The sequence below is a fragment of the Triticum urartu genome, chromosome 7A (genome assembly GCF_056163025.1).
Source record: "Triticum urartu cultivar PI428250 chromosome 7A, HENAU_Tu73, whole genome shotgun sequence".
NCBI classification, from domain to species: domain Eukaryota; kingdom Viridiplantae; phylum Streptophyta; class Magnoliopsida; order Poales; family Poaceae; genus Triticum; species Triticum urartu.
Genome location: NC_141879.1, coordinates 227,111,392 through 227,182,937, shown reverse-complemented (window position 1 = coordinate 227,182,937; position 71,546 = coordinate 227,111,392). Strand labels below are relative to the sequence as shown.

At 42.7% G+C, this 71,546-nt stretch overlaps 5 protein-coding genes and 2 pseudogenes across 6 annotated transcripts; 1 reads left to right on the top strand and 6 right to left on the bottom strand.

Moving 5' to 3' along the window:
* Positions 1–23,536: 23,536 nt before the first annotated feature.
* On the bottom strand, positions 23,537–25,607 carry LOC147959124 (uncharacterized). Its single transcript, XM_087532479.1, has 3 exons — positions 25,516–25,607; positions 24,201–24,813; positions 23,537–23,545 (listed from the first exon to the last, which is right to left on the bottom strand). The coding sequence occupies exons 1-3, from the start codon at positions 25,605–25,607 to the stop codon at positions 23,537–23,539; spliced, it is 714 nt and encodes a 237-aa protein (XP_087388605.1).
* Positions 25,608–32,729: 7,122 nt separating this feature from the next.
* Positions 32,730–33,089, bottom strand: LOC147959123 (protein FAR1-RELATED SEQUENCE 5-like). The gene has a single exon (XM_087532478.1). It carries the CDS (start codon positions 33,087–33,089, stop codon positions 32,730–32,732), a length of 360 nt encoding a protein of 119 aa, XP_087388604.1.
* A 147-nt stretch (positions 33,090–33,236) lies between these two features.
* On the bottom strand, positions 33,237–34,489 carry LOC147959122 (uncharacterized). The gene is made up of 2 exons (XM_087532477.1): positions 34,348–34,489; positions 33,237–33,793 (listed from the first exon to the last, which is right to left on the bottom strand). The coding sequence occupies exons 1-2, from the start codon at positions 34,487–34,489 to the stop codon at positions 33,237–33,239; spliced, it is 699 nt and encodes a 232-aa protein (XP_087388603.1).
* A 3,714-nt stretch (positions 34,490–38,203) lies between these two features.
* LOC125523462 (uncharacterized) lies at positions 38,204–42,226 on the top strand. Of its 2 annotated transcripts, XM_048688497.2 has the most exons (7): positions 38,204–38,389; positions 38,813–38,964; positions 39,842–39,961; positions 40,067–40,145; positions 40,849–40,935; positions 41,626–41,688; positions 41,833–42,226. In XM_048688497.2, exons 2-7 carry the CDS (start codon positions 38,909–38,911, stop codon positions 41,908–41,910), a joined length of 483 nt encoding a protein of 160 aa, XP_048544454.1. In that variant the 5' UTR covers positions 38,204–38,389; positions 38,813–38,908; the 3' UTR covers positions 41,911–42,226. The 2 variants fall into 2 exon arrangements, with proteins under 2 accessions (XP_048544454.1, XP_087392446.1); XM_087536320.1 differs by lacking the exon at positions 40,849–40,935.
* Positions 42,227–44,721: 2,495 nt separating this feature from the next.
* LOC125532127 (uncharacterized) lies at positions 44,722–45,799 on the bottom strand (annotated as a pseudogene).
* A 1,150-nt stretch (positions 45,800–46,949) lies between these two features.
* Positions 46,950–52,792, bottom strand: FIP37 (FKBP12 interacting protein 37). Its single transcript, XM_048686166.2, has 13 exons — positions 52,557–52,792; positions 52,377–52,438; positions 51,895–51,962; positions 51,749–51,785; positions 51,033–51,120; positions 50,888–50,952; positions 50,727–50,804; positions 50,533–50,580; positions 48,528–48,581; positions 47,853–48,014; positions 47,613–47,682; positions 47,376–47,431; positions 46,950–47,295 (listed from the first exon to the last, which is right to left on the bottom strand). Exons 1-13 carry the CDS (start codon positions 52,651–52,653, stop codon positions 47,122–47,124), a joined length of 1,059 nt encoding a protein of 352 aa, XP_048542123.1. The 5' UTR covers positions 52,654–52,792; the 3' UTR covers positions 46,950–47,121.
* A 10,979-nt stretch (positions 52,793–63,771) lies between these two features.
* Positions 63,772–65,063, bottom strand: LOC125518679 (cyclin-B1-2 pseudogene; annotated as a pseudogene).
* Positions 65,064–71,546: the final 6,483 nt, after the last annotated feature.

Genomic DNA, 71,546 nt, shown 5'->3' with positions numbered 1-71,546 from the left:
GGTAATTTGCTTTGGTTATGAATTTAGTCCTAATATGATAGGCATCCAAGATCGGTATAATAAAAACTATCATAAAAAGTGCATTGAATGCTATGAGAAGTTTGATACTTGATGATTGTTTTGAGATATGAAGGTGGTAATATTAGAGTATGCTAGTTGAGTAGTTGTGAATTTGAGAAATACTTGTTCTAAAGTTTGTGATTCCCGTAGCATGCATGTATGGTGAACCGTTATGTGATGAAGTCAGAGCATGATTTATTTATTGATTGTCTTCCTTATGAGTGTAGTACTTTGTTTCGATAACTAATACATTTTTGCAATAATTATATGAGTTCTTTATGACTAATGTTGAGTCCATGGATTATACGCACTCTCACCCTTCCACCATTGCTAGCCTCTCTAGTACCGCGCAACTTTCACCGGTACCATTAAACCACCATATACCTTCCTCAAAACAGCCACCATACCTACCTATTATGGCATTTCCATAGCCATTCCGAGATATATTGCCATGCAACTTTCCACCGTTCCATTTATTATGACATGCATCATCATTGTCATATTGCCTTGCATGATCATGTAGTTGACATCGTATTTGTGGCAAAGCCACCATGCTTAATTTTTCATACATGTCACTCTTGATTCATCGCAATCCCGGTACACCGCCGGAGGCATTCACATAGAGTCATATTTTTTTCTAAGTATCAAGTTGTAATTCTTGAGTTGTAAATAAATAAAAGTGTGATGATCATCATTAGAGCATTGTCCCATGTGAGGAAAGGATGATGGAGACTATGATTCCCCCACAAGTCGGGATGAGACTCCGGACGAAAAAAATAGGTCATAAAAAGGCCCAAATAAAAAATGTGAGAGAAAAAGAGAGAAGGGACAATGTTACTATCCTTTTTCCACACTTGTGCTTCAAAGTAGCACCATGATCTTCATGATAGAGAGTCTCATATGTTATCACTTTCATATACTAGTAAATGTGTACGTGCAATGCACGTTGATATTAGGTAATATATTAATTACACGTAAATATTAGGCATAATATTATTTTCGTATTAATTATGTGATTAGCATTGGCATTAATATTTGGTATGATATCAACTGCACACTAAACGTGTTGAACGCTCACCATTGGAGCAGTCTGAGTCGTTGGATTGACTTGATTTGACAGTCGGGATTTGTTGGATCTGCCCCTTTGGGTCTTTTTATATTGGTTTAGGCTAGTGGGAATTTTACATTATAGAACTTGGCTTGTATATTCCAATGATGGGCTTCCTCGAATGCCCTAGGTCTTCATGAGCGAGCAAGTTGGATGCACACCCACTTAGTTTCTTTTTGAGCTTTCATACACTTATAGCTCTAGTGCATCCGTTGCATGGCAATCCCTACTCACTCACATTGATATCTATTGATGGGCATCTCCATATCCCATTGATACGCCTAGTTGATGTGAGAATATCTTCTCCTTTTTTGTCTTCTCCACAACCACCATTCTATTCCACATATAGTGCTATGTCCATAGCTCATGCTCATATATTGCGTGAAGATTGAAAAAGTTTGAGAACATCAAAAGTATGAAACAATTGCTTGGCTTGTCATCGGGGTTGTGCATGCTTTAAATACTTTGTGTGGTGAAGATAGAGCATAGCCAGACTATATGATTTTGTAGGGATAACTTTCTTTGTCCATGTTATTTTGAGAAGACATAATTGCTTAGTTAGTATGCTTGAAGTATTATTATTTTTATGTCAACATTAAACTTTTGTCTTGAATCTTTAAGATCTGAACATTCATGCCACAATAAAGAAAATTACATTGAAGATTATGCTAGGTAGCATTCCACATCAAAAATTCTATTTTTATCATTTACCTACTCGAGGACGAGCAGGAATTAAGCTTGGGGATGCTTGATACGTCTCCAACGTATCTATAATTTTTGATTGTTCCATGCTATTATATTATCTGTTTTGGATGTTAATGGGCTTTATTTTACACTTTTATATTATTTTTGGGACTAACCTACTAACCCAAGGCCCAGTGCAAATTGCTGTTTTTTTGCCTATTTCAGTGTTTCACAGAAAAGGAATATCAAACGGAATCCAAACGGAATGAAACCTTCGGAAGAGTTATTTTTCGAACAAACGTGATCCGGAGGACTTGGAGTGGACGTCAAGCAATCAACGAGGAGTCCACGAGGCAGGGGGTGCGCCTACCCCCCTGGGCGCGCCCTCCCCCTCGTGGGCCCCTCGTGGCTCAACCGACCTACTTCTTCCTCCTATATATACTCATATACCCTGAAACATCCACGAGCACCACGAAACCCTATTTCCACCGCCGCAACCTTCTGTACCCAAGAGATCCCATCTTGGGGACTTATCCGGAGCTCCGCCGGAGGGGGCATCGATCACGCATCAACTTCATGGCCCCTCCGATGATGTGTGAGTAGTTTACTTCAGACCTTTGGGTCCATAGTGCTACCTCTTGAGCACTGCGTTGGATTTCCCTGAAGAGGAGAGGATGATGCAGCAAAGTAGCATAAGTATTTCCCTCAGTTTTTGAGAACCAAGGTATCAATTCAGTAGGAGGCTACGCGCGAGTCCCTCGTACCTACACAAAAACAATAGCTCAACGCAACCAACGCGCTTAGGGGTTGTCAATCCCTTCACGGTCACTTACGAAAGTGAGATCTGATAGAGATGATAAATAATATTTTTGGTATTTTTGGTATAGAGATGCAAAGTGAAAAGTAAAAGGCAAAGTAAAAAAGCAAAGCAATAATAAAGTGATTGAGATTGATATGATGAGAATAGACCCGGGGGCCATAGGTTTCACTAGTGGCTTCTCTCAAGAGCATAAGTATTCTACTGTGGGTGAACAAATTACTGTTGAGCAATTGACAGAATTGAGCATAGTTATGAGAATATCTAGGTATGATCATGTATATAGGCATCACGTCCGAGACAAGTAGACCGACTCCTACCTGCATCTACTACTATTACTCCACTCATCGACCGCTATCCAGCATGCATCTAGAGTATTAAGTTAAAAACAGAGTAACGGCTTAAGCAATATGACATGATGTAGAGGGATAGTTCCATGCAATATGATAAAAACCCCATCTTGTTATCCTCGATGGCAACAATACAATACGTGCCTTGTTGCCCCTTCTGTCACTAGGAAAGGACACCGCAAGATTGAACCCAAAGCTAAGCACTTCTCCCATGGCAAGAAAACCCAATCTAGTAGGCCAAACCAAACTGATAATTCGAAGAGACTTGCAAAGATAACCAATCATACATAAAAGAATTCAGAGAAGATTCAAATATTATTCATAGATAGACTTGATCATAAACCCACAATTCATCGGACTCAACAAAAACACCGCAAAAAGAAGATTACATCGAATAGATCTCCACAAGAGAGGGGGAGAACATTGTATTGAGATCCAAAAAGAGAGAAGAAGCCATCTAGCTACTAACTATGGACCCGAAGGTCTGAGGTGAACTACTCACACTTCATTGGAGAGGCTTGGATGATGATGTAGAAGCCCTCTGTGATCGATTCCCCTTCCGGCGGAGCTCCGGAACAGGCCCCAAGATGGGATCTCGTGGATACAGAAAGTTGTGGCGGTGGAATTAGGTTTTTGGCTCCGTATCTGATCGTTTGGGGGTACGTAGGTATATATTGGAGGAAGGAGTACGTCGGTGGAGCTTCGAGGGGCCCATGAGGCAGGGGGCGCGCCCTCCACCCTCGTGACCGCCTCGTGGCTTTCTTGACGGAGGGTCCAAGTCTCCTGGGTCTTTTCTGATGAGAAAATCACGTTCCTGAAGGTTTCATTCCGTTTGGACTCCATTTGATATTATGTTTCTCCGAAACACTGAAATAGGCAAAAAAAACAGCAATTCTGGGCTGGGCCTCCGGTTAATAGGTTAGTCCCAAAAATAATATAAAAGTGGAAAATAAAGCCCAATATAGTCCAAAACAGTAGATAATATAGCATGGAGCAATCAAAAATTATAGATACGTTGGAGACGTATCAAGCATCCCAAGCTTAATTCCTGGTCGTCCTCGAGTAGGTAAATGATAAAAAGAGAATTTTTGATGCGGAGTGCTACTTGGCATAATTTCAATGTAAATCTTCTTAATTGTGGTGTGAATATTCATATCCAAAAGATTCAAGACAAAAGTTCATGTTGACATAAAAATGATAATACTTCAAGCATACTAACAAAGCAATTATGTCTTCTCAAAATAACATGGCCAAAGAAAGCTATCCCTACAAAATCATATAGTCTGGCTATGCTCTATCTTCACCACACAAAGTATTTAAATCATGCACAACCCCGATGACAAGCCAAGCAATTGTGTCATACTTTTGACATTTTCAAAACCTTTTTGATCTTCACGCAATACATGAGCGTGAGCCATGGATATAGCACTATATGTGGAATATAATGGTGGTTGTGGAGAAGACAAAAAGAGGGGAAGATAGTCTCACATCAACTAGGCATATCAACAGGCTATGGAGATGCCCATCAATAGATATCAATGTGAGTGAGTAGGGATTTCCATGCAACGGATGCACTAGAGCTATAAGTATATGAAAGCTCAACAAAAGAAACTAAGTGGGTGTGCATCCAACTTTCTTGCTCACGAAGACCTAGGGCATTTTGAGGAAGCCCATCATTGGAATATACAAGCCAAGTTCTATAATGAAAAATTCCCACTAGTATATGAAAGTGACAAAATGAGAGACTCTATCATGAAGATCATGGTGCTACTTTGAAGCACAAGTGTGGTAAAAGGATAGTAACATTGTCCCTTCTCTCTTTTTCTCTCTTTTTTTTGTTTGGGCCTTTTCTCTTTTTTTATGGCCTCTTTTTTCGTCCGGAGTCTCATCCCGACTTGTGGGGGAATCATATTCTCCATCATCCTTTCCTCACTTGGGACAATGCTCTAAAAATGATGATCATCACACTTTTTATTTTTCTTACAACTCAACAATTACAACTCAATACTTAGAACAAAATATGACTCTATATGAATGCCTCCGGTGGTGTACCGGGATATGCAATGAATCAAGAGCGACATGTATGAAAGAATTATGAACGGTGGCTTTGCCACAAATATGATGTCAACTACATGATCATGCTAGCAATATGACAATGATGGAGCGTGTCATAATAAACGGAACGGTGGAAAGTTGCTTGGCAATATATCTCGAAATGGCTATGGAAATGCCATGATAGGTAGGTATGGTGGCTGTTTTGAGGAAGGTATATGGTGGGTGTATGATACCGGCGAAAGGTGCGCGGTATTATAGAAGCTAGCAATGGTGGAAGGAAGGAAAGTGTGTATAATCCATGGACTCAGCATTAGTCATAAAGAACTCATATACTTATTGCAAAAATCTAGAAGTTATCAAATCAAAGTATTACGCGCATGCTCCTAGGGGGATAGATTGGTAGGAAAAGACCATCGCTCGTCCCCGACCGCCACTCATAAGGAAGATAATCAATAAATAAATCATGCTCCGACTTCATCACATAACGGTTCACCATACGTGCATGCTACGGGAATCACAAACTTTAACACAAGTATTTCTCAATTTCACAACTACTCAACTAGCATGACTCTAATATCACCATCTTCATATCTCAAAACAATTATCAAGCATCAATCTTTTCTTAGTATTCAATGCACTCAAAAGAAAGTTCTACAAATCTTGAATACCAAGCATATTATTATTAAGCAAATTTCCATGCTATTAAAGACTCTCAAAATAATCTAAGTGAAGCATGAGAGATCAATAGTTTCTATAAAACAAATCCACCACTGTGCTCAAAAAGATATAAGTGAAGCACTAGAGCAAAACTATAAAGCTCAAAAGATATAAGTGAAGCACATAGAGTATTCTATCAAATTCCAAATTATGTATGGTTCTCTCAAAAGGTGTGTACAGCAAGGATAATTGTGGTAGACTAACAAGCAAAGACTCAAATCATAAAAGACGCTCCAAGCAAAACACATATCATGTGGTGAATAAAAATATAGCTCCAAGTAAAATTACCGATGGAAGTAGACGAAAGAGGGGATGCCTTCCGGGGCATCCCCAAGCTTTGACTTTTTGGTGTCCTTGAATTATCTTGGGGGTGCCATGGGCATCCCCAAGCTTAGGTTCTTGCCACTCTTTGTTCCATAATCCATCAAATCTTTACCCAAAACTTGAAAACTTCAAAACACAAAACTTAAAGTAGAAAATCTCGTGAGCTCTGTTAGCGAAAGAAAATAAAAGATCACTTCAAGGTACTGTAATGAACTCATTCTTTATTTATATGGGTGTTATACCTACTGTATTCCAACTTCTCTATGGATTATAAACTATTTTACTAGCCATAGATTAATCAAAATAAGCAAACAATACACGAAAAATAGAATCTGTCAAAAATAGAACAGCCTGTAGTAATCTGTAGCTAGAGCAAGATCTGGAACCCCAAAAATTCTAAAATAAATTGTTGGACCTGAGGAATTTATCTGTTAATCATCTGAAAAAAGAATTAACTAAATAGCTGTAGCGACCAGACCTCAAACAGTCTGATCTCTGTGCTCCGGTGTCATCCCTGGATCAGTAATGCTGACATCACACAGTACTCGGAGGATTTATAACAGAGTAGCAATCACACACTTATTACATCGAGTGTCTCCATAGAAAACGTATTACAATAAATATGGCTTAAGGCCATCTAATAACGATAACAGCGGAAGGCTTGGAAGATAAGTGAGTCCATCAACTCCAACGGCATCACTGAGTATAGAACCACGACCTAAAAACTCCTTAATCGTCGTCTGAAAAGTCTGCAACATTAACGTTGCAGCCCGAAACGGGTCAGCACATGGAATATGCTGGCAAGGTAACACATAGAGAGTAATGGAATGAAACAACTATACTATATGCATATTTGGCTGGTGGAAAGCTCTATGGTTACAGTTTTGCGCAAAGCCAATTTTCCCTACTACAAAGGAATAAAATTTATTTAACTATCATGGTAGTTGTTAAACATTGAGAATGGTTGACAGCATCCTCAATCCCAATTAAACATCATCATTATCAAAACCCAACAAAATTAATTTAGAGTAATATGTTGAGATTCACATGATAATCCAAGTACTAGATACTCAAGATGTCCATAACCGGAGACACGACTAACCATGATTAGTTTATACACTCTTCAGAGGTTTGCGCACTTTTCCCCACAAGACTCGATCGCCTACGTTTGGTTTCTCGCACTACATGATGTTTGAGAAGACGGATGACCGAGACATAGTCTTTCAGAAGCGCTAGCACGTTACGATGGATAGACTGTTACACCTACTTTCCCCTACATCTGCTAGTCTACCCTGTAAGAGTTCGCACGACATAATCAACTATGCCAGAGCCCATAATGGCTTGTGGCTGCACACGGAAGTTTCTAGTATGAATAATCTCATGATCCCTTTGAGCCTGGGTGGCGGTCCATAAAGAAAAACAGGCAATCCTGGAATACCCAGGTACCTCAATCCACCCAGATGTGTGTTTAAGTTGCCACCTTAGATAAACCATTAATTAACAAACTCACATCTGTCATGGATATCACTCACCCAATCCACGTCTACTAGCATAGCATGGCATAATAGGCAAACATAGAAGTAACTCCCAAGGGTTTGATAATATAACAGGTGATAGGTACTACCTCAACTACTTCCCATCCCACAATTTAATTAGATCCTAATCATGCAATGTTTGAGGATTGATCTAATGCAATAAAAACTGGGTAGTAGAAAAGATATGATCAAAGTGTTACTTGCCTTGCTGATGATCCGCGAAACCTAGAGATTCAAAGTAACAGGCGGCGCACTCCGGGTATTCTATCGCAGACAAACAAACAAGCATACAATAAGCACTCAACTAATGCACAGGTAAAAGTCAAATAAGAGAACTAACCAGAAAGTTCAACTTAAGAACTCCGGTTTGCAAAAACAATCAAATCGAACGAAGCAACGAAAGTCAAACGGCGAAAGAAAACAACTTCGTTCTTCTAATCTGGATCTAAGTCAAATTTTACAGTAGCAAAAACTTGTTTAAGTTGGTTAAACGGATAGAGGGTTTCGAGACGAAACTCCAGGCGCTTGAATCGCCTGATTCCGATAAACGAGCGAAAAGTTATACTAAAACGAAAATCGGATCAGAAATTGCGATCTGAAAAATCGCGGATTTAATCCGAAAAAAGAAAAAAAACGATGAACGTTCGCTAGAACGAACGAACGGACGAACGCTCGCTAATTAAATAAATCGGAAAAACCGATCTATTTAAAAAACGAAACTAAAAAAACCGACGAAAAACCGACGGAAAAACCGAACAGTTTTTCGAAGAAAAAAAACGGTGGCACGAATTTCGAGGCAACCTCGGGCGGCGGTCGGCGAGGCGGCAGGCGGCGGCTCCGGCGGCGGCGCGGCGGGCGGCGGTGGGCGGCGGCTCCGGCGACGGCGCGGCGGGCAGCGGCGTGCGGAGGCGGCGCGAGCGGGCGGCGGCGGCGGCGTGGTGCGGGGTTCGAGGGGCGGCGGGCTAGGGTTTGGATCGGGGCTGGGCTGCCCCGGCTTTTAAAGCCTGCCCGGGCCAGAGTCCCAGGCGGACACGGCCCGGTTAGGTCGGTGCACGTTTTTTTTAATTACGCGCGGAAGAAAAATAAAAAGAAATACTAAACAGACTCCAAAAATCCCGAAATAAATTTTCCCGGGCTTCTAAAATCAAGCCGCATAAGGTGAACATTTATTTGGGGCCTAAATGCAATTTTGAAAAACGCACATTTTTCCTAAATTCAAATAAAATAATGAAAAACTCTGAAATAAAATCTTATTTGATTTTATTATTACATCCTCAATATTTCTTTATTTTGGGAAAGTCATTTTATTCCCTCTCTCATATTTTTGTAATAGAAATAATTGATGATAAAATAATTAAAATCAAATGATCCTATTCTCAAAATTTGAGAAAACTCAAATATGAAAACAATGAATTCCCCAACTCTCTCCGTGGGTCCTTGAGTTGTGTAGAAATTTCTAGGATCAAACAAAAAACAAAATAAAATATGATATGCAATGATGATCTAGTGTATAACATTCCAAATTGAAAATTTGGGATGTTACAAACCTACCCCCCTTAAGATGAATCTCGCCTTCGAGATTCGGGTTGGCTAGAAAATAGGTGAGGGTGGTCCTTGAGAAAATCTTCCTCTCGTTCCCAGGTGGCTTCATCCTCCGTGTGGTGGCTTCCCTGAACTTTGCAAAACTTGATAACCTTGCTGCGAGTGACTCGGCTGGCAAACTCGAGAATCTTAATTGGTTTCTCCTCATAGGTCAAATAGTTATCCAACTGAATTGTTTCCAATGGCACTGTGTCTCTCAAGGGTATGTCAGCCATCTCCGCGTGGCACTTCTTCAACTGGGAAACGTGGAACACATCATGAACTCCTGACAATCCTTCGGGCAATTCCAACTTGTAGGCCACTTCTCCCATACGCTCCAAAACTCGATATGGTCCTACAAATCATGGCACTAACTTTCCCTTAACACCAAAACGCTTTGTTCCCCGAAGTGGGGATACTCGAAGATAAGCTCTATCTCCAACTTCGTAAACAGTCTCCTTGTGTTTAGAATCTGCATAACTCTTCTGTCTGGACTGAGCTACCTTGAGCCTATCGCGAATCAATTTCACCTTCTGTTCAGACTCTTTAATCAAATCAGGCCCAAACAACTGGCGGTCTCCAACTTCGTCCCATGACAACGGTGGCTTGCACCTCCTTCCGTACAAAGCTTCGAAAGGGGCCATCTTTAAACTGGTTTGGTAACTGTTGTTGTAAGAGAACTCTGCATATGGCAAATTGTCGTCCCAACTAGATCCGTAATCTAGCGCACAAGCTCTCAGCATATCCTCCAAAATCTGATTGACTCTCTCGGTATGTCCATCTGTCTGTGGATGAAAAGCTATACTGAATTCTAGCCTAGTACCCAAAGTTTCATGCAACTGCTTCCAGAACTTTGAGGTAAACTGGGTTCCTCTATCCGATACGATACTCCTCGGAACTCCATGCAAACATACGATCCTGGTCATGTATATCTTTGCCAACTTAGCACTGGTGTAAGTGGTCTTTACCGGGATGAAATGAGCTACTTTCGTCAATCGATCAACTACAACCCAAATCGAGTCATAGCCTGAGCGAGTCCTGGGTAATCTCATGATAAAATCTATGCCTAGCTTATCCTACTTCCATTCGGGTATCGGCAATGGTTGTAACAATCCTGCTGGCTTCTGATGCTCTGCCTTTACTCTCTGACATACATCACAAACTGCTACATACTCCGCAATATCCTTCTTCATTCCGGTCCACCAGAAAATATCTTTCAAATCCAAATACATCTTGGTATTTCCTGGGTGAATCGAATATGGTGAATCGTGTGCCTCTTGCAGAATTAGCTTCCTAATCTTCGGGTCATTGGGCACATAAACACGGTCTTCAAACCATAGGGTGTCGTGCTCATCCTCACGAAATCCTTTAGCCTTTCCTTCGCTTATTTTCTCCTTTATAGAGGAAATCTCCTTGTCAGTCTTCTGAGCTTCTCTGATTCTATCCATCAAAGTTGACTGAATCTCCAATGCTGCTACATAGCCTCTCGGAACTATTTCCAAACATAGTTCACGAAGATTTTCTGCTAACTCCCTTGGTATTTCTCCCATCATTAATGTATTGACATGGCTCTTACGGCTTAATGCGTCAGCTACTACATTAGCCTTTCCGGGATGGTAATGCAATCTCATATCATAATCCTTGATGAGCTCCAACCATCTCCTTTGTCTGAGGTTTAACTCCTTCTGTGTGAAAATGTATTTCAAACTCTTATGATCCGTGTACACCTCACAATGATTTCCAATGAGGAAATGTCTCCATGTTTTCAATGCATGCACTACGGCTGCTAATTCCAAATCATGCGTAGCATAATTCAACTCATGAGGTTTCAGTTGTCTTGAGGCATATGAAACAACTCTCCCTTCCTGCATAAGCACTGCTCCAAGTCCTCGACGTGAAGCGTCGCAATACACCTCATAGTCCTTGGTCTGATCTGGCAAAATCAACACTGGTGAAGTAACCAAGCGTTTCTTCAATTCCTAGAAACTAGCCTCACATTCCTCAGTCCATTTGAACTTGGTATTCTTCTTTAATAACTCCGTCATAGGCTTTGCAATCTTGGAGAAATTATCAATGAATCTCCGACAGTATCCTGCGAGTCCCAGAAAACTCTGTATCTCTCCAACCGTGGTTGGTGCTTCCCACTTGGTCACGGTATCAACTTTACTGGGATCATCTGCTATTCCTTCTCCGGATATAACGTGTTCGAGGAATCCTACTTCCTTCAATCAAAACTCACATTTGCTGAACTTGGCATATAACTGATGTTCTCTGAGCTTCTCAAGTACCATTCGCAAATGTTCCTTATGCTCCTCTTCATTCTTCGAGTAAACCAGGATATCATCAATGAACACCACGACGAACTTATCCAAGAACTCCATAAACACTTTGTTCATCATGTTCATAAAATATGCAGGTGCGTTAGTCAGACCAAATGACATAACGGTATACTCGTACAGCCCATACCTGGTGGTAAAAGCTGTCTTAGGAATATCCTGTTCTCGAATCTTCAACTGGTGGTATCCTGATCACAGATTGATCTTGGAAAATACCTTAGCTCCTTGCAATCGATCAAACAGATCATTGATCATTGGTAGTGGGTACTTGTTCTTGATCGTTACTTCATTCAATCCTCGATAATCAACAACCATCCTTAATGATCCATCCTTCTTCTCCACTAGAAGTACTAGCGATCCCCAAGGCGAAGAACTTGGGCAAATATATCCCTTATCCAGTAACTCTTTAATCTGCTTCTTAATTTCCACCAAATCCTTTGCAGGCATCCTGTATGGTCTCTTTGATATTGGCCATGTGCCTGGCAATAGCTCAATCAAAAACTCAATATCTCTATCCGATGGCATGCCTGGTAACTTCTCTGGAAATACTTCAGGGAAATCCCTTACCACTGGTACTTCCTCCTGCACAACTCCTGTTAGACAATTTACTTGAGTCCCTTTTGGCACATGTCGGGATACATACTTGATCCTTCTCCCTTCTGGGGTAGTAAGCAAAATTGTCTTACTGGCGCAATCAATGTTTCCTCCATACATCGACAGCCAATCCATACCCAGAATTACATCCAATCCTTGCGATTCCAAAATGATTTAATCCGAGGGAAACACATGCCTATCTATACTCAATGGCACTTGAAAACATCCTTGACTGGCCATATACTCCGCTCCTGGTGAGCTTACTAGCATAGGTGTTCTAAGAACCTTAGTGGGCAGGTTATACTTATTCACAAATCCCCTTGATATGTATGAATGCGATGCACCGGTATCAAAAAGAATGAGTGCAGTAAATGACTTAACCAAAAACTTACCGATTACGGCATCCGGCTGCTCTTCAACCTCCTCCACGTTAACGTGGTTCACCTATCCCCTGTTGAAAGGGTTCGACTTCTTTCCAGAACTTCCATTGCCATTCTGGCCTTCAGGACATTCATTGGCATAATGTCCGGTCTTCTGACACTTAAAGCAAGTGACTTGGCTCAGGTCCTTCTTGGCTGGGGTTGATGGGTTGGTGCAATTCTGGCCGTTTCTTCCTCCATTCCCATTACCATTCTTGGTGCCATTGTGATTGTGCGAGCTACCTCCTCCATGGGTATGCTGAAAATGTCCTCCCGATCTAGGGGTAAAACGTGGCTTCTGCTGAGCTCCTGAATTGTACTTTCCTTGTCCATACTTCCTCTTGCAGTTCTCAATTTGCTGCTGCTTGCCTTCAATCATAAGAGCACGGTCTACCAACTCCTGGTAGTTGTTGAAGGTTGCTACCATCAACTGCATGCTCAACTCATCATTCAGTCCTTCCAGAAACTTCTCCTGCTTAGCTGCATCCGTAGCAACGTCATCTGGGGCATAACGTGCTAATTTACTAAAGTCCTCCAGATACTGGCCAACTGTCCGTCCTCCTTGGTGCAAGTTGCGAAACTCACGCTTCTTCATGGCCATAGCTCTTGCTGAAACATGGACAGTACGAAAGGCCTGCTGAAACTGGTCCCATGTGACAGTGTCGATAGGGAAAGTGGCTGTGAAATTCTCCCACCATGATGCTGCGGGTCCTTCAAGCTGATGTGCGGCAAACTTCACCTTCTCCGCATCTGTGCATCCTGCTGTGGTCAACTCTCTAGCTGTCTTGCAGAGCCAATCATCTGCTACTATCGGCTCGGTGCTACTGGAAAACACCGGCGGATTCAGCCTAAGAAAACGGGCTAAGTGATCAACAGGTGGTGGTGGTGGTGGGTTGTTGTTGTTGTTGTTCCCCTGATTCTGATTCTGGACTAGCAACTACATCAATGTGTTCTGCTGCTGGATCAACTAGGTGAGCTCCGGTGGAAAGGTAAATCCGGGGTCACGTCTCGGAGGCATCTAAGGGTTTAGAAAAGATGAGATTTAAGAATAGAGAGGGTCTAAAGAGAAAACACTACCCATATGCACATGAGGCAAAAGCAAACAATTCACTTCATTCAATCAAATAAGGGCATACAATCGATCTAACTATCGCAAAAGTGTTCGGACTACTATATTTACATGGTGGACTACTACTACTGATGAGGTGGTCTACTAGAAATATTCTTCGGTTGCAGAATCCATGATATCTGCTCCGGCTTCATCAACATAGTCATCATCGCTATCTTCTGGGTCCGAGTCGGTGTCGTCGATGATGATGTAGTCTTCCGGTCGAATCTCCTTGGGTTCTTCGTCTTCATCTACTGGTGTAGGGCCTCCCATAAATATCCCGATCTTCTTGATCAGATCGTCATTCTTCTCCACCAATACTTCAATTTCTTCTTCATAATCTTCACGTGTAGCCTTAAGTTCTTCCTCCAGTTCCTTGATTTTTGTCTTAGCCTTCTTCAGATCTATCATGTCGGCGCATATCTGGTTCTCCTCTCGCCGAATGTGCTGGTTTAATTCCTGGATAAAAGCTGCAATGGATCTATCCTTTCTGGTGCTGATCATCTCCCAGTGCTCATCTCGACGCCCACAAATCTGGTAGATAGTATCCTTGAGATCACTGCGGTAGACTTCTCCAATGCGTCCCATGACGATGTGAGCTGCCATGCTCTTTTCTAGACTCCAAGTTGGGGCATCAAAATAAAACTCTATGGGCTCAATGACTGGCATGAACGTCCTTCCTGGAACTTGAACTTGAATCATCCAGCGCTCTTCTTTAGGTAAAGTGGCGTTGTAGGTTCCGGTGAAGCTTGGTACTCCTATGTTCAGGTATCTAGTGACTTCCTTCAAGTGACGTCCAAAAGGTGTATCGTCATCCGGTTGCGTGAACTTGTTCCTTGCATCCGCCATCCTAAAGAGTAGAAAAGATGAGAGGTCAGAAGAGAAGAGAGTGAGTAGTGATCTAGGTCTTTAGCTTAGTGGTCGTGTCCTACAGTCAGTGTGTGCTCTGATACCATCTCTATAGCGACCAGACCTCAAACAGTCTGATCTCTGTGCTCCAGTGTCATCCCTGGATCAGTAATGTTGACACCACACAGTACTCGGAGGATTTATAACAGAGTAGCAATCACACACTTATTACATCGAGTGTCTCCATAGAGAACTTATTATAATAAATATGGCTTAAGGCCATCTAATAACGATAACAGCGGAAGGCTTGGAAGATAAGTGAGTCCATCAACTCCAACGTCATCACTGAGTATAGAACCACGACCTAAAAACTCCTTAATCGTCGTCTGAAAAGTCTGCAACGTTAACGTTGCAGCCCGAAACGGGTCAGCACATGGAATATGCTGGCAAGGTAACACATAGAGAGTAATGGAGTGAAACAGCTATACTATATGCATATTTGGCTGGTAGAAAGCTCTATGGTTACAGTTTTGCGTAAAGCCAATTTTTCCCTACTACAAAGGAATAAAATTTATTTAACTATCATGGTAATTGTTAAACATTGAGAATGGTTGACAGCATCCTCAATCCCAATTAAACATCATCATTATCAAAACCCAACAAAATTAATTTAGAGTAATATGTTGAGATTCACATGATAATCCAAGTACTAGATACTCAATATGTCCATAACCGGGGACACGACTAACCATGATTAGTTTATACACTCTTCAGAGGTTTGCGCACTTTTCCCCACAAGACTCGATCGCCTACGTTTGGTTTCTCGCACTACATGATGTTTGAGAAGACGGATGACCGAGACATAGTCTTTCAGAAGCGCTAGCACGTTACGATGGATAGACTGTTACACCTACTTTCCCCTACATCTGCTAGTCTACCCTGTAAGAGTTCGCACGACATAATCAACTATGCCAGAGCCCATAATGGCTTGTGGCTGCACACGGAAGTTTCTAGTATGAATAATCTCATGATCCCTTTGAGCCTGGGTGGCGGTCCATAAAGAAAAACAGGCAATCCTGGAATACCCAGGTACCTCAATCCACCCAGATGTGTGTTTAAGTTGCCACCTTAGACAAACCATTAATTAACAAACTCACATCTGTCATGGATATCATTCACCCAATCCACGTCTACTAGCATAGCATGGCATAATAGGCAAACATAGAAGTAACTCCCAAGGGTTTGATAATATAACAGGTGATAGGTACTACCTCAACTACTTCTCATCCCACAATTTAATTAGATCCTAATCATGCAATGTTTGAGGATTGATCTAATGCAATAAAAACTGGGTAGTAGAAAAGATATGATCAAAGTGTTACTTGCCTTGCTGATGATCCGCGAAACCTAGAGATTCGAAGTAACAGGGGGGCGCACTCCGGGTATTCTATCACAGACAAACAAACAAGCATACAATAAGCACTCGTCTAATGCATAGGTAAAAGTCAAATAAGAGAACTAACCAGAAAGTTCAACTTAAGAACTCTGGTTTGCAAAAAGAATCAAATCGAACGAAGCAACGAAAGTTAATCGGCGAAAGAAAACAACTTCGTTCTACTAATCTGGATCTAAGTCAAATTTTACAGTAGCAAAAACTTATTTAAGTTGGTTAAACGGATAGAGGGTTTCGAGACAAAACTCCAGGCGCTTGAATCGCCTGATTCCGATAAACGAGCGAAAAGTTATACTAAAACGAAAATCGGATCAGAAATCGCGATCAGAAAAATCGCGGATTTAATCCGAAAAAGGAAAAAAAACGACGAACGTTCGCTAGAACGAACGAACGTACGAACGCTCGCTAATTAAATAAATCAGAAAAACCGATCTATTTAAAAAAACCGAAACTAAAAAAACTGACGAAAAACCGACGGAAAAACGGAACAGTTTTTCAAAAAAAAATGGCGGCACGGATTTCGAGGCGACCTCGGGCGGCGGGTCGGCGAGGCGGCGGGCGGCGGCTCCGGCGACGGAGCGGCGGGCGGCGGCGGCGGCGTGCGGCGGCGGCGTGAGCGGGCGGCGGCGGCGGCGCGACGCGGGGTTCGAGGGGCGGCGGGCTAGGGTTTGGATCGGGGCTGGGCTGCCCCGGCTTTTAAAGCCTGCCCGGGCCAGAGTCCCAGGCGGACACGGCCCGGTTAGGTCGGTGCACGTTTTTTTTAATTACGCGCGGAAGAAAATAAAAAGAAATACTAAACGGACTCCAAAAATCCCGAAATAATTTTCCCGGGCTTCTAAAATCAAGCCGCACAAGGTGAACATTTATTTGGGGCCTAAATGCAATTTTGAAAAACGCACATTTTTCCTAAATTCAAATAAAATAATGAAAAACTCCGAAATAAAATCTTATTTCATTTTATTATTACATCCTCAATATTTCTTTATTTTGGGAAAGTCATTTTATTCCCTCTCTCATATTTTTGTAATAGAAATAATTGATGATAAAATAATTAAAATCAAATGATCCTATTCTCAAAATTTGAGAAAACTCAAATATGAAAATAATGAATTCCCCAACTCTCTCCGTGGGTCATTGAGTTGCGTAGAAATTTCTAGGATCAAACCAAAAACAAAATAAAATATGATATGCAATGATGATCTAGTGTATAACATTCCAAATTGAAAATTTAGGATGTTACAATAGCACTTTCCAAATAAAAATGACAGCAGTTCTCGTGAGCGCTAAAGTTTCTGTTTTTTACAGCAAGTTCAACAAGACTTTCACCAAGTCTTCCCAACGGTTCTACTTGGCACAAACACTAATTAAACACACACAAAAAACACAACCAAAACAGAGGCTAGATAAATTATTTATTACTAAACAGGAGCAAAAGGCAAGGGATAAAAATAAAATTGGGTTGCCTCCCAACAAGCGCTATCGTTTATCGCCCCTAGCTAGGCATAACAAGCAAGGATAGATCTAGGTATTGCCATAGTAATAAGATAGATCGGTGAAACTCATTTCATATTCTCTACGTTCGGCAGCAAGTTTTATTTGAGGCAAGCAAAAGTAATCAAAAGGGCTAAATTTAATAGGACAAAGGTCCCCAAGATCAATTTTAGGAGGTATAGGTTCCTCTTTCGGCCCTTCGTATTGCACAACCAATTCATCATTATAAGTATTCTTTTGACAGAACTTTGTGAGCCTATACTCAAGAGAGTATCCTAGCTCATTATTTTGAATAGTCAAATCATCATTAAGTTCAGAGATTCTATCAATTAAAATATTGGTAGGCACCTTTTTTCTAAGATTTTCATTAAAAGCAACATAGTCAATAGATTGAAAATGCATTATTTCTTCTTGATCAAAGAGGATAGATTCTATGGGAGGACGGCCAGCGTCCACCCTATAATGCGCAAAGATTTCTTTGGCCTCTTTTATTATAAATCTGAATTCATGAGCCAAAAATATAGTAGCGGCACGCTTAACAGAAGAATGCTCAATATTAGAAAATTCCAGAAAAATCCTTTGTATGGAAGGATGCATGTCCATGAATTGTCTTTCAAGTTCAACTACAAGCATGGCAATAGCGTCCGCAAGACTACTAGGTCTATGAAGGATAGAACTACCCATAGAAGGTAAAGCACCGGCACAAGTAAAGAAATCTTGAATAACTCCTTTTCCAATAATATTACCACTACCAACACGGAATTTTTTTTGTATGTAAGATGGTGGGTTCTTTAGTAGGAGCATCAGAATTTTTCATGATATTATAATCGACAATAGTTTCCCCAAATTCAGATATAGAGGCGGAAGGTAAAGGACTGGCCATGACGACAAGCAAGTGAGAAAAAGGCAAACGGGCAAATAGAGGCAAATAGAGAGGGAGGATAGAGAGAGAGAGGGTGAGTAAAACGGCAAGGGTGAAGTGGGGGAGAGGAAAATGAGAGGCAAATGGCAAATAATGTAATGCGGGAGATAGGGATTGTGATGGGTACTTGGTATGTTGACTTTTGCGTAGACTCCCCGGCAACGGCGCCAGAAATTCTTCTTGCTACCTCTTGAGCACTGCGTTGGATTTCCCCGAAGAGGAGAGGATGATGCAGCAAAGTAGCGTAAGTATTTCCCTCAGTTTTTGAGAACCAAGGTATCAATCCAGTAGGAGGCTACGCGCGAGTCCCTCGTACCTACACAAAAACAATAGCTCAACGCAACCAACGCGCTTAGGGGTTGTCAATCCCTTCACGGTCACTTACGAAAGTGAGATCAGATAGAGATGATAAATAATATTTTTGGTATAGAGATGCAAAGTGAAAAGCAAAAGGCAAAGTAAAAAAGCAAAGAAATAATAAAGTAATTGAGATTGATATGATGAGAATAGACCCGGGGGCCATAGGCTTCACTAGTGGCTTCTCTCAAGAGCATAAGTATTCTACGGTGGGTGAACAAATTACTGTTGAGCAATTGACAGAATTGAGCATAGTTATGAGAATATCTAGGTATGATCATGTATATAGGCATCACGTCCGAGACAAGTAGACCGACTCCTGCCTGCATCTACTACTATTACTCCACTCATCGACCGCTATCCAGCATGCATCTAGAGTATTAAGTTAAAAACAGAGTAACGCCTTAAGCAAGATGACATGACGTAGAGGGATAGTTCCATGCAATATGATAAAAAAAACCCATCTTGTTATCCTCGATGGCAACAATACAATACGTGCCTTGCTGACCCTTCTGTCACTGGGAAAGGACACCACAAGATTGAACCCAAAGCTAAGCACTTCTCCCCATGGCAAGAAAAAATAATCTAGTAGGCCAAACCAAACTGATAATTCGAAGAGTGCAAAGATAACCAATAATACATAAAAGAATTCAGAGAAGATTCAAATATTATTCATAGATAGACTTGATCATAAACCCACAATTCATCGATCTCAACAAACACACCGCAAAAAGAAGATTACATCGAATAGATCTCCACAAGAGAGGGGGAGAACATTGTATTGAGATCCAAAAAGAGAGAAGAAGCCATCTAGCTACTAACTATGGACCCGAAGGTCTGAGGTGAACAACTCACACTTCATAAGAGTGGCTTGGATGATGATGTAGAATCCCTCCGTGATCGATTCCCCTTCCGGCGGAGCTCTGAAACAGGCCCCAAGATGGGATCTCGTGGATACAGAAAGTTGCGGTGGTGGAATTAGGTTTTTGGCTCTGTATCTGATCGTTTGGGGGTATGTAGGTATATATAGGAGGAAGGAGTATGTCGGTGGAGCTTTGAGGGGCCCATGAGGCAGGGGGGCGTGCCCTAGCGGGGGCGCCCTCCACCCTCGTGACCGCCTCGTGGCTTTCTTGACGGAGGGTCCAAGTCTCCTGGGTCTTATCTGATGAGAAAATCACATTCCCAAAGGTTTCATTCCGTTTGGAATCCGTTTGATATTATGTTTCTCTGAAACACTGAAATAGGCAAAAAAACAGCAATTCTGGGCTAGGCCTCCGGTTAATAGGTTAGTCCCAAAAATAATATAAAAGTGGAAAATAAATCCCAATATAGTCCAAAACAGTAGATAATATAGCATGGAGCAATCAAAAATTATAGATACGTTGGAGACATATCACATAGTTATTAGCTAGATGGCTTATTCTCTCTCTTTGAATCTCAATACAAAGTTCTCCACGATCTTCTTGGAGATCTATTTGATGTAACTCTTTTTGCGGTGTGTTTGTCGAGATCCGATGAATTGTGGGTTTATGATCAAGTCTATCTATGAACAATATTTGATTCTTCTCTGAAATCTTTTATGTATGATTGGTTATCTTTGCAAGTCTCTTCGAATTATCAGTTTGGTTTGGCCTACTTGATTGATCTTTCTTGCAATGGGAGAAGTGCTTAGCTTTGGGTTCAATCTTGCGGTGCTCGATCCCAGTGAAAGAAAAGGAAACGACACATATTGTATTGTGCCATCGAGGATAAAAAGATGGGGTTTATATCATATTGCTTGAGTTTATCCCTCTACATCATGTCATCTTACCTAATGCATTACTCTGTTCTTATGAACTTAATACTCTAGATGCATGCGGGATAGCGGTCGATGTGTGGAGTAATAGTAGTAGATGCAGGCAGGAGTCGGTCTACTTGTCACGGATGTGATGCCTATATACATGATCATGCCTAGATATTCTCATAATTATTCGCTTTTCTATCAATTGCTCGATAGTAATTTGTTCACCCACCGTAATACTTATGCTATCTTGAGAGAAGCCACTAGTGAAACCTATGGCCCCCGGGTCTATCTTTTTATCATATAAGTTTCCAATCTATCTTATTTTTCAATCTTTACTTTTAATCTTTATCATAGAAATACCAAAAATATTATCTTATCATCTCTACCAGATCTCACTCTCGTAAGTGACCGTGAAGGGATTGACAACCCCTTTATCGTGTTGGTTGCGAGATTCTTATTTGTTTGTGTAGGTACGAGGGACTTGCGTGTGGCCTCCTACTGGATTGATACCTTGGTTCTCAAAAACTGAGGGAAATACTTACGCTACTTTGCTGCATCACCCTTTCCTCTTCAAGGGAAAACCAACGCAGTGCTCAAGAGGTAGCATGGCGCAGCCAATGGCTGATGGCAGGAAGGCTGTGAAGTTTGCAGAGCCAATAGTGCAAGGTACATTTTTTGTGTTTGTCATTTGTTTCTACATTTTTTTAGTCCAATGTTTGTCACAAGATTTTTTTGGTTTCTTGCTGGTGATGGAAAATCCCATTGGATGCACATGGCAACTGGAGTTGCTGCAACATGGCACCTACATTTGTTGCCATGTTGCAATTCCATTCGACAAGCACATGGCAACTGGAGTTGTTGCAACATGGCAACTTTAGTTCAACGTACTTGGAAACTGCAGTTGTTGCCACATGGCAACTCACTTTTCTTGCACCTACATTTTCATATTTTTGCATCCTTTTTTTCACAATAAACTTGTTTCTGTTTCCAAGTATCCTAACCCGTCGTTTGATCCTTGCAGCCACCCCTGAGGAGATTTCACCGTCACTTGATGAAGCTTACCGCAGGATTGAGGAGGAAGCATTGAAGAGGAGGTCCTCACGGGGTCAAGGGCAATCAAGTTCTAATGTGCCTGCTGAGTCGGTATCAGAGGATACCGTTAGAAGTGCCACCCCTGGTTCTGTGAGGCAGCATAGGGTAGTTCACGCTCCACCCGCGGATGACTATGAGCCAGAAGTCAAGGCCACAAAGGATCGGAACCAGTTGTACGATATTGTGAAGCGCTTTGGAAATGCGAGGTCCAACAGCAAGCACATGAAGGAGCTGAAAGCGTAACATCCACAGCACACAACCCCTCATTTGCTTTCCTCTTATTTTTTCTTTTGTTATTCCAGCCATGATTTGTTTACGTTTTATTTTTAATTTATTTTAGTAGACATGATTCTTTCATGTTATATCATTTTCATACAATTCATGTTTGGACAGAACCAAAATCATACAATGTGACACGACGTACGTCGACCTGGGTGATCTTGCCAAGTCTGTGAGGCCACTTGGCAAAAATGACGAAGAATGTAGTTGCGTGTGGGATTGACTTCATCAACAGGCATATGGATATTTGCCCCGACAAGACGATCATGCAGTACAATATGACCTGCAAAATATGGGATGGTGATTTCCGCCATAAAATCCTGAGGAAGCATTTTGCTGCGGATGGTGATTTCAAGCTCACACTGAAGAAATGTGTGAGTGTTCCCTCCTTGTTTGCACATATTTTTTGTTCCATGCTATGTTTTGTCAGTAGCTTCACATGTGGGCTACATACTGTTTTTTGTGACAGATGTTTTCATGTGGCAAGAGCTGCCATGTAAAATAAGTTTGACTGCTTTTTAATGCAACTTATGTGGCAATTTCAATTAAAATAGTTGGCAACTTGTTCATACATGGATGGCAACTTCTTTTAATTAAACATGGCAAATAAACATTCTTTGCAGGCGCATTTTATGGACACTCGCTGCTTTGTCATTCATGTACCTCTAATTGCATTCGGCAATATATTTTCAAATCATTGTTCCTACTACATCATTTTGCTGTTTTTGATTTCAACTCTGCTTTTTTCCCTTTATTTTTACTTTTGCAGGTACTGTTCCCCATGTTCCAAGAGCTTGCACCACAGGACCCACATGACAAAGTGTGGTCACCACTATGCGATTTACCTTGACCTGAAGAACCAACGTTTTGAGGTGCTTGATTCAATGCGTTCAGAAGCTGATGCAGACCTTACTACACATGCTGAATACTTCATCAACAACCTCAAAGAGACATGGAACTGTCACTACGAAAACTCAAGGGTCCAGATCGGTCATTTTCCTATCGAGTATGTCGCGACTACGAAGGAAGGAAACCGGTAATTACTATTTTTTTTCATGTGTCCTCTACACCAATCCCTAAACCCTTTTGTCACCTCTACATTAAAGTTTATGATTTGCTCTGTTCTCTTGAGTTGACCTGATTTTTTTACAGGACTGATAGTGGCTTTCACATGTTGGAATACCTTGCAAAGTGGGAAGGCCGACGGGTCCCTGTCCTCATAGCTGCAATGGTCGTTGAGCTCCGCAAAATATACACATAGAATTGGTTGATGAATGAAGATTTCAACACGCGGTCCAATGCACGAGAGTTCATAGAGGAAGCTGTCAAGAAAGCCAACAAGAAGTACAAGTGATCACGTGGTGCTCCATACCGCACGCCCACCTTACATTCTGTTGCCGAGGAACTTACCTTGTTCTTTCAAAACTATGTCCATGTACTATGTTATGACTGCATCTCCCCGTAGCCTAGTATATAGTGGTGGTGTGTGAGCGATATTTGAATATTTTTGTAATATATGTGTGGATGTGAACCTACTTAGGTGTGACAGCAGCTACGTTTATGTTTTTCAGTATTATTATGCGTTTGTGGTTGGTAGTACCAGTTTGGTGTCTTGAATGCGTCTATGATGTCTGAAAACATGGCAAATGTAGTTGATCAGACACGGTTAGTGAAAGTTATCGTTCTTTTTCATTTGGCTTTTTGGGTTTTTTGCATTGCTAACTGTATCGGTTAGCATGGTAGTTCGTGCGCAGCCGTAACCTTGCGTTTTTTGCACGTGATTGTTTCAACTTGTTTTCCATAGTTTGCACACAATACAACATGTGTGGACTAAAATGCATTGACTGAACACAGAAATCTACGTGATGGCAGACTCAGTATAAATAACATGGCATATTCAGTAGAACTAACATGGCAGATTCAGTAGAACATGCATGACAGATACAGTAGAAAAGGCATGGCAGATTCAGTAGAACAGGCATGGCAGATTCAGTAGAAAAGGCATGGCAAATTCAGTACCACACACGGGGCAACTGCAGTCATTCATTCATGGCATTTTCCTTCAAATTTTGGTACCCCTCCAGAGTCATTCTCCCATTTTTTTAAAATTTAGAACATCTACCTTACAAAAAATGTCACCAACAACCAAGTCACAGTGCTCCAATGTTGCTTACGGATTTCCCGCCCCTTTTTTGTTTTCTTGTGTTTTGCTTGAATCTCCAATCCCGATTTGTATTTTATCTCTTTTGGACGCCCCTTTGTGATGGAACGGGGCGGGTTCCTGACCTGGGTTTGTGTGCTTGCTGTTCCAGATCCTACCTCCAAGTTTTCAGATGATGGCCCCATGGACGAAGGCACACTTGAGGTGCGGGGGAACCTGTGTAAGGCTTCCTCAGCTTTCCTCTTCTTGATCTCATCAAGCTCTCTTTTCATGGCCTTCCTGTGTTTTTCTGCAACCCTCGCTGTCTTATCACTCTTGCGCGCTTCATCTATTAGTTCAGCATAGTTCTTTGTCAACACAACATGCCTCACGGCTTCCATGCTTGACTCTGGTCTCTCATCATGCACAGCCAAAACTGCATTTGATGTTTGTGGCCCCAACGCGTCGTCAGCATCCCAAGTCCATCGCCGCCGTCTGAAATGGCGGCGCATTCGTGTCACCATGTTCATGTCCATTACTTTTAGTATGTGACAGCAGACAATCTCGTCCCGTTCGAATTTGCAGCATTGGCAGTAGTATTCTCCTTCGCTTATCGAGGCCTTCACAAAATAGTTCCTTCCTTTGTCCGGGTCTTCAGGTTCTGAATCCGACATGCCCAAGAGAGAACACACCTTGAACGTATGTTCGTCCACCTGGTAAGTCGTGTACATGCTGGCACGCTTTATTTCTTCCTGGAATCTGCAAGTTTTTTGTGGTTTTGTTAAACTCTTATATGATGTTTGTAGCACCTTATGTTGATGTAGGCTGTAATGTAGCAAAGGCATCTAAAATGAATGATGGCATGGAAATCCTGTTTTTTTGCCCACATCTGTTCTTGTGTTGTTTGTTTCCATACGGCAACTGCATGGTATTTTCACATGGCAAATGCATAACATTTTAATTGGCAAGTGCATTACATACCATCATGGCAAATGAAACTACAGTTCATTAAACATGGCAACTATAGTTGATTTCACACGGCAACTACAGTTCATTAAACATGGCAACTACAGTTCAGTAAACATGGCAACTATAGTTGATTTCACACGGCAACTACAGTTCATTAAACATGGCAACTACATATCATGATTACCCTGTACTCAATGGCTACTTTCAACATATCAACATTTCAAAAAATATGGAAACTGCATTGCATTCTATATGGCACCTACTACCTTCATGCTTTGTGCAAATAAGATGGTAACACAACTGACTTACTTGTTAAAAATCTTGTTGGTATATGTCTTTCTCATTTGCCTCTCCATTGGTAAATATGTTAGCAATTTAGGCTGGTTGAGCACGGTGTTTGCTTCTTGCTACAGCTCAGATCCCAGTATTTTTTGTTGCAAAGTTGTGTATTGCTTGGCAAACTGCAACAATGAGTTGCCAGGGCTCACGTACCGCTTCAGAACAGCATTGAACCCCTCGCTGCGCTGCGTAGTCTGCAGAAATGGGAAGAAGCACTGCATGAAGTAGGCCGGCACCCAGTACATTTGCTTCTCCCATAGTCTAGTGATACGTCTCCAACGTATCTATAATTTTTGATTGCTCCATGCTATATTATCTACTGTTTTGGACATTATTGGGCTTTATTATCCACTTTTATATTATTTTTGGGACTAACCTATTAACCGGAGGCCCAGCCCAGAATTGCTGTTTTTTGCCTATTTCAGAGTTTCGCAGAAAAGGAATATCAAACAGAGTCCAAACGGAATGAAACCTTCGGGAACGTGATTATCGGAACGAACATGATCCAGGAGACTTGGACCCTATGTCAAGAAGCAAAGGAGGAAGCCACGAGGTAGGGGGCGCGCCCACCCCCCAGGGCGCGCCCTCCACCCTCGTGGGCCCTCTGTTGCTCCACCGACGTACTCCTTCCTCCTATATATACCTACGTACCACCAAACGATCAGATACAGAGCCAAAAACCTAATTCCACCGCCGCAACCTTCTATACCCACGAGATCCCATCTTAGGGCCTATTCCGGAGCTCCGCCGGAGGGGGCATCCATCACGGAGGGCTTCTACATCAACACCATAGCCTCTCCGATGAAGTGTGAGTAGTTTACCTCAGACCTTCAGGTCCATAGTTAGTAGCTAGATGGCTTCTTCTCTCTTTTTGGATCTTAATACAATGTTCTCCCCCTCTCCTGTGGAGATCTATTCAATGTAATCTTCTTTTTGCGGTGTGTTTGTTGAGATCGATGAATTGTGGGTTTATGATCAAGATTATCTATGAAAAATATTTGAATCTTCTCTAAATTCTTTTATGTATGATTGGTTATCTTTGCATGTCTCTTCGAATTATCAGTTTGGTTTGGCCTACTAGATTGATCTTTCTTGCAATGGGAGAAGTGCTTAGCTTTGGGTTCAATCTTGCGGTGTCCTTTCCCAGTGATAGTACAGGCAGCAAGGCACGTATTGTATTGTTACCATCAAGGATAACAAGATGGGGTTTTATCATATTGCATGAATTTATCCCTCTACATCATGTCATCTTGCTTAAGGCGTTACTCTGTTTTCATGAACTTAATACTCTAGATGCATGTTGGATAGCGGTCGATGAGTGGAGTAATAGTAGTAGATGCAGGAAGGAGTCGGTCTACTTGTCTCGGACGTGATGCCTATATACATGAGCATACCTAGATATTCTCATAACTATGCTCAATTCTGCCAATTGCTCAACAGTAATTCGTTCACCCACCGTAAAATAATTATGCTCTTGAGAGAGGCCACTAGTGAAACCTATGGCCCCGGGGTCTATCTTCATCATATTAATCTTCCAACACTTAGTTATTTCCTTTGCTTTTTCCTTTGCTTTTATTTTACTTTGCATCTTTATCACAAAATACCAAAAATACTATCCTATCATATCTATCAGATCTCACTCTTGTAAGTGATCGTGAAGGGATTGACAACCCCTTATCGCGTTGGTTGCGAGGAGTTATTTGTTTTGTGCAGGTACGAGGGACTCGCGTGTAGCCTCCTACTAGATTGATACCTTGGTTCTCAAAAACTGGGGGAAATACTTAAGCTACTTTGCTGCATCATCCTTTCCTATTCAAGGAAATCCAACGCAGTGCTCAAGAGGTAGCAAGAAGATTTCTGGCGCCGTTGCCGGGGAGTCTACGCAAAAGTCAACATACCAAGTACCCATCACAAACCCTTATCTCCCGCATTACATTATTTGCTATTTGCCTCTCGTTTTCCTCTCCCCCACTTCACCCTTGCCGTTTTATTCACCCTCCCTTTTCCGTTCGCCCCTTTTTCGCTTGCTTTTTGTTTGCTCGTGTGTTGGATTGCTTGCTTGTCGCTATGGCTAGTCCCTTATCCATTTCGTTGTCCCCTGAGTTTGAAGTCTTTCACTTCAAACAAAGACAAGGAGAAAACTTAAAAGATGCCTGGTTGAGGATAATGGAGTCTTATCATAATTGTACCTTTGAAGTGAACCTGAGAATTTTGCTCCGCAATTTCTATGTTGGATTAAATATGGCTCATAGACAACTCTTGGATTGCGTTGCCAAAGGAAATTTTATTGAAATTGATCCCCATATTGCGCTTGAAATCATAGAAGGTATAGTGGGAACACTACCTCAACAAAAGGGGCCTCATCCTACCCAGGAAGAGACACAAGTTTTTGAAAAAAATTGTGAAGTTACTAAGATTTTACAGAAGTCTCTTGAACCTCTTAAGAACGTTAGCGGAAATATTCACTGCATGAATATGTTGATTACTCTTTGCAATAAGCGGTTGGATTCTTTAGATCTAAAAATTTCAGAATATGAAGGGAAACATAAAGAACCTCTCGGATTCGAGCTTGATTCCGCTAAAAAGTTGACAACCAAAGATGGCAATACCTAGATCTATCCTTGCTTTTATGCCTAGCTAGGGGCGTTAAACGATAGCGCTTATTGGGAAGCAGCCCAATTTTTTTTATTTTTTTTTTTGCTTTTTGCTTCTGTTTAGGAATAATTTTTTGATCTAGCCTCTGTTTTTGTTGTGCTTTTTGTGTTTAATTAGTGTTTGTGCCAAGTAGAACTGTTGGGAAGACTTGGGGAAAGTCTTGTTAATCTTGCTGTAAAAAAACAGAAACTTTAGCGCTCACGAGAACTGCTGCCATTTTTATTTGAAAAGTGATATTTAGTTAATTCTTTTTGCAGATGATTAATAGATAAATTCCTCACGTCCATAAATTTATTTTAGAATTTTTGGGGTTCCAGATCTTGCGCTAGCTACATATTACTACAGACTGTTCTGTTTTTGACAGATTCTGTTTTTCGTGTGTTGTTTGCTTATTTTGATGAATATATGGCTAGTAAAATAGTTTATAAACCATAGAGAAGTTGGAATACATTAGGTTTAACACCAATATAAATAAAGAATGAGTTCATTACAGTACCTTGAAGTGTTCTTTTGTTTTCTTTCGCTAACGGAGCTCACGAGATTTTTCTATTTTAAGTTTTGTGTTGTGAAGTTTTCAAGTTTTGGGTGAAAGATTTTGATGGATTATGGAACAAGGAGTGGCAAGAGCCTAAGCTTGGGTATGCCCATGTCACCCCCAAGATAATCCAAGGACACCAAAAAGCCAAAGCTTGGGGATGCCCCGGAAGGCATCCCCTCTTTCGTCTACTTCCATCGGTAACTTTGCTTGGAGCTATATTTTTATTCACCACATGATATGTGTTTTGCTTGGAGCATCTTGTATGATTTGAGTCTTTGCTTTTTAGTTCACCACAATCATCCTTGCTGTACGCACCTTTTTTGAGAGCCATACATGACTTGGAATTTGTTAGAATACTCTATGTGCTTCGCTTATATCTTTTGAGTTATATAGTTTTGCTCTAGTACTTCACTTATATCTTTTAGAGCACGGTGGTGGATTTGTTTTATAGAAACTATTGATCTCTCATGCTTCACTTAGATTATTTTGAGAGTCTTAAATAGCATGGTAATTTGCTAAAATAATCCTAATATGTTAGGTGTTCAAGATTAGTAAAAACTTTCTTATGAGTGTTTTGAATACTAAGAGAAGTTTGATGCTTGATGATTGTTTTGAGATATGGAGGTAATAATATCAAAGTCGTGCTAGTTGAGTAGTTGTGAATTTGAGAAATGCTTGTTTTGAAGTTTGCAAGTCCCGTAGCATGCACGTATGGTAAACGTTATGTAACAAATTTGAAACATGAGGTGTTCTTTGATTGTCCTCCTTATGAGTGACGGTCGGGGACGAGCGATGGTATTTTCCTACCAATCTATCCCCCTAGGAGCATGCGCGTAGTACCGAGGTTTTTGATGACTTGTAGATTTTTGCAATAAGTATGTGAGTTATTTATGACTAATGTTGAGTCCATGGATTATACGCACTCTCACCCTTCCATCCTTGCTAGCCTCTTCGGTACCGTGCATTGCCCTTTCTCACATTGAGAGTTGGGTGCAAACTTTGTCAGTGCATCCAAACCCCGTGATATGATACGCTCTGTCACACATAAACCTCCTTATATCTTCCTCAAAACAGCCACCATACCTACCTATTATGGCATTTCCATAGCCATTCTGAGATATATTGCCATGCAACTTTCCACCATTCCGTTTATCATGACATATTCATAATTGTCATATTGCTTAGCATGATCATGTAGTTGACATAGTATTTGTGGCAAAGCCACCGTTCATAATTCTTTCATACATGTCACTCTTGGTTCATTGCATATCCCGGTACACCGCTGGAGGCATTCATATAGAGTCATCTTTTGTTCTAGCATCGAGTTGTAATCATTGAGTTGTAAATAAATAGAAGTGTGATGATCATCATTTTCTAGAGCATTGTCCCAAGTGAGGAATTAAAAAAAGAGAAAGGCTATAAAAAAGAGAAGGCCAAAAAAAGAGAAAAAGAGAGAAGGGACAATGCTACTATCCTTTGCCACACTTGTGCTTCAAAGTAGCACCATAATCTTCATGATAGAGAGTCTCTTGTTTTGTCACTTTCATATACTAGTGGGAATTTTTCATTATAGAACGTGGCTTGTATATTCCAACAATGGGCCTCCTCAAGTGCCCTAGGTCTTCGTGAGCAAGCAAGTTGGATGCACACCCACTTAGTTTATTTTGTTGAGCTTTCATACATTTATAGCTCTAGTGCATCCGTTGTATGGCAATCCCTACTCCTTGCATTAACATCAATCGATGGGTATCTCCATAGCCCATTGATTAGCCTCGTTGATGTGAGACTTTCTCCTTTTTTGTCTTCTCCACATAACCCCCATCATCATATTCTATTCCACCCATAGTGCTATGTCCATGGGTCGCGCTCATATATTGCGTGAAAGTTTATAGGTTTGAGATTACTAAAGTATGAAACAATTGCTTGGCTTGTCATCGGGGTTGTGCATGATGAGAGCATTCTTGTGTGACGAAAATGGAGCATGACTAAACTATATGATTTTGTAGGGATGAACTTTCTTTGGCCATGTTATTTTGAGAAGACATAATTGCTTAGTTAGTATGCTTGAAGTATTATTATTTTTATGTCAATATGAACTTTTATCTTAAATCTTTCGGATCTGAATATTCATACCACAATTAAGAAGAATTACATTGAAATTATGCCAAGTAGCACTCCGCATCAAAAATTATCTTTTTTATCATTTACCTACTCGAGGATGAGCAGGAATTAAGCTTGGGGATGCCTGATACGTCTCCAACGTATCTATAATTTTTGATTGATCCATGCTATATTATCTACTATTTTGGACATTATTGGGCTTTATTATCCACTTTTATATTACTTTTGGGAGTAACCTATTAACCGGAGGCCCAGCCTAGAATTGCTATTTTTTGCCTATTTAAGAGTTTCGCATAAAAGGAATATCAAACAGAGTCCAAACGGAATGAAACCTTCAGGAACATGATTTTCGGAACGAACATGATCCAGGAGACTTGGACCCTACGTCAAGAAACAAAGGAGGAAGCCACGAGGTAGGGCCCCCCCCCAGGGCGCGCCCTCCACCCTCATGGGCCCTCTATTACTCCACCGACGTACTCCTTCCTCCTATATATACCTATGTACCCCCAAACGATCAGAGACGGAGCCAAAAACCTAATTCCACCGCCGCAACCTTCTGTACCCACGAGATCCCATCTTGGAGCCTATTCCGGAGCTCCGCCGGAGGGGGCATCCATCACGGAGGGCTTCTACATCAACACCATAGCCTCTCCGATGAAGTGTGAGTACTTTACCTCGGACCTTTGGGTCCATAGTTAGTAGCTAGATGGCTTCTTCTCTCTTTTTGGATCTCAATACAATGTTCTCCCCCTCTCTTGTGGAGATCTGTTTGATGTAATCTTCTTTTTGCGGTGTGTTTGTTGAGATCGATGAATTGTGGGTTTATGATCAAGATTATCTATGAACAATATTTGAATCTTATCTGAATTCTTTTATGTATGATTGGTTATCTTTGCAGGTCTCTTCGAATTATCAGTTTGGTTTGGCCTACTAGATTGATCTTTCTTGCAATGGGAGAAGTGCTTAGCTTTGGGTTCAATCTTGCGGTGTCCTTTCCCAGTGACAGTAGGGGCAGCAAGGCACGTATTGTATTGTTGCCATCGAGGATAACAAGATGGGGTTTTATCATATTGCATGAATTTATCCCTCTACATCATGTCATCTTGCTTAAGGCGTTACTCTGTTTTCATGAACTTAATACTCTAGATGCATGTTGGATAGCGGTCGATGAGTGGAGTAATAGTAGTAGATGCAGGCAGGAGTCGGTCTACTTGTCTCGGACGTGATGCCTATATACATGATCATACCTAGATATTCTCATAACTATGCTCAATTCTGTAAATTGCTCAACAGTAATTCGTTCACCCACCGTAAAATACTTATGCTCTTGAGAGAAGCCACTAGTGAAACCTATGGCCCCCGGGTCTATCTTCATCATATTAATCTTCCAACACTTAGTTATTTCCTTTGCTTTTTACTTTGCTTTTATTTTACTTTGCATCTTTATCACAAAAATACCAAAAATATTATCCTATCATATCTATCAGATCTCACTCTCGTAAGTGATCGTGAAGGGATTGACAACCCCTTATCGCGTTGGTTGCGAGGAGTTATTTGTTTTGTGCATGTACGAGGGACTCGCGCGTAGCCTCCTACTGGATTGATACCTTGGTTTTCAAAAACTGAAGGAAATACTTACGCTACTTTGCTGCATCATCCTTTCCTCTTCAAGGAAATCCAACGCAGTGCTCAAGAGGTAGCAGCTAGCAAGCGTCTCATTGTCTTGGACTTGATATGTTTCAATCATAGCTGTCCAGCTCCGTTCAAACTCCTCCACCGTCAAGTTGTGGTCCACACACAACTTGAATGCCTTGTGCAGCTCTGGATGGTCAGCAAAGAACGGTCCTAGCGTCTCCTCAGCCTTCTTTATAATATGCCACCTGCAGTGCATGTGCACTGCCAACGGAAAGACCTCCTCTATGCCTGCACGCATGCTAAAATCCTGGTGTGTTATTATGTTCATCGGAGCAAGTCCACCCATGCACTCCAAGAAGGTTTTGAACAGCCAAGTGTACCCATCCGCGTCTTTGTTCCGAACGAGCCCGCATCCAAACTACAATGACTGATTGTGGTTATTTATTCCTATGAATGGAGCGCAGGGCATCTTGTACATATTAGTGAGATATGTCGCGTTGAACGAAATGCAATCTCGGAAATGTTTGTAGGCTCTTCTTGCAACACCATCCACCCAATACATGTTCCTGACACGGTCCTCATCATCCAATCTTATCATGTAGAAGAAATCTGGATCTGCTTTTGCTTTCTCATCGAAGTAGGCTATCGTGTCTTCTATGTCAGCCAACCTGCTCTCTCTACGGTACTTTGCCTTTAGGTTTGTGACATCTGCCGGTATGTAGGGCATGCTACTCAGTCTACCATCTTCGCTGTGGATGAGGGACAGTATTTGGACCATTCTTGATGGACCGACGTTACAATCATGTAGCAGCTTTATGAATTTCTTCTCGAGGGGGGTCAATCCTTTGTGGGCGCTCAAAAAATTTACCAGGTCAGACTTATTTATGAGTTCATGGTTGCGCTCGTCAAAATATTCAGTGACCACTCACCGTGCTCCATCTACATTTAGCTTACACTGGACAGGGCATTCCGTCTTGACAATGATACCTCTCTTTCGTTCCGGAATGACAGGCGCAACACCTTTACCCTTCTTGTTCCTTCGTGCCTTATAGCACCTCATCTCACCTCTGTTGTACTCGTTAGTTTTTTTAATTTTCCTATGGTATTCGGTGTTGATCGCAAACCCATGGAACATTGCATATCTCTGGTAGAATTCCTTGGCATCTTCGAACGAATCAAATCTCTGCCCAACATACGGTGGCTGAGGTACCATGATTTCTGATTGCCCACCATCCCCTTGTGCTTCGTCATCAGTTTCATCATTCACTTCAGTATCGGCGGTTGTTTCATTTGCTTGAGTGTTGCTTGTGCTGGTGTGCAAAGGTGTGCTTGTCGGCATTGCTGGAACGATTGCCATTTCTGACACTGACTCCGCATTGTTTGTGGCATGATTGTTGGCTGGCTGGTGGAATGCTTCTTCCGTGTGCTCAGAGGTTCCCGCAGTAGATTTCCCCGCGCCGCTGTTGATTGTAGTTGAAGGTCCTGCAATAAAAAAATAGGTATGAGTGTAAGCATTGCTTGGATGGCATGTTTATCGTAACGGAATACAGCAACTGCATGTGATTTGGCATGACATCATTCACACAGCAAGCCGTGGAATCTACATATGGCCATGCATGGCAACTGTAGTTCTCCAGTCATGGAAACTACAGTCCAACAAACATGGCAACTACTGTTGCCCAGACATGGCAACCAGCATCTTTTAGCATCAAAACTTGTATTCTATAGCCATGGCAGCTACAGTCCAACATACATGGCAACTACTATTGCCAAGACATGGCAACCAACATCTTTTAGCATCGAAACTTGTATTCTAGGTACGAGCTCACTAGTCAAATGCGAACAATCATGAATGTTGCACACAATCATATAGAAGTTGGCAAATCCTGAAGATAATAGATGACTTCTTGCACGCGACCACTTGGTAGCATTTTTGTTTGTCTTTTCCACCACCACAGTGACAAATCTACTTTTCCTCCCATGCTTTTTTCACAAAAGCAAATGCACTAGTGTTTTTCTGGTTCACATTTTTTTACCTTGTTGTGCCGCATGTGCTGGTCGTATATGGTTTTTCATTCCAATTTGATGTGCTCTATCTGCAATAGCGTTGTCCTGTAACTGTGAAGCTTGCCATGAGATGTTTGCCGATGTGGTTGCACCATAACAACATGTGATCATGTTAGCAGTTGGTCAATGCATGGCAAATGTAGTTTGTACAACATGGCACATGTAGCGGTGCATCCATGCCACACACATTTGTTCATACTTGTCATCCACAGTTGTTTAGACATTTGCAATCACATTTTATGACACATGGCAAATGCAACTATCTAGGCATGGCAACTGCAGTTGTCCAGGCATGACAACCCCAATGTCACATATGTTCCTTCTCCTAATTCACTATCCACAACTTCACTTCATGGACTCACCTGTGTACGACGTTGATGGCAGGTACATGGTTGCCGCCTGATGCCACGTGTTGCATGAAGGTCCTACATTTTTCCCATATAACTCGTGAGTCTTTTGCCATCCTTGCAAGTTTAATTTCATGGCCACACCAGTATGTTTCTTTTTCGTATGTGTTACTTTGATTTGCCACATTAGCTACTTGAAGTTGATCGCCCGTACATTTGTCAGCGTTAGCGCCCTATGAACTTGCCATGGTATCCCCCTGAGTGTGGTTGGATCATAAGAACCTGCGAAAAATGACATTGTGGGACATAAGTAGAATGGCATCTTCCTCGTCACAAACATGGCAACTGTTCCTTTTTTAATCATGCATCGTACCGATACCCGCGTACTGCTCTAGTAGTGGCAGCAACGACCCTGCAGAAATGAGTTGATCGTACTCTGCTGCATCCCAAGGGGGCGTTTCCGGCCTTTGAGAAAACCAAGGATCAGTGCCGTCTTCGTGATTCATTCTTCCCTTTTTTTCTGCCACTGTGTTTTCAGTCACTGCATGAACAAGAACGCATCAATAATCTGCAAAATGCATTCTTGTTGTTTGCACATAGAAGATAACACGGCAATCTTATCACATTTCCTGCGTAGGCAACCAACACATCATGGCAAGTAGGACATGCACATTCATTCTCTTTTCTAAAATCTGGATGTCAGCTATCATTTTGAAGCGATGGCAACAGCCAGTAAAATAGGATGGCAAGCAACAACATAACGTGGTGGCAACTAACGACAACGATAGGTGGCAACTGATGTTAGATACAAGTGGCAATTATTTTTCCTCCCTCCCTATGCCAAATTCCTCCTTTATCTTCCTATTTTTAGTGATTCCTACGCATCCTTCAGGACCAACTGCTCGCACCAAGCCAACCCAGAAGCTTAGCTCAACTCTAGTATAGAATATGGCAGATTTGACATATTCTGGTGGGCAAATGTGAATACACACAAAAACCATGGTGTGTTTGCCCAGACAGCATGGATCTAGTTGCCATCTTCATGGGCAATCTGCAATTTCAAATTTCTGGACAAAAGAAGGCCGAGAAACAGAAGGAGATCGGAGATCCACCTATTTTAGATCGTCGTCTTGGGAGGGCGGGGTTGGGGCAGGGGGTGTTGGTTAGCGGTGGGGAGGCGCTAGGGATCTGATCTGATTGCCATGGCAACCAGAGAAGGAAGGTGATGGAAGTAGGGGATCGAGAGGTAGGAGACGACGACGCAGGTCGCACTGGGGATCAAAAGGAGGCCGGGGCGACGGGCGTGTTGGGTCGTGCGGGCAGCGTGGTCGTTTGCCCGAACGTGTGGGCAATTATGCCACACACCGGACGTGCGGGCTGTGGCTGCGTGCGCCCGGATGTGTGGGCGATTATGCCACACACCAGACGTGCGGGCTGTAGCTGCGCGTCCGAACATGGTCGTGCGGGCGGGATTGACTCCGTGCCACATAAGGCGTGCGGCACAACCACCCGATATGCCACACATGTGACAGTTATCAACGTCCTTCCATAAAAGGTACTCCCTCTGCTCCATATTAATTGACTCACACTAAATTTTCAGAGGAAGCCCGTGGTCTCTTCTATCTTTTTCAGCTGGAGTTAATTGTAGTCTTTTAGCATCTTGTTTTTCTTTTGACGTGTTTTAGCACCTTGTTTTGGCATGATTCCATATACTTGACCGCTCGCGTCGCTGCATTGCTCATTGCAGGGAGGTGCAGTTTCTCAAGCATGGACGCAAGCATGAACTTGCCTGAAACAGGGGAGGAGCCCAATGAGCTGACCCCGATGCATAGGAATACGGGCTAAACAAAAAGATAGTGGTGATTATCATCTAAAAACGCCCTAGAAAACAGGTTGGACCAGTGGCAGTGCATCAGGGAACCCTATTTTGGCGCCTTATGCGCCAAATACAATGTTATTTACAACTTGCAAGTGGGCCAGCCCATATAGTTCGAGTAGTTTTTTCAGAAGCCCCTCCAGTTTGGGAAGCTTCCCAAGAAGTTTTTCATGTGTTCTTTAGTTTTCTATTTTCTGGTTTCACCTAGTTTTTGTCTGGGTTTTTTCATTTATTTTTTGTTTTCCTTCTCTTTTCCTTTTTTGTCAAATGCATGATTTTTTTCAATTTATGTGAACTGTTTTCAATTTTTGAATTTTTTTTAATTATGAACATTTTCAAATTCATGATTTTTGAAATCAAATTTTCCCTATATTTCATGTTTTTAAAATTTATTACCTTTTTCATATTTTTCCCTCAAAAATTGAACTGTTTCCAACAAACTATTATTTTTCTCAAATACATTAACTTTTTAAAAATCAGTGAACTTTTTTGAACTTCATGAATTTTTTAAAGTTTGCGATGTTTTAAATTCGTGATCATTTCTAAAAGTCAATGGTCAACATTGGCGTCAGCTTAGCGGTCAACACTCAGTTTTGTGCCATCAATGGTCAATGCAAACGATTTGAGAAAATATGCACGAATGAGAGAGCTTTTTTTTTTTCTTAAGCGGACGGACGAGAGAGCTGAGCGAGGCGGACGAGGGAAGGAGTATTAATGGGCTTCGGCCCTTGTCAATCGCTAGTGGGCACCAGGAGCAAAATTTGGCCCTACAGGCCCCGGCCCAATTTCGTGCGCATGACCGCTTGTCTCGTGGAGTGGCATCGGAGAGCAACTAACCAGGAGCGCTTGTTTACTTGTAATTTCGTTTTTGAAAGTCGAAACTTGAATAACGATGCTCATAGCATAGCCAAGTTTGCTTATTCTTTAGATCAGGGACGCCACATGTGGCTTGGCCAATCCCATGATCCGAGATGTATTCCACATTCTATAGCTTATGAATGAATAAACTTGGTTCCCCTCAAAAAAGAAAAAACCAGGAGCGCTTGTTCGGTTGTGCCCGTGCCTCTCGAAAATGAAAAAAAACCACATTTTTAGCTTCTGCGAGAAGCAAGGTTTCGCTTTCGTAAGAGGCATGATTCTGATTCCACGAGAGGCACGGTCCTGCCTCTCAAAAAGGAAAAAAATATGTTTTTGTTTTTTTCTTCTGTGAGAGGCACGGACATGCCTTTTAGAAACGAAAAAATGCATTTTTTTCCTTTTGTGGGAGACACGACCATGCCTCTCGGAAATGGCACAGCTTCCTGAAAGAGAAAAACCATGCTTCCGGTGTGGTTTTTTGTCCGGTTTTCTTTAAAAAAAAGTCTGTCAAAACCTATCGACATGAGATCTAGTTTTTAAGAATATCGACGCGAGGAATTCAATGATAAAAATGATTCAAAATTTGGACGCACGGTTTAAAAAATAAAATGTTTTGAATAAACGAATCCACTTGTCGCAACTTGGTTGGAGCTACGCTAGAGCTGACCTGGGCCGTGGCCCGCACAGCTCTGGAGAAAAAAAAAAGATTAGATACCTAGGCCCAGCATTCACTGAGGCCCCAACCCCATGGCCCGGGAGCTGACGCCTCACGCCACACAGAGACGCAGCACCCGGCGACTCAGCTGCCGCCGCCCCCCGCCACGCCGCAACCGCAGGCCGCCGCGGCTCCGCCCACCGGCCAAGGGGGCTGCAGCACACAGCAGCACGGCGAGTCGGCGTCGACCAACCCACGACCCCACGCGGCCACAGGTACACGCAGCTACCACCGGCATCCAAGCAACACCCAAATGAGCTCCTCCTTGAATCTGATCCTCTTGTCTCTCAAGCCTCAATCTCTCCAATTCCAGTGAATCACTACAAGCTGCACATATATTTTGTTTGAGGCATTCTCAGTTTCTCCCTAAATTTCAGTTAGGTCATCGTCTATTCATCTCATTACCAATATGCTAGCATAAACAATTCACTCAATTATTGTTTACAGTTTAGCTATGTGCAAGGACAGTCAAAATTGGAGTGCCTGACAGATTATCGTATAGTAAAGTTTGGTATAGCTTATTTTGTTTGTATCTGATCTCTTCATATTGTAACAAATAAGAGAAGTTATACTGATTAATGCCAGTGATCCAGAATTTGATATGTATATTATTATTTTTGTGTGTGTGTGTTCTTTAGCTTGGCCCCCAAGCAATTTATTTGTAGCTCCGCCACTGCTCAGAAGCCTGTGTTCCCGGCCACGCCTCGCCCACTCGCGCTGGGTGTGCCTCGGAGATGGCCGACGCGTCATTTTTCGATAGGATGGTTTCCCAGCTCCGGTCCACATCCAAGTGAGGAAAACCTCCACATACCTCAATCCTGCCTTTTAGTTTTGTTTCCATACATCTCGGTCTGTACATTTTTCAGCAGAACAGGTCGATTCCCCTTCAAATGATTTAGCCCTTTTTATTTTGGAAAATAGCACGCTTGCATAGACTGAGTACAGCGGAAGTGGCGCTATTTATCTCATTAATCCCGTTTTGGAACTGATACATAGTTTGTCTCTTTAGCCTTTTGCTAGCATGCCAAGTATTCCAGTACAACTGGTGATAGATGGTCTGCAGAAGAGTGCAAAACTAATAGTAAAATGTTAGTGCTCATGCATTTACACCTATTTAGATCATTGAAGAAAGTTGAACATGCTGTCTTAATCGTAGATGGTGGTTCGTGACTTCTTCAATTAGGCAAGATGGATTCTATAGTCACTTGTAGGCATTCTCTTAGTGTATAATTAATTTATTATTGACAAGACAGCTTTGGACTAATCCTGTTACTGAGATATAGAAAAGATATGACATATGTGGATAGAATATCTTCGGATATGTAGGGTATGTAATGCGATGTGTGCAACAAACTCATTACCTCCTTTGTATATCTATCTAATTCTGTTTTTGTCTTCAGCATGAACGAATTTAACTAAATCTTCTCTTGAGACTTTATTCGCTAGTGCGTGCAAGCGGTTTTTGTTCATGAATACCATTGCTCTAAAGACGGTTATAAAACCTGTAGCTTGTTGCTTGCACTAACTCCGGAAGTCATTGTTTGCACACAGTCTGGCAGGCATTGTTCGCACTCTCACAGCTTAACAAATAGTAGAATTTAACTAATTTCCCGTTTATGGGTGTATCACTATTTTATTATGTTTGAATCATCTTGTTGGTATTGAAGGTACTACACTGGATATCCCAAGGATCTAGGTCCATCAAGAATCATACCGTTCACATCAGAGCGTCAGTTCGTGCAGCTATTACATGAAGGACGGCCTGTAGTTGTGGCCTTTACTATTAAGTATGTTAGGCTCATGTTTTTTGTTCAGAAACACAAGAATAGTTGAGTTGTACTATGTCAATAGCTTTGCACATGCTTACAACAGTAATGAAATTGCTTTTGTAGGTGCACTTATACACAACATCTTGACAAAGTACTGGAGGAAGCTGCTGCTACATTTTATCCTCATATAAAGTTTGTTCGGGTAAGCCAATACTCTTATTACGCCCGCAAAAAATATGCCATGAAGTATTTTCCGGTCACCTATAAGATGATGAGTTATTTTTTGAAAACTTTAATGCACTCTGCTTTTCTATCTGTTCAAATTACCATGTCTAGCTATTATGGAACATTGTAAAGGTTGGTTTGCTGTCTCAACTGCATGTTAAAATTCAAAATCTTGAAGTTAGTCCTATCTGATTTAATTTGTATACACCTAATACAATACTACCTTTGGCGAATCTAATTCATCATGCACTATAAAGTTCACCTATTTCAGTTTTCTGTTGAGCTTCAGGCACATGTGTGGAAGCTCTTTGTTTTGCGAATGTATCTTCGATGATCTTTCCTAGGCTTTTCTTTCACCTGCTAGAGAAGCAGCTCTATGGGAAGCTTAGATGTGTGAATAGTTGTACTTCTATTATTTTGGCAATTTACAATTGTAGATATTATGATGTACAAAGATACGATCAATTAGTCACAAGATAGTTTAATTGCCTGCCTGTCAAATCAGACTGTCACTTTTGATTTCCTTTTCATTTGGATGCTTTATCTTGGGTGATGTCATGATACACTTGCTTAAAATTTGTGGCTTCTTGCTTCTCATCTATACAAACTGTGACTGCTGCCATCCGGTTTGCCTTTAGTCTCAAACTGATAGGAATTATTGTTTTGTTCTACGTTGTCAGGTGGAATGCCCAAAGTATCCTGGGTTTTGCCTCACGAGGCAAAAGACTGAGTACCCATTTCTTGAAGTATTTTACAACCCAGAACAGGTCATGATTGTTTACTTCACCTTGCATCGGTTAACACATGTTGCCACTTCTTTACTTCGAACTATGTGCCACCTACATTTTTGTCAACGATCTTGATTCTTGATCTTATTTATTTATTTTCTTAATTTTTGTGGCTAAAGCTGCTGCCTTGTGACCATGAGGTCACGGGTTCAAGTCCTGGAAACAGCCTCTTGCAGAAATGTAGGGAAAGGCTGCATACAATAGACCCAAAGTGGTCGAACCCTTCCCCGGACCAGAGAAGCACTAATCTTCTTTTGAGGGAGAATAAACTTAAGTTCTCAGGAAATGTGTGTTTTGTGGCTCCATCTAGAGATTCGTTGCATCCTTTGTCAGACCAGGAATTAGTGTTTTCATTTGCATCTCATTTCCGTATTGGAGAAGGTCCTGCTCTGCTAACTTGCTCATGTATGGTCAGTTTGTTCTTTGTTGACCGTGAATGGCGTCGGTACTGTTTGTAGTTATTATTTGCTTAGCTGTGTTTAATGTGTTCCCATTATTTCATGGCTAGGCATCGCATATTATTTGGTATAGAGCTCCACATCATTTCCCTAGAATGAATTTGGTTTCCATTTCTTTCTTCCTTATTTACTTGCTCGTCGTGTTATCTGCACCTACAGTACAGTTTATTGTCATTTTATCCTGGTAACATCATGATGTGTATTTTCTCAGGCTGCTAACCCAGGAAAGATCGTGGACCCGAGCATCACGAAATACTCCGCAAAAGTCCTACCTGTAAGCAATGCCCTGAAGCGTGCTTTCAAAATAGTCATGCATGAGCCATTCATGCATTACTCACTTGTCAAGTCTAATGCTGTATAGAGGTCCGGTTCATGGTTTCCAGGTTGAGCTGATGTGATGCTATTTCCTTGTGTGCAGTTCAACTATGACCAGAGCGTGTATGGATTCCGGGAGTATTTTAAGAAGTATGGGTTCAAGTATTCCGAGACAAACTAGGTCTGTCATCATGAAGCCCTGCAGAGTTAGCCAGTCGGACTGGCATGATGAGGCCTAGTTATTAAATTTACTTTCAGCATGTACCAGCAGTGATGCTGTATATGTATCAGCACTCACTGCATATTGGCTCTGCTTTGGTGGTTGAAAATATGGCCAAGCTGTTAGTTAGGTTTCTGGTACGCTCAAGATTCTAGTAGAATTTCTGAATGTTGCATGTTGTTCTTTGTCGAATCTCTGAACTGCATTTTCAGACTCAGTATTAATAAAAGGACAACGCTAACGCCCACACGTGTGGTGGGAGCGAAACTCGCCCACACACCCTGTAGTACACAGACTGCGCCACGTCACTGTATGCATGCATGTGATAATCTTTTTGGGTTTCCTGTGTATGTTTTATCTCTTAAATAAAAAATCTGATTGAAGATCCGTTTTCACCATTAAATCTCTCGCGATGAGATCACCAACATATTTTGACAAAAAAAAATCAGCTAAAAGTTGCCATGTCTATTGCACATGAATTGTCATGGTGTTTACACTGAAGTTACCACGATATATTTTAACTATTTTCTTCTACATTTAAAAGTAATTTTTAATATTTATAAAACAGGAAATTAAAAAACTAGACTTGCCATGATACATGCACTTAAAATTGCCATGGTTCATACAAAAAATATTTTTTAGATCAAAGTACTGCAGTTGCCATCATCAAAATACTAAAATTGTTATGCTCTACAAACTGAAATTGCCACATGGCAACTTTAGTTTAAGCACCATGGCAACTATAGTGTAAACATCATGGCAACTTCTGGGCAAAAAAAAATCATCGAAACATATCAACATGGGGTCTAGTTTTGAAGATCTCATCGAGACGGATTTAATGGTGAAAAAGGATTTTTAATTCGACTTTTTAATTAGGAAATAAAACATTTTTAAGCCGACAACCAAAAAGATTCCGGCTGATGTCATCTGTTCACATGTGACAAAATGAGTGATAAAGAAGACGTGTGGTCAATGTGCAATATGCCACACGTGGGGGCGTTAGTTTTTTCGTAATAAAATTCTGTGGCTCACCATCTCAAGTGCATTAGAGCATCTCTAGTGGAACGTGTAAATTTGGACGTGTATATCTCCATATACACGTCCATATACACCTTGCTAAATTATACACCTCCCAGTTTTTCAGTGGAACGTGTAAATTAGGACGTGTATATTCCAACGGCTATATTTTCAAACGGCTATATTTCCAACGGCCATATTTCTAATCTATATAAACCACTCCTACCACCTCTTCCAGCACACTTCTCTCCTCACCTAGATTTTTCTATCGTTTCTCACGCAACACCATGAACACATCCACTTGGGACATGAGTTCTTCGTCATCTTCATCTGGCGACGATGAACTCATACTTGCAGCATTCGCCGAGCGCGAGGAGGAAGAGAGGAAGAACGCTCGACGCCATGGCGGTTCCAAGCATGGACGTCAGTCAATCGATCGAGGAAGAGATGCCGGATTTCTTCTTCTGTGGGACGACTACTTCAAAGAAGTTCCTCGCTTTCCCGAACATTTGTTTCGACGAAGGTTCGTAATTAGTACACTTCTCTGCTTTGGTCCTTTTTTCATTTCCCTGTCTCATTTAATTTTTATGCACAGATTTAGGATGTCGTGTACTTTGTTCAACCGCATAGCTGATGGTATACTTGAGCATGACTATGATGATTATTTTACGCAAAAAAGAAGTGCTTCTGGAGCTCTTGGGTTACATCCTTTGCAAAAGATGACCGCGGCGATGCGGATACTAACATATGGAGTAGCAGCTGATTATGTTGATGAGTACATCCGGTCCGCTGAGTCTACTAATTTAGAGTCTTGCAAGAAATTTGTGATCAAAATTTGTGAAGTTTTTGGGGAAAAGTACCTGAGATCTCCAAATGAAGAAGACATTGCTAGGTTACTTGCAATAGGGGAGGAAAGAGGATTTCCCGGTATGTTAGGGAGCATAGATTGCATGCACTGGGGGTGGAAAAATTGCCCCAAAAAATGGCATGGCATGTTTAAAGGCCATGTGAGCGAGCCCACTATGATCTTGGAAGCAATTGCTTCACAAGATCTTTGGATTTGGCATGCTTATTTTGGTTTACCAGGGTCTCTGAATGATATAAATGTTCTTCAACGTTCTCCTGTTTTTACAAAGCTAGCCGAAGGCCAAACTCCTCCAGTGAATTATAGCATCAATGGCCATCAATACACAATGGGGTATTACCTTGCAGATGGTATCTATCCACGGTGGGCAACATTTGTGAAGAGCATACCAGCTCCAACTAGCAGAAAGCATAAAACTTTTGCCAAGAAGCAAGAGGGGGCTAGGGAAGATGTGGAACAAGCCTTTGGAGTTCTGCAATCCCGTTTTGCCATTGTTCGTGGACCTGCTAAAGGATGGAAACGTAAAGAAATCACTGATGTCATGAAAGCTTGTGTCATAATGCACAATATGATAGTTGAAGAGGAGCGACAAACTGGTCGGGAAAGCTGCACTTTTGAGGCAATGGGAGAAAGAGTCACAGTCTCTCATACTCATGCGGAAGAACTGAGCTCTTTTATTCAGATGACTCATCGGATTAGAAATTTTGATGAACATGATCAGCTTAAACTTGATCTAATTGACCATGTGTGGCAAAAGTTTGGAAACGAGTAATCCATGTCTTTGTAATGCAGCTATCAATAAAAATATTTATGCAATGAGTGATGTAATCCATGTCCTCAACTAGCAGAAAGCAGTAAATAGTTCTTACAACTACAACATATAGCTCACATTACCCTAGGCCGCGAGCAAGGATCTCCTTCTGCTTAGCTTGGTAGAACTGCTTTTGAACATCAGTCATACCACTTGTGTCGATGAGCATGATCCTCTCATCTAATTCAAACTGTCTCCGTGCATCCTCCCTCTCGTTTCGTGCATCCTCATTCTTTTTTAGTGCAATCTCCTCTTTTCGCAATTCCAATTGTTGTGCATAGCGAGCATTTCTTGCCGCCTCTTTGATCTCATCCTTCTCTAGCTTTGCTGCCCACACAGTTTCTAATGACAGCTTGCAAGCACTGTCATCAGTTTTACCTCTCTTGTCCCTCTTCACACCATCAGGTCTTTTCTCATGTTCAAGAGCATCAGTGTGTATCAAGGTAGCATCAGTACGTACCGAGGATGCATCAGCCGGATCATTGGTGGCTGTGCCCGGACTTGCATCAATGGTCTTCTTTTGTTTCTTAAGAGAAGTTTCAACTTCTCTTGTCTGCCACTTTGGATACTTCGAAAACTCTACATAGCAATGCATCAGTGTGAAAGGCTTCTTTTTTTTTTAAGATCCATTTCCTTGAACAAAATATGTGCATCGTTTGTCTGCACATATAAATATGTTGTTAAAATAAGCACACCACATATAGAATATTGCACATCACATATAGAATTACAAGAAAGGCGCATACCTTTTCTTGTATAGTCCTTCCACTTTCTTGCCTATTTAAAATTTGCTGAAGGCAACCACAAAATTTAGAGGTCTCTTTGTTAATCATTGTGTAACGGCAATTGATTGCATTAGCATTACGCTCCGGCCATGATGATTCCTTGTGTGTGTTGTAGTACTCTGAAATTCTATCCCAATAAGCATCCCGGTTTTGATCTGTCCCAACAATATCCAAACTTGTATTTGCCCATGCTGCTATGAGAACCTTGTCCTCATCACTAGTCCAATTTTTGCCTTTGTTGGATTTTCCTTTCTCTGTTATTGCAGAACGATGCTGAGTTGATGGAGTTGCCTGCTCTTCAATTGGACTTTCTAGTTGTGTTTGCGTGTAACCAAAATCAAGGATGTCTAAGAAGCTTTGGTCAGTATCCATCTGCAAGCAACCAATGCACAGCTATTTTAGACCACAATCTGGCATCAAATTGATAAGCAAAAATTATTTTCTTCTCCTTCCAAAGAGCTATGCATCTCCCCTGCATCTCCTCCCGGCGCCGCTCGTCCCTGCATCTCCCCACGGCACCCCGCTCGTCCCCACCACCGCCCCGCTCGTCCCTGCATCTCCCCCCTCCCCCCCACCGCCCCTGCATCTCCCCCCTCCCCCCACCGCTCCGCCCCAGACAGGCGCCCAGCCCCCCGTCCCTGCACAGCTCCGCCGCCCAGCCCCCCGTCCCCAGCCGCCGCCCCTGCATCTCCCCCCTCCCCCCCACCGCTCCGCCGCCCAGCCCCCACTCGTCACCCAGCCCCCCGTCCCCGCCCTCTATTCTCACCAGGGCGCGCGCCGGCACCGGCGCCGCCGCCAGATCGGGCTGCAGGGCGTGCTGCCGCCGCCCCTCTGCTCCCGCTCGCGAGAAAGGAAAAAATGGTTACCTTGGGCAGCGGCCGGAGAGGAGACGCGACGGCGACCTTGGGCGGCGGCCGGAGAGGGGCGACGGCGACCTTGGGGAGGCGGCTGGAGAGGAACGGGAGCGGAAGCGGGAGCGCGAGGCCACGAGCGTGGCTCGGTCGTCTTTAGTCCCACGCCAGGTACGCTCGTGGGAGCGACGTGTATAGGTGCACGACCTCGATCCACTGGGAAAGCTTTTTTGATTTTGATCGTGTATATTTAGCATCCACCTCCATTTACACCATCCACTAGAGATGCTCTTATAGGACGGGCCTGTGTCCGTGCAGAAATTCTTCTACTCGCTCCGTCCAGAATTAGTTGATGCTCATCAAACGGATGTATCTAGATCAGAGTAGCAAACTATGTGTTTATTGCTGCGGAGTTTGCAAACTGTGCCAGAAGAAGGAACGTTGAATCAGAAAACCTGGTAAACTTTTCTTTTTTTCGAAACGAAAAAAAAACTGGTAAACTTAGGCTGCGCTTTCTCAGTGTGGAACTGTACCGATCTGTACCCAAGCGGAACGGCAAACAGTCCCTTCAAAAAAGGTTCACGAATGCTGCTCATACTTGCACTGTTGCACAACCGCCTCGCCCTCTCCCTTTGCTGCCATCAGAATAAAGCTTCTACGAACATGCAATCCAGATCAAGAATAAACGGGATAACTTACAACTTGTGATACACGAGCGTTCCATCAAGCATACAGATGAAATTCTCAGGTAACCAAGTAGCAATGTGGAAAAACTGTTGCAGCCATCAACGCGTTACATTACATCAGAGGCATAAACCGAGCAGCAGAAAACAGTTGGCACCCTTAGGACTCTGCTTTTATCGGCTGCGGATCAGAAGAAGCGTTCATATCATTTGCAGCTTCCTCTCTTTCTTCGACGACCGCGTCGTCTTCAGTTGCCTCTTTTTGGGAAAGCATCTCCTTTAACCTTGCCAGCTCCACATCTTTAGCCTCTAACTCCTCTTGCAGTATGGAAACCTAAGGAAGAGTTGGCAGTAAAAGGGTTAGAGGATAAAATAAGCAAGCAATTTAGTAGCAACAGGAGTGACGAATCCTACCATTTCATTTGACCTCTCGACGTCATTTGTTAGGCCATCCATGTGTTTGTACAGCCCTGACAACGCAATGAAAAGGTTAAGTACCTCCATGTTAGCATACTATCCATTAACAAGGAGCAGAGCAATTTCTGTTCTAAATGACCTACAAATGTCCACCAGCTTTAACAATTTTTATAACAAACACACATATTGGTTATTTGTCACTCCTTTCACTTGGATATATAGCTCAACACGTACCATCAAACTGATTCCTGAGCTCATTGTTCTGGGTCTTCAGAACTGCAATTTTCATTCCAAGTTCATGGATCTGTACCAAAGATACTTCATAAGAACGCATTCTGCCAAATATAATAAGGCAACAAATTTCTCTTCTAGTATGTTGGTTGTTCAAAGAATGACCAATGATTCTTTTCCTCCAAAGGCAGAGAAAACCATAGAAAATGTATATAAACGGCTTATGTCTGTTGGCAGACTTACTTTTCCTTCAGAAGCCATTGCCCCAATCTCTTCATTTTCCTCTTGCAATGTTCTACACTTGGCCATTAGCATCTTCCCATGTTTGCTGGATGGGGTAAAATTGACAGCGGCAACATTTTCCTGCAGTTCTTTTATCTTTTTCTCTTTCTCTTCAGCCAGATTCTGGACAAAAATGGGCAATACCATTTGTTAGCCACTCGGTGTCAAGCTATGTAAGGTTCAGCCTTCCTAAGATAATAGAAAACACATCTTTTTATTTCCACACTTGAGGCATTATCAGCAATTCAGCATGGCTAGTAATATGCTTGAATCATCCATCTATCATGTTCCCATATAATACATTTGCGAGTTACAATTTATTCCGTAAATATTCCATTATTTTCATAATACATTCTTTGTGATAGTAAAACTGCTGGGCTTTGTGCCTTTCATACTTGTATAAGGGGACCATAGCCATTAGTTTAAGTCTTTAAGATAAGACAAACAAATACTGTCTCATTACATATTTGACTAATTATTACAAAAGATGGTGCAGAAAGGCATCAGAAAGACAGAAACCTGCTATAAAAGGTTCTCTTAGACTTTACAATGTCAGGCTTTCAGTTTTAAAACATGCTGGCACAAACAACTCTTATAATTCAACATGAATTGTATGATTGAAGGAGAATTGCTGACCTTTAAGCGTGTAAATTCCTCGTGAATTGCTGGATCAAGCAATAATCGTCTTGTCTGTTGAAGCAAACAGAAAAAGGGATGTAAATAAGCTATTTAGTGTGATAACATAGGGTTTAGGAATTATTAACTCCAGCTACTACAGCTTCTCAGGGAGCTTAAGGCCACATTATCAAAATGTAGTAGTACTGTCCCAATTTGTCCCGTGAAATTCATGTCTAGTTCCTGCAGCCCAAACAGCACCTAAGCCTGTTCCTATACCAAGAGCCCAGTCCATTAGCTTCTCTAAGAAGCTAGCGTTTGAAAGAAGTTAATCCTGTCATGCAGGGAGTCCAAACAAAAGGGTAGTATCATAGACAATTAGACATGACGTGAATGAGAAGATATTTAAACGGAACATAAGGTATTTCCACTCAATGTTAAAGAAAATATAGATGATAGCTAGATTAGATGATACGGTACCATCTTCAGTATTCGGAGAATCTCACATTCATTATTCCATTCCACAAAGTTCATCTTGTTGTTTAAGTGGAACAGTTAATCCTGTAATCATAGTTGCAGTGCAGCTCATGACTCATTTTATTGGAATTCAGAAACGATACATAACAGAAAATTTCGTACGGTGAACCTTGCAATGTTTTTTTTTTGGACTGTAGGCCTTAGGATGTCTGTTCACTACAGAATCTGGTGTTGACCACCTACAGATAATCCTTCAAATTAGCGAGGATGCAGTTTAATAATCATAGCACATAACCTTGTTTTAATACTCCCTCCGATCCAAATTACTTGTCGCTCAAATGGATGTATCTAGCACTGAAATACGTCTAAATACACCCATTTAAGTGACAGGTAATATGGATCGGAGGGAGTATAAGATGCAATATAGAGACCGTAGAGGCATAGACCACTGGATCTCTAAAAGGTGATATCTTGTATGTAAAATCACGAACAAACTGCCCTCTGCTAGACCATAGAGAAGAACATGACTAAGATACACCCTACCACGTCTCGTAGGAGACCCAAACCTCGCATACGGGTGGACCGAGTCGGGTGAGTAGGCTGGATTGCTAAGTTCTACCTCCGTTTGATCCACTACCGGCTCTAGTGGTCATATAAAGGAACACAAGCGGGTTCCCACATCCCCGGATATGATTAATGCATGGAAGCTAAGGAATTGGGTCATTCTTCAGCCCAAGATGCAAGCATTTGGGTTTACTTCAATTAATATGAACCTATACAGTAGGTACCCCACTAAATATGGTAGCTTACTAAATATATTACTTGCTTGCAACCTCCTCTGCCTTGTACTCCCTCCGTTCCTAAATATAAGTCTTTGTAGAGATTCACTATAAACCACATACGGAAGTATATAGATGCATTTTAGAGTGTAGATTCACTCATTTTGCTCCGTATGTAGTCCATAGTGAAATCTCTACAAAGACCTATATTTAGGAACGGAGGGAGTATATATTTGTTCAAGCTACTCTCATTCGTATACATGGGTCAGTACAATTGGTATAGATAAAGGTCAACTAGTGCAGATCATGGAGGCCACTATGTCAAAGGGAACAAAGGTGAGCACACAGAAGAAAGAGCATGGACGCCTTTTGACAAGAAGCAGAGTTTGTGAGTTTTCCAGATAATATGATGGTATAGTTTACATGTACTGCTGTCACTTTGCCTGATAAAGTAGTCTACATAGCTGGAGCAGTACTGGTACCAAGTCCAGATTTGATTGAAATGAATCCAATACTAATTATGGTTTACCAAATTGAAGTAATAATAACTATAACTCTACAGTAAGGTGTGCACAGAACAACAATGGTCAAGTCCAAAATAAGCCATTTTAGCAACTAAGTATTCTTTTACAGTTTACATTCTGCAGTAGATTTAATCTAAACAAATGAACAGAACCCCTGTACAAGCAACTTTTGATAAACACTAATAAGTTCAAATACACGATAAATTGGCAAGCGTAAAACAAATAGCATAAGTAACACTATTTTACCTGCATTGATGGTGGCCTCAATTGTGTTTTCAAGTCCCTAACTGCAGACTGCAAATTCATACAAAAAAATTAACAAACAATCAATACAAACTAGAAGGACGCTAAAAATTGATCAATTGAAAATAACTAAGTATTGGTCAGATTTATCCATATTGAGATGTTTCTCCTCGTCGTAGGAGGCTCCCGGAGGGTACCTTCAATTCCGCAATCTCTTGTTCTCGTTTTGCAAATGTTACAATAAAAGCAGCTTCTCTTTTCTTCGCTTTCTCCAGCTGAGTATACAATTAAGGAACAATCAAACCGAAGCAAAGCATGACTATCGTATCAGTTTTACGAGTATGACACAACAACCAACCTGCTCCTTCAGTGACTCCTCTGACGACTTCAGGTTATTGAGATAAGTAACCACCGAAACAGGCTCTGCGTTTCAAATAAATAAATAAATATTCTTTACACAGTTATTACCAGAAATAGGATGGACTTCGATTTAACTTGCAAACCTGGATTGGTTCCTGCAGGTACAGCAGGAATGTTCTGAAATGCTGAATGCCACTTCTGGATTTCTGATTTAGCAGCTTCCAGTTCCACCTGTGAATTATAAATGCAGCGTTTCAGAAATTCCAGCATTATGGATCATATATGTTAAGCTATGTAGAGGTAACACTGGAACGAAATGCAAACATTGGTGTAAAAAACTGCATGCATGGTTACTGAAACTACATCTCCATATTTAGTGACAGACATTAATCATTCTATTATAGAGAAATTGTCTGCTCCGTGGGTGTACTTTTAGTTGTGACTTGCCTTTCTGTTTCTCAGATGTCTAAATTTTAAGTAAAGTTCAGGTATGTTAAGCTTTATTAGTTTACACATTTTCATATGATTAAGTAGTCGAATGTTCACAGTTGCACTATAGACTGAAAGAACCCTTCAAGGCTATTATGAAACAATGGAAGTCTGTGAGGCTTGGGTTTTGCCAATAATAATTCACTGAACAAAGAACATATACCGAAAACACAGTACATACTATCCCAGAATGATTGCTTGCCAATTACAGTTAAACTGCTCATACAACTAATGGAGTGCACAGTTATTTTATACCAGAATGAGGCATAACAGGGTACTTCAATTACACCAACACAACATAAATTGAGCTCAATAAAACTGTACTCAACTAGCAAATGATAACATTGAAGAACAGTGACTAACTACACACCTGGTTTGATTCAAGATTCTCTTTGCAGGTCTGCAAACTTCAAAAGGGCAAGAGGAGTTAGTGTCATTGTTACAATTAACAATAGAACAACAGTTATTTGGTAAAAACAGCAATAGATCAAAAGTTAGATAAGAAATATAATATACCTTTCCCGGAGAGACAGAATCATTCCCGTGGCAGCACCTGGTGCACTTTCCTCCACCTTTGTCTTTCCCTGCACACAAACTTGCTGTCTTAAATGAGAGATTCTTGTTCCATGAAATTGTCAAAACTTAAAGGACTATTAGGTAGGCAAGAAAGCATATGTTTAATTTTCTTACTGCATCTTTCCATTACCATGTGAAACAGCCACAGTATCTACTCCCTCCGTTCCAAAATAGATGACTCAAAGTTAGTACAAAGTTGGGTCATCTATTTTGGAACCGAGGGAGTACTATCTAATGCATCTGACCATAAATTCGAGACAGAGAGAACTTCACCAAGACCAACGTGCTAAGCATTTTTCCATGCTGTATGTATCATTGCAATCCTAATGGCAATCGTAATTTAGAATGCTTCCAGTGGCAGAAGGAAAAAAAACGTACCGATACTTTGTACCAGGTTGAAAGAGGAAACCTAGAAGAATTACCTTCTTGGAAGCGAAGACATCGTCTTCGTCGTCATCCAGATCGCCGAACTGCCTCTTCTCGCCTGCATAGAAGCAGCAGCAGCAGCAAAAGCGCCGTATGAACCAGGTGAGCTTCCGAGAAGCCGAAGCTCGAGCATGAGTGAAAGCAGAGGCGGAGGAGGAGGGACTGAAGGAGGGCACCGGAACGGGCGGGTGCGGCGTTGCGAGAGGGCGAGGCGTTGAAGTCGCGGCCGAAGGTGTCGTCTTCGTCTAGGCGGGGGGAAGGTGGGTCCGCCATGGCCTTCGCTGGCGTCGTGCGGACAGCGGGATGCACTGCCGTTCCGGCCGCCGAGGAAGTGGTGCTGCGGCGGCGAGGGTTTGGGCGCTGGCGCCAGCGGGATGGGACCGGTCTGAGGAGGGGGCTCTGTTTGTGGGCCTCTGCGGGGAACGGGCAGCGACGAGACACGAGACTGCGCCACGGCCTTTTTTTGACGGGCTGTGCCACGGCCCTTTTCTCTAGCGCGTATCTTTTGTTTCCGCGGCCTCTTTAAACACAAGACGAGAGCAAACATTTGAATACTTTATTATTTTCACAAGTAAATCATTCTCCTGCACAAACAACAGACTGCGCGTGTTTTGAGGGAGCAACTAGTTAACGAGCGCTCCTTCGGAAGCCTCGCAACGATTAGCATCACTTGGCGCGCTCTCAGTCATTCGTCATGTGTTGCGCTCTGGACGCTCCCTCCGAATTTTGTTTTTTTATTTTTCCGCACGCGTTTTCGGCTTTTTAAACTATTTTTTTCAGGTTTTTTTGATGTTTTGGCTTTTCCCCGGTCTTTTTTAGCTTTTCGATCAAAAAAAATTTAGAAAAAAAATATTTTTTTGCATGAAAAAAATGTATTTTATTTTTTTCTTTCGTGAAAGTCACTGTTTTTTTCCGCGAGAGGCACGCTTGTGCTTTAGCGAGAGTCACGGTTGTGCCTTTCGGAAACGAAAAAAATGCATTTTATTTTTTTTTTCTTTCACGAGAGGCACGGTTGTGCTTTCGCGAGAATCACGGCCGTGCCTATCGGAAAGGGAAAAACAAAACGCGTTTTCTTTTTTTTTCCTTTCGTGAGAGTCACGGTTTTGCTTCCGCGAAAGGCACGGCCGTGCCTCTCAGAAAGAAAAAAAATATATTTTCTATTTTTTTTTCTTTCACGGGAGTCACGGTTGTGCCTCTCGGAAACGAAAAAAACGCATTTTCTGTTTTTTTTTCCTTCCACGAGAGTCACGGTTTTGCTTCCACGAGAGGCACGGGTGTGATTTCGCGCCTCTTTTGGAAAGGGAAAAAACCATGCTCCCGGTTTAATTTTTTCGCCCGGTTTTTTCATGAAAAAATAAGTTCGTAAAAATCTATTAACATAGGATCTAGTTTTGAAGATTTCGGCGCGAGGAATCCAATGATGAAAACGGTTCGAGATTTGGACGCACGGTTTAAAAGATAAAGCGTTTTAAATAAACGAATCTACGGAAAAAAAGAAAACTCTCAGATTGCGACAAGTGGCGCGCTGCATCTGTGTCATTTGTCGCGACTAAAGAAAGTAGAGTGTTCTTTGCAACAAATACTCATTAATTAGTGATTTCGATGTTTTGAATAGCATACTAGTAGAATTTACCAGCATCCAGGATGTACATATTTGAATTTCTTCTGTACAACACTGAGCTGAAGACGATTTTTTTGTACACTAAGCTGAAGACGCGCTACTGATAAAATGGTGCAAAAGGTGGTCTGGCATATGCCTTCAATCTCAAGCAGCTCCATTGACCACCGCACGATCGCTGCCTTTTTCCCTCCATGGCTTCATATATTTCAGAGTAACAATTTGGGTTACTTTGAAATATTAGTCTGGGTAAGAAACATCGTCAAATGGCTCGTAAAAAGAGTGTCAAACGGAGTCGATTAACTGACATTTTTGCTTTCGCTTGCTAGCAATATATACCTTGGTCCTCCATTCAGATATTTGACCAACACCTTTGACCCTCATTGAGACCGGCTCAAGCAGCAATTCTTCGTCATTATCGTCTTGGCGTCATGGGCTATCTCAAACAATCGAAATGACTGCATTAAAAAAACAAGGAAATAGAAACAAAATACATTAATAGAATAGGAATTAATAGAGGATAGGATAACACATGATTTGTGTTAACTTGGGTGTTTGATTCACATAGTAAATTAAAAAAACACAAAAAATCTTAATAAAGACAGTCAAATCAAAATCAAACCACATGAAAAATGTATAGCTAGATTTTATTGTGCCACTAAGGATCTTATGGTTTCTTTGGTTAAAGAAAAAGTGAAGGAATAACATGTGAATGGGATTATGTTTTAGGGTGACACTATTCATGTGTTTGGTTCAAAGGAATGGGGTAAAGGAAAAGGGGAGGATTTTTCCTTTAATCTCAGTTTCGAAGAAAAGTGCATAATTCTAATATCCACTTGAACCTAATTTTCAAATTCCTATGCATAAAGAACAATACTATGAACCCATATCTCTAGAATTTAAAGGAATTAACCCAGATCTCTAGATGCGACAAAAAATTTGAGAATCACGGCATCTAGACATATAGGCTCTGTTTGGTTCAGCTTTTATCGACAGATTCCGCTGCCGCGCAGCAGAATCTAAATCAAAGGGCGAATCCAGCAGAATACGATTCCAGAAATCCGCTGCCAAAATCTGAACCAAAAGCGGAAGCAGCCCAGGACGTGCTTTACAAAATCTGATTCCGCTGCGGACCAAAATCTGAAAAAGCTGTATCAGTTGGTTTGCCAAATGACCTACATCTTTTTCACATCAGATTTTTCATAGCTGTTTTTCCACAGCAGATTTTTCACAGCTGCTTTTAGAAATCCACAGCCGAAGCAAACAGGGCCATAGGTTCATGAAGTACAAAATAAGCACAAGTTATTGATCAGGTCTGAGGGTAAAGGGGGCGGAAAAGGTGATCAAAATAGCAAGCTAATTCTTCACAAGTATTTCAGCGAACACTTCGTATGTCCATGTAAAAAAGTAGAAGCATATCATGAAATCCACGAGCACCAAGTTAACAATACACTTGCAACAACTACTTAATAAAAGTATCCCAATATAATGATCAACATATAAAAAACTTCATGTACTCCCAAGTTATTCCTTCACTGGTGTCAACACATCAACACATCTGAGGAATACCATACTTGAGTAATACTCCATATGTTCATAACCAAGTATGTCATATCTTTGGTGTCATAACCAAGTATGTCATGTCTCTGGTGTTCATAACCAACATATGATCAACACATCCAAGGAAGTGTTGCACAATATAATAACCAAGTATGTCATGTCTCTGGTGTCAACACACATCAACACATCTGAAGAATACCACACTTGAGTAATACTCCATATGTTCATAAAAATAGGATGTTATAACTTTTCCCTAATTTGGATGTATATAGACACGTCTTAGTGCGTTTTTTCACTCATTTTAGCCTATATGTAGTCCATTTTAAAACATCCAAAACATCTTATATTTGTGAACGTAGGGAGTATGTACCAATAGCAAGCCAGAACTTGAGTAGCAATAAGTATGACAAAAGAAACTCCAAATCAAGGGGAGACCCAACAGATTGAAGTGGAAACCTTGTGAAAAAAAAACATGTGCATCGTCTAGCAATTTTCTACTATAAAGATGAACTACCAAGCAGAAGCCAACAATAAAGCTCCAAGCACCCAATTTTAGTACTCAGATTTGAATGAATTTGTAAATCAAACAACCTCACTTTATGTCCTTACTCTAGAACTCTTGAAGGCATAAAAAAGTTCAGCTATCTCCGTCAATTCATGAGTTTGGGTACTTGTATTATAACTTTACAGAAAATCCCTCAGTTTGCTAACTATATCTCAAACAAGTAAGTTTGTTAGAGCCTTTTTTAGTTGAAGTTCATGAGAACTTATTGTGCAACACTTCCTCCATCTCAAAATATAGTTTGTACCAGAGGATACCCGCGCGTTGCTAGGAATTTCCTGTTGAAAATTTGGATTGATAACATGAGGACCAAAATTTAAAATAAATATGACTCATTATATTTGATTATGTATAGTTATAAAATATTTACTGAATATAAGTAGAATAATTGAATGGAAAATATTTTTCTATGTATGATTGAATGTTGTGGTGGGTTTTTTTCCATGCAAGATTGCATGTTTAAGTGGACCTTATCTCATGTATAATTATGTGGTGAAGTGGTATACGTGCATATTAAGATAAATAAGTTAGTGAAAATGACTCTCTTACGTATGATTTTGAAAAAAAAGATTTTGGACGCACTAGTGTGGCGATTATTCAATGCGCCATGTTGTTACCATGCACATGATGTTAACAAGCAGTAGCGCACGACGCGCGTGATTTGTGTGGCAGATCGAACGGTAGGGAGCCCGTAGCACGAGCCGAGCTGCCGCATGTTCGTGTATTAACTTTGGAATAGATCTTGTCAAGTAGTGAAAATTTTGATCAAGTTTATAGAAAAATTTATAAACATTTAAAATTTATCATTAGTAACCTTTAACAATCCGTGTTTCTGGACGACGAAGTAAGGGCATGTACAATGATTGATAAAACAGTCTTATTTTAAGTCTTGCATGTAATTTAAATATGACAAAATATATATATATATATATATATATATATATATATATATATATATATATAATGGATTATATCTTAGCCTTATCTTCAACTAGCTATTCCTAAAACATGGTGAGACATATTGTGTTAAGAGATCATTTTTTAAATAAGAGAATACAAGTCTTTTCTTATGATTTCTCTCCTCCATCTCAGCATTTATATTATGTGTCACTTCTAAGATAGCACCATTTTACTCTCTGTTTTTATTTAGTCCGCGTATTAACTTTGGTCAAATCAAGCTTTGTAAACTTTGATAAAATTTATAAATAAAAATATTAACATATACAATAACAAATCAATACCATTAGATTCATTATTGAATGTACCTTCACATCATTTTAATTTTTTATGATAAATATTTGGAAAACGTTCCCTGCTGGTCGACCAGCTGAAGATTCGGCCTCTCTGGTGCGCGTCGTGGGATGAAACCGAATCCAACGTCCCCTATTTGCTTCACAGATATGGACACGTTGGCACACTCACCGCTCTTCACCCTGCACATACCTTATCTCTTGATGGGAGATTCTAACCACTCCTTTTATTTTTGCCAGAAATCCTACACCTACGAAACCTTACATAACACAGTTACGTAACTGTCATGGAAACGTCATGGCAGATGTCCTAGTGTAAGGACTTAGTCGTGAGGCCAACGCATCTATGCGGTAGCTTGAAGGGGTTGATCGGAATCGAAAGACGCAACACGCAAGACGAAGATTTAGACAGCTTCTGGCCTCGGGAAACATCATCCGGTAACAACCCTACATATTGTTTGTGGCTAGGTCTCATTATCATCATGACGGAGTCGCCGTAACTCCGGCTCTTCTAGTTGTGTCTAAACTTAATGATTATTCAACTTGTCCCTCTTGGGGTGCCTTGCCCTTCCTTATATATGTTGAAGGGGCGGGTTACATGTAGAGTCCAACTCGGACTTAAGACTTAACTATTATGTTTTCTCTCCATGGGCTTTCTTTAACGTTTCAGACTTCTTAACTGTTGATCTACAATCCGGCTTAACAATCTAGCTTAACTGTCTGGCTTAACTGTCCGGCTTAACTGTCTGACTTAACTGTCTGCTTAACTATCTGGCTCATATGACTGTGTCTGCCGGATTACATGACTGTGTCTGCCGGGTTACATGACTGTGTGTGCTGAGTTACATGACTGTGTCTGCCGGGTTACATGAATGTGTCTGCCAGCTTACAATGCTTAACTATTCCCGCCGGCTTATAGTCTGTCGGGTCACCAATGAAACATCAAGTCCCAGCCGGGTCATATCTCCGGCCGGGTCATACCGCGGGGTATATCCCCGACATTAGCCCCCAGTTTAATTTGGATTCATCCATGTTAAACTGATCCCGTAAAACAAACACAAGAACAATTTTGACAGACTATGCTCCGGGTTAAAAGCTCTTGTAAGCCGGCACCTGATCATCCTTGATTCCTTGGTATTTCCTTCTTCTAGAGAATCCGGGTCAATAAGCCAACTTCATAATCAATTTGCTGACATTGGTTTCTCATAGAGAAAGACAGTGAAGAATAATTCATTTGACTCAGCTCCCAATGCTTAAAAATATTGGTCTTTGAAATACTCATGTGACCTTCAACCGGCTTAAAGATGAAAAACTTGTCGGGTTATAAATAGATAATGCTGAGTTATAATTGTTGCAGACACCGGGTCAAAACTGAGAATTTTGAAGATTTCTCTCCCTCATATCCATATTACCTGTAGCCCCCAAGTCTTGAGCAGAGCAAAGTGATGACTTAAGACTTGCTTCAATATAAATATTACCACTTTGAAGAAATCCATGATGTTCATCTCAATCACTAGTTAAAACTGAGTATTTCACATATGTAGCCCCCAAGTGTCGGGTTGTCATGCTTGCAGTAACCTGGGACTTGAAATTGCTTTATGCTCATAAAAACTTCAACCAGTGTATCCCCCAAGGGTCGGGTCATTATGCAATAATGAGCAGGGACTTTGTAGATATGACCATGTAGACTTGAACAACAACGTGTAGCCCCAAGGGTTGACTCATTATGATATGATGAGTCGGGTATTCAGTAAGGCCAGTAAAAATGACTTTGCATTAGCCCCCAAGTGTCATGGTGCATGCTTGCAACGACATGGGACTTGCATATTTGATGTAATCTCAACTTGAATAATATAGCCCCCAAGTGCCGGGTCGTAAGCCTGCAGCGACTCAGAACTATTCCTTCCATTGTAGAATAAATTATATCCATTGATAAAATTATATCCATTGCATTGAAGCGACTTTGAAAACCTCAATTGTAATATTGGTTATTGATAACCATAATAAAAAGGCATGTTGCTATTAAAGATTTGAATAATATAACCCGATTTGAAAAACTGGTTCCTGTGATATTGAATCATACTGCCGGTTTAGGATACCTGTGCAATAAGGGTGATAACCCAATCCTTAGAAGCCACTCACTTCCAAATGTATGATGTTCGTCATATGTTGGCGACTTATCGTCCAAAACCAAGCCGGGTTAAATTTAAACCACACTTATACTTAGATCTGAACAAAGAAAATCTCAAGACAAAAATCAAAGATTGTTTTCAAAAATCTTAAGCCAAATAAAAAGAAAAATCGAGGCTTCTGATTCGAATACGATCAGTAAACCGTTCCAAAGGGGTTAAGCTAGGATTCGAATACGATCATGTAGCTCCCAGTGGCTTTGGCGTTGCACCGATCAAGAGGGTACCGACAACTATGTTCTCTTTGGTTCGAATACGACCTATGTTTGAACAAGAAGCCCCCAAATGACCTTGAGAGGTTTTTAACGACCCTGATTCGAATACGATCCAAGTCGGACCCAAAAGGGGTTAAGCTATGATTCGGATACGATCAAGAAGCCCCCTAATGAGTTTGGCTTTGCGCCGATCAAGAGGGTTACGACAGCTATGTTCTGTTTGGTTCGAATATGACCTATGTTTGAACAGGAAGCCCCCTAGTGACCATAAGGTTTAACGGCTAGATTCGAATACGATCATGAGCCGGACCGTGAGGGTTAAGCTAGATTCGAATACAATCAGCCCCCAATGGTCTTTTGAAGCAGGGTACCTATGTTTGAGTTGTGCCTTGCGACAGACTCTATTTGGTTCCTTTAATTTTTTCTGAGAACTCGAGCTTTGCGAGAGATAAATTCTTCTTGAACCGAAGATTCTTTAAACCGGATATTGAGAGCTTTAAAGCTTTGTGAGAGACAAATTTACCTTGAGCCAGATTTTGAACCGGATTTGAGAGCTTCAAAGCTTTGTGGTAGATAATTTTGCCTTGAACCGGATTGTAACCGGAAGCATCATTGTGAGCCGGAATATTTCTGACGGCCTTTTAAATTTTCATCAATATAGCAGTAGCCTCCGGGACCGAGTCATGTCATCGTAGCCCCCGAGTCTTAAGACTACTCGATGCGTTGGCTTGAGACTCTCCATGCTTGACCATGATATAACCAGTGGATTGCTGGAATATGTTGAATCTCGGTGGGTTATAATTGACCCTGTCCATTGACCCGTCCGGTGTAAGCAAGGGCCATAGCTTGATGGCCTCTTTTGTATTTGTTCTCCATAAGAAATTGCACAAACGAGAGTAATTGTTCTCGAAGAGAAAAATGTATCAATAAAACTTGACAGGATGGATTTCACCTGATATGTTTTGTCGAGAATTATCAGTTATAGGTGCAGCAATGGTGACAAAGATGGCGGCTTAAAGCGCGGCACCGGGTGGCGGCACCGGGCGGCTCAGAAGGGATCCTCCGGGTTATGTTGACCCTCCTTTTTTTAGCACTTTAACTTTTCAGCCCCCGCTTATCCTTTCTTTCAACCAGCAGGTGTGGATGCAGGAGGCCGGCCAACCATAGGGCGGCTCAAAACAGACGACTTTGTAATAGCAGAAGACGCACCGACGGGTTATGGGGACGGTTTGGCAGAACGGTCCAACGCAGGGGCCGGAGCAAGCGAGGTGAGGCGGCTCGGGGCCGCGACGACAACTCACGAGTTGATGTTTGTGCGTCTGAAGTGAGTGACCGGGGCGGCAGCGCGACTAGGCGTGATTGAGCTGGCGTGAGGAGGCCCGCGGCAAGGCGGCTCTCATCACGACGCAAGGCGGCAGCGGTTGAAAAGGCCCTCGGTGAAGTGGAGTCCGGCGGGTCACAGCGAAGACGCGCGGCAGCTCAATGGCAAAGCATGGCTGACTCGATCGTGGTTTAGAGAGACACCGGCGATTGGCACGGTAGCGCGGGAGGCGGCCGACCCAGCACGCCTGGACGACAGCAGGAAGCGTAGACGACAGGAGCGGGTGACTCAATACGCCGGAGGCGAGGGCTCACCTCAACTGAAGTGAGGCGAGGCCGTAGGGTCACGGCGAATCACACAGCGGTCCAGAGACGTGGCAGGTTGATGAAGTGGTCCACGGCAGCGACTGCAGGCGGCTGAGCTCGCGGCAATCGCAGCACCTGTTTAGACCCAACGGCAGCTCGGTAAACCGGCTTGCGGCGATTTCGAGACAGTGGGGTTGCTGGCTTTGCGGCTGTTAAGGCGATGCGGGGCTCCAGCAGCGTGACACGCGAGCTCAGAGGCGAACGGCGACTTTCCAGCGAGGTCAGGGGAGGCCCATGGCAGTTTTGAGACCGGGGCGAGAGTGGGCGAAGGCCATGGCTGATGCACGGAGGCCGACCTCCGAGGCCACTTGCAGCCTGAGGTGCAGCGGCTGAAGTGGGCGGCGACTCACCGCAGTGGAAGTGGCAGAGCCGAGGCAGCAAAACGGCCCGTGGCAGTGGCGATCTGGCATGGCGGGTCAAAGTCAGTCGACTCTCGAAGGCGGCCAGGCGGCTCAAACGACGTAGCAGGGCCAGCGTGAGGGCGGTCCAATGGCGGCGGCTCCAAGCAACAGGCACCGAGGCGGAGGCAAAGGTTAACGGTGGTAGCGGCGACTTGCAGTGGTAACGAGGCGGCTCAGCAGAGGCTGGTGGAGTGAAAACTGGGGGCGGCTCAAAGGCGACCCAACAGAGATGGAGCGAGGCGACTTGACTGCGGCAGCTCCGCGCAGCTGTCGGTGAGAGGGCCCATTGCGAAGCAATTTATGGTCGCAGACGACTCAGAGTGAGCCCGGAGCGAAGGTAACCCGACAACGGGCGGCTTAACGATTTGAAGATGAGTCGGGTCGAGTTGGAGGCGGATTGACCAGGCAACAGCTTGACCACGGTAGAAGCGGCAGCCAGAGGCGATGGGCAGTGAGGCGGCTGGCGGCTCTCCCCCACTGCAGCTGAGACGGGCAACGAAGGCGGCTCATGGCGCAACCGAATTGCGGCAGAAGAGGAGGCAAGGCTCGGCTGCGTGGTTCGGGCGCAGTCGGATTGCGGCAGAAGCGGAGGCAAGGCTCGACTACGTGGCTCGGGCGCAGTCGGCGGACCGGCCAGGGCAGGGTGCTGGAATGAGGCGCCGTGAACTTCAGAGGGTCCTGGCGACTCATGGCAGAGACAAGGCCGGCTCGACTGCGGGTGGGGCAAGGCGACCACAACATCGGTGGGAAGGTGCCCGCAAAGGGCTTGACCCAGCGGCGACTCGGCAAATCTAACGGAGGTTCTTCCTCCAAGGGTCACAACAGATGCAACCCGCGGCGATGGAAACAGCCGGCCACGGGCGCTCGGAAGCACGAGGTAGTGCAAGGCATACGGGGACCAAGACGGCCAGGCAAGCGACGACAGCGGGCGGCTCAAGGTGCAGCGACGGCCAGGGCGGCTTGGAGGCGCAGCCCCGCGGTAGAGGCGGACTCCCGGTGGCGGCTCGAACCCGACCGAGGTGGAACACGGCCGGCTGTTCTGAAGCAAAGGCCCAGGCGGAGACCAAGTTGGTGGCCTGATCCACTTTCGGTCGTGGCCTTCCCGTATTATATATTTTTTCTTTGAATTTTGCTCTGATGATCCGCCAGCAGTACTTGATCTCTTCCGACTCGGATGGATCCAGTAATCAAGGCCGAAACATATCTGATCAAGTAGTACTGGCCCTCTTCCCAAAAAGAATAGTTGATGATGGATTTCACGTGGCCGGGTACTAGTTTAACTAGCACATATGCCCGTGCGTTGCAACGGGAGAAACAAAATTAATGTATTTCTTTTTCCAATTTTGTTGTTGTTATACATAAGCATAATGTCCCATAGTGAATTCACTACGAAGAACACGCTAGTTGTCCCGTCAAACAAAATACACAACAACGTAGAATCCAGCATGATAATAAAGTCTAAAAGAAATGTATGCCAATCATTAATCACGAAAAGAGTATTAGCGTCTCATACTCTGTTAAAAAAAAGAGCCTTAGGGTCGATGGTATGTCTGACTGTTACAGTCCAGCAGCACTAAAGATGACTTGTTTAAATTAAAGCCATCTCAAATTCCCCAAATCCTTGCCCACAAATCTTTCTGCATTTATCAAAGCTCCACACAAAAAATCTCAACATTTTTGGGCACTTTCTAGAACCTAGTCCTAGTTACCCATTTGAATTAAATTCAAATATGTTTGAATTTAAACCTTGCAGTCATGTCCACTTCACTTTTATCGATCTGAACCTGCTGTATCCAAATTCATTTGATTTATCCAGCCTACCTACACATTTTACTTAGAGATTTGGGAAGTGACTAAAGATATTCCACAAGATAAAAGCCAGGCCCAGATGATTTTTCTTCTAGCTTCTTTCAGGATTTAGGCCAAACATCTCTGTGGCTGACTGCAGGAGAGGTGGGGAATAGACTGTGCACGCACAGCATATTACATCTGATCAGGCCAACAGCGAACTCAAGGTTCTAGCTCAATTCCTCAGTTCTGTCTATCTCAAGGTTGGATCCTTGGATAAACAAGCTCTTAGAATGAACCACTCAGTGGAATTTTTAGTTAGGAAATCCCATCAGCTTATGAATTTTGGAGGATGTACTGAGCTCATTTATCGGTGTATTTGGGACTGCTCGTCACCAAAAAAAAGGAAAAAAATTTTGCCTGGATGCTCATTAGAAACCATATCAAAGTCAGAGAGCTCCTTAAAAAGCAAGGACTCGACGACAGTGATACCTGCCCCTTTGGATGCAACGACCAAGAAACGTTTGCACATTTAACTCTGAAGTGCATCAGGATGAAACATATATGGGGCCTTATGGGCATAAGGCTAGATGATGTGAAAGAATCGGCTGGCATTTTTAACACGGGTGACAAGCTTCTCTGTGAGACAAAAACAACGAACCATATACTCTCTGGTCCATTTGGCTTGCAAGGAATCAAAAGGTCTCTGATGACATTAATATACCTCCAGTCATGAAACAATGTGTGAATTTGGTCAAAATATGAGCGCACAGGGCAGGAAAAGATGAAAGGCTCTCTATTAATTTGGCAAAACTGAACTCCCCCTCTCTCCCTAATGCATCAACCACTCCGGATGCACTCGCTGTGCTCTGGTTTGTAAAACTCTCATTCACAAGCCTTAAGCGTGTGCGCTTCTAGATGTAATAATCTAAAGGTAGGGGCCCTGATTTGCTCAACAAAACAAAAGAAGTAAGGTCGAATTGACAACCCCAACAACTGCAGCTCCCAGATCATACCGCTAAAAAAATCTAATACCGGTGGCTCTTTAGTTAGACAAAACCTATTTCCAGGAGGGGGCAGTGAGAGAACCAACCTGGAGAGGATCTGGGTGTCGAGATCCTTGCGGATGTTGAAGGTCGATCCGTAGATGGCCTCGGTCCCAAACTTCTTCTTATCCCAGAACTTGGCCTCCTACATGCGCGCGCACCAAAAAAAGAAAAAAACTCCGATTCAGCACACGCTAGGGTTTGGGGGAATGAACGGGGGCTGATCGAGGAGGGTTTACCTTGATGGTGGCCTGGACGGGGTGCGCCAGCGCAAGGTCGCCATGGACGCTATCGTTGACGCCAAAGCGGAGGACGTCGTGGGTCTCGCCGAGCTCCTTCTTCGTCATCAAACTGCCGCCGCTCGCCATCGCCGCTACTGAGCCTTTTTTCCTCTCTCTGTTCTCTCTGTTGTCTTGGGGTCGTGTGCCGCTATGCTCAACGCCATCAGGGGGGAGGCGCTCGATCCCCACGTGCCCGACCGACCTTGCCGCCTGGCGAACCACCACCAGACCGCCGCCTACCGGTCCCTCGCCCCTTCTGCCCCGAGGTCGCCTCCCATGGAGCCGTCGTCACTCCTGACGTGCTTCAGCCGGCGGCACTCCAAGACCGCCTCCAGGGCCAGGATCCACTAGATGCCCTCTGCCCCGAGGTCGCCTCCAATGGATGCGCCGTCATCTTCCCTCGCAGACGCGCCGCTGCTCTCTGCTCCTCTCGTGCTCCGACCACCGCAAGCTGCCGCCCCTGGCGGTCGTCCGCATGCCGTCTCAGCCTGCCGCTACCGCCGCTTGCTACCTAGATCGCCAACCTCCTCGCATATCTCCTCTGCCTACGCAGCACCCGAGCCAAATTAGTACCACCTTGTTTATATTACGATTTTGTCCATACAAATTATAAAAGCGTATTATAACATGAGAAAAAAGCGTATTGTGACGGTGAACCCACGGAGTCAATTCGTACTTTATTATTAGGGATAGAGTAGTACTACTAATCTAGTACTTTTTTTCTTTGGATGTACATACGTATGTGGGTTTCCCTCAGATGAATAGCAAGAGCGATTAGTTAAATCTCCTCGTGACTCGCCGCAACGCCGGGTCGTGTCTGGACTTGAGCATCTCAGAATTGATTTTGATTTCTGATAATTTTTCCTTCATCCGGATATTGCAATAGTGTGGACGACTCATGATCTGACAGTTCCAGTATTTGTATCACGGACTAACCATCATAATTAGCTCAAACAATACTTTTTCTCGGTCTCCATGGATCGCCATGAATTTTTTTCGGCGGCTGTAGAAAACACAACCCTCAATATCTTTCATCTCAAATCTCATACGTCGTTCCGACTGCTTGCTATGGAGACAATGTAGATCCTTCCCAACCGGCTCTTCTTTGTTCAACAAATCACGAGCCTCTCGATCCCTGTAGAGCTCCCTCCAAGAACTCAACACCACCGGACGCAAGCCCCACGGTGGGCGCCAACTGTCGTGGAAACGTCACGGCGGATGTCCTAGTGTGAGGACTTAGTCGTGAGGCCAACGCATCTATGCGGTAGCTTGAAGGGGTTGATCGGAATCGAGACACGCAACACGCAAGACGAAGGTTTAGACAACTTCGGGCCCTGGAAAACATCATCCGATAACAACCCTACATGTTGTTTGTGGCTAGGTCTCATTATCATCATGACGGAGTCGCCGTAACTCCGGCTCTTCTAGTTGTGTCTAGACTTAATGATTATTCAACTTGTCCCTCTTGGGGTGCCCTACCCCTCCTTATATATGTTGAAGGGGCGGGTTACATGTAGAGTCCAACTCGGACTTAAGACTTAACTATTCTATTTTCTCTCCATGGGCTTTCTTTAACGTTTCGGACTTCTTAACTGTTGACCTACAATCCGGCTTAACCATCTAGCTTAACTGTCTGGCTTAACTGTCCGGCTTAATTGTCCGGCTTAACTGTCTGACTTAACTGTCTGCTTAACTATCTGGCTCATATGACTGTGTCTGCCGGGTTACATGACCGTGTCTGCTGGGTTACGTGACTGTGTGTGCCGGGTTACATGACTGTGTCTGCCGGGTTACATGACTGTGTCTGCCAGCTTACAATGCTCAACTGTTCCCGCCGGCTTATAGTCTGCCGGGTCACCAATGAAACATCATGTCCCAGCTGGGTCATATCTCCGGCCGGGTCATACCGCGGGGTATATCCCCGATAGTAACCTTCGTCTAAATTCTCCCCCCTGATTTTCAGGGGGGTGGGCCTCACCCTCTCACTTGTTCCAATCAGATATTGCCAAGTCATCCAAGCACGTAAACGTACAATAAAATTTGCATGGATGTACCATTCCTCCATCCCCCCACACACCATGCGGCTCCTTTTCTCTCGTGTCTTCTCTTCCATCCACACTTTTGACTTTCCACCATGGCTATTGTAGACGGGATCATCAGAGCTATAATAGAGACGATGGGTGTGTGTGACTGCCGGGATGTTGTGAGGACACCACCGTCATCTACCTCCATCCCCTCCTCTTTTTGCAGCAGCCATGGATGAACTCCACACTTCTCGTCATCTACCCTTGATAACCCACAAGTATAGGGGATCACAACAGTTTTCGAGGGTAGAGTATTCAACCCAAATTTATTGATTCGACACAAGGGGAGCCAAAGAATATTCTCAAGTATTAGCAGCTGAGTTGTCAATTCAACCACACCTGGAAACTTAATATCTGCAGCAAAGTGTTTAGTAGCAAAGTAATATGATAGTAGTGGTAACGATAGCAAAAGTAACGGTAGCAAAAGTAATGTTTTTGGTATTTTGTAGTGATGATAACAATAGCAACAGAAAAGTAAATAAGCGAAGAACAATATATGGAAAGCTCATAGGCAATGGATCAGTGATGGAGAATTATGCCGGATGTGGTTCATCATGTAACAGTCATAACATAGGGTGACACAGAACTAACTCCAATTCATCAATATAATGTAGGCATGTATTCCGAATATAGTCATATAATTGTTGGGGAATGTTGCAGAAAACAAAAATTTTCCTACGGTTTCACCAAGATCCATCTAGGAGTTCATCTAGCAACGAGTGATTGGATTGCATCTACATACCTTTGTAGATCATGCGCGGAAGCATTCAAAGAACGGGGATGAGGAAGTCGTACTCGACGTGATCCAAATCACCGGAGATCCTAGCGCCGAATGGACGGCACCTCCGCGTTCAACACACGTACGATCAGCGTAACGTATCCTCCTTCTTGATCCAGCAAGGGGGGAGGAGAGGTTGAGGAAGATGGCTCCAGCAGCAGCACGACAGCGTGGTGGTGATGGAGCTGCAGTACTCCGGCAGGGCTTCGCTAAGCTCTATGGAGGAGGAGGAGGTGTTGGAGAGGGAGAGGAAGGCACCAAAGGCGTGGGGTGAGAGGCCCTCCTTCCCCCACTATATATATGGAACCTAGGGGGGGGGCGCCGGCCCTAGGAGATCCAATCTCCTAGGGGGCGGCGGCCAAGGGAGGAGTCCCTCCTCCCCAAGGCACCTAGGGGGTGCCTTCCCCTTTTGGGACTCTTCCCCTTTTTTATCTCTTGGCGCATGGGCCCCTTGGGGCTGGTGCCCTTGGCCCATATAGGCCAAGGCGCACCCCCTACAGCCCATGTGCCCCCCCGGGGCAGGTGGCCCCACCCGGTGGACCCCGGGGACCCTCCCGGTGGTCCCGGTACAATACCGGTGACCCCGAAACTTGTCCCGATGGCCGAAATAACACTTCCTATATATAATTCTTTACCTCTGGACCATTCTGGAACTCCTCGTGACGTCCAGGATCTCATCCGGGACTCCGAACAACATTCGGGTTACTGCATATACATATCCCTACAACCCTAGCGTCACCGAACCTTAAGTGTGTAGACCCTACGGGTTCGGGAGACATGTAGACATGACCGAGATCGCTCTCCGGTCAATAACCAACAGCGGGATCTGGATACCCATGTTGGCTCCCACATGCTCCTCGATGATCTCATCGGATGAACCACGATGTCGAGGATTCAAGCAACCCCGTATACAATTCCCTTTGGCAATCGGTATGCTACTTGCCCGAGATTCGATCGTCGGTATCCCAATACCTCGTTCAATCTCGTTACTGGCAAGTCACTTTACTCGTACCGTAATGCATGATCCCGTGACCAGACACTTGGTCACTTTGAGCTCATAATGATGATGCATTACCGAGTGGGCCCAGTGATACCTCTCCGTCATAGGGAGTGACAAATCCCAGTCTTGATCCGTGTCAACCCAACAGACACTTTCGGAGATACCCGTAGTATACCTTTATAGTCACCCAGTTACGTTGTGACGTTTGGTATACCCAAAGCACTCCTACGGTATCCGGAGTTACACGATCTCATGGTCTAAGGAAAGGATACTTGACATTGGAAAAACTCTAGCAAACAAACTATACGATCTTATGCTATGTTTAGGATTGGGTCTTGTCCATCACATCATTCTCCTAATGATGTGATCTCGTTGTCAATGACATCCAATGTCCATAGTCTGGAAACCATGACTATCTGTTGATCAACGAGCTAGTCAACTAGAGGCTTACTAGGGACATGTTGGTGTCTATTATTCACACATGTATTACGATTTCCGGATAACACAATTATAGCATGAATAAAGACAATTATCATGAACAAGGAAATATAATAATAATGCTTTTATTATTGCCTCTAGGGCATATTTCCAACAGTCTCCCACTTGCACTAGAGTCAATAATCTAGTTACATTGTGATGAATCGAACACCCATGGAATTCTGGTGTTGATCATGTTTTTCTCTAGGGAGAGGTTTAGTCAACGGATCTGCTACATTCAGGTCCGTATGTACTTTACAAATATCTATGTCTCCATCTTGAACATTTTCACGAATGGAGTTGAAGCGACGCTTGATGTGCCTTGTCTTCTTGTGAAACCTGGGCTCCTTGGCAAGAGCAATAGCTCCAGTGTTGTCACAGAAGAGCTTGATTGGCCCCGACGCATTGGGTATGACTCCTAGGTCGGTGATGAACTCCTTCACCCAAATCGCTTCATGCGCTGCCTCCGAGGCTACCATGTATTCCGCTTCACATGTAGATCCCGCCACGACGCTCTACTTGCAACTGCACCAGCTTACTGCCCCACCATTCAAAATATACACGTATCCGGTTTGTGACTTTGAGTCATCCAGATCTGTGTCGAAGCTAGCGTCGACGTAACCCTTTACGACGAGCTCTTCGTCACCTCCATAGACGAGAAACATTTCCTTAGTCCTTTTCAGGTACTTCAGGATATTCTTGACCGCTGTCTAGTGTTCCTTGCCGGGATTACTTTGGTACCTTCCTACCAAACTTACAGCAAGGTTTACATCAGGTCTGGTACACATCATGGCATACATAATAGAACCTATGGCTGAGGCATAGGGGATGACACTCATCTCTTCTATATCTTCTGCCGTGGTCGGACATTGAGCTGAGCTCAATTTCACACCTTGCAACACAGGCAAGAACCCCTTCTTAGACTGATCCATATTGAACTTCTTCAATATCTTATCAAGGTATGTGCTTTGTGAAAGACCTATGAGGCGTCTTGATCTATCTCTGTAGATCTTGATGCCTAATATATAAGCAGCTTCTCCAAGGTCCTTCATTGAAAAACTCTTATTCAAGTAGGCCTTAATGCTGTCCAAGAGTTCTATATCATTTCCCATCAAAAGTATGTCATCTACATATAATATGAGAAATGCTACAGAGCTCCCACTCACTTTCTTGTAAATGCAGGCTTCTCCATAAGTCTGTGTAAACCCAAACGCTTTGATCATCTCATCAAAGCGAATGTTCCAACTCCGAGATGCTTGCCCCAGCCCATAAATCGAGCATTGGAGCTTGCACACCTTGTTAGCATTCTTAGGATCGACAAAACCTTCCGGCTGCATCATATACAATTCTTCCTTAAGGAAACCATTAAGGAATGCCGTTTTGACGTCCATTTGCCATATCTCATAATCATAGAATGCGGCAATTGCTAACATGATTCGGACGGACTTTAGCTTCGCTACCGGTGAGAAAGTCTCATCGTAGTCAACCCCTTGAACTTGTCGATAACCCTTAGCGACAAGGCGAGCTTTATAGATGGTCACATTACCATCCGCGTCTGTCTTCTTCTTAAAGATCCATTTATTTTCTATGGCTCGCCGCTCAACGGGCAAGTCAGTCAAAGTCCATACTTCGTTTTCATACATGGATCCTATCTCGGATTTCATGGCTTCTAGCCATTTGTCGGAATCCGGGCCCGCCATCGCTTCTTCATAGTTCGAAGGTTCACCATTGTCTAACAACATGATTTCCAAGACAGGGTTGCCGTACCACTCTGGTGCAGAACGTGTCCTTGTGGACCTACGAAGTTCAGTAGCAACTTGATCTGAAGTTTCATGATCATCATCATTAACTTCCTCTCTAGTCGGTGCAGGCACCTCAGGAACATTTTCTTGAGTTGCACCATTTACCGGTTCAAGAGGTAATACTTCATCAAGTTCTACTTTCCTCCCACTTACTTCTTTCGAGAGAAACTCTTTCTCTAGAAAGGACCCATTCTTGGCAACAAAGATCTTGCCTTCGGATCTGAGGTAGAAGGTATACCCAATAGTTTCTTTAGGGTATCCTATGAAGATGCATTTTTCCGATTTGGGTTCGAGCTTTTCAGGTTGAAGTTTCTTGACATAAGCATCGCATCCCCAAACTTTTAGAAATGACAGCTTAGGTTTCTTCCCAAACCATAATTCATACGGTGTCGTCTCAACGGATTTCGACGGAGCCCTATTTAAAGTGAA

Bases quoted from the DNA above. Each gene is read 5' to 3' on its own strand.
- LOC147959124 (XM_087532479.1), bottom strand. From the start codon at position 25,607: ATGTACTGGGTGCCGGCCTACTTCATGCAGTGCTTCTTCCCATTTCTG. The intron at 24,814-25,515 runs GTACGTGAGCCC...AAAAACTTGCAG, and splicing joins TTCAATGCTGTTCTGAAGCG to ATTCCAGGAAGAAATAAAGC.
- LOC147959123 (XM_087532478.1), bottom strand. From the start codon at position 33,089: ATGGTCCAAATACTGTCCCTCATCCACAGCGAAGATGGTAGACTGAGT.
- LOC147959122 (XM_087532477.1), bottom strand. From the start codon at position 34,489: ATGATCACATGTTGTTATGGTGCAACCACATCGGCAAACATCTCATGG. The intron at 33,794-34,347 runs GTAAAAAAATGT...TTTTTATTGCAG, and splicing joins AGCACATGCGGCACAACAAG to GACCTTCAACTACAATCAAC.
- LOC125523462 (XM_048688497.2), top strand. From the start codon at position 38,909: ATGGCCGACGCGTCATTTTTCGATAGGATGGTTTCCCAGCTCCGGTCC. The intron at 39,962-40,066 runs GTATGTTAGGCT...TTGCTTTTGTAG, and splicing joins GTTGTGGCCTTTACTATTAA to GTGCACTTATACACAACATC. The intron at 40,936-41,625 runs GTCATGATTGTT...GTATTTTCTCAG, and splicing joins TATTTTACAACCCAGAACAG to GCTGCTAACCCAGGAAAGAT.
- FIP37 (XM_048686166.2), bottom strand. From the start codon at position 52,653: ATGGCGGACCCACCTTCCCCCCGCCTAGACGAAGACGACACCTTCGGC. The intron at 51,121-51,748 runs GTGTGTAGTTAG...TATAATTCACAG, and splicing joins AGAATCTTGAATCAAACCAG to GTGGAACTGGAAGCTGCTAA. The intron at 47,683-47,852 runs GTAAGTCTGCCA...TCTTTGGTACAG, and splicing joins CAATGGCTTCTGAAGGAAAA to ATCCATGAACTTGGAATGAA.